This window comes from Nilaparvata lugens, chromosome 12, assembly GCF_014356525.2.
Source record: "Nilaparvata lugens isolate BPH chromosome 12, ASM1435652v1, whole genome shotgun sequence".
Lineage (NCBI taxonomy): Eukaryota > Metazoa > Arthropoda > Insecta > Hemiptera > Delphacidae > Nilaparvata > Nilaparvata lugens.
This window is the reverse complement of record NC_052515.1, coordinates 7,656,274-7,720,077: the sequence shown is the minus strand read 5'-3', so window position 1 is coordinate 7,720,077 and position 63,804 is coordinate 7,656,274. Positions and strand designations below refer to the sequence as shown.

The window sequence follows — 63,804 nt, the reverse complement described above, 5'->3', positions numbered from 1 at the left end:
GTGAGATATGCTTGAAATGTTCTTTGATCTGATCAATCTCCAACTCATATGAAATATTCTCCAAACTACGGTATGTATAGCAGGAGCTCCAATGGGTATCCAGTGTCATCTATTCATCTACTCAATAACTTAGATATATTTAGAATCACACAACTCAATCATTTAGAATTGAACAAAATACCAAAGGCCAAAGCCGGAAACGGTTCCAATTCCAAGGGGCGGTTTCCGAGCTCGGGATTTAGCTAAGTTCTAGACTTTAACTGGCTTTAAACTCTGGAGTCAGAAAACTGGTTTTCCGAGTCAGAGCGTTAACTTAGTCGAGGACTTAAATAGACCCTGGAGTTTGGATATCAAGTTAGACTCTGGAGTTTATAATTTCGCTTCGGATGAGTGAAGGGCTTATGAGTCCAGGACTTGAAATAGATTCTCGCCTCTTTCCGAGGCAAGGATTTATAAAAAATCATCAAGTCCAGAACTTAAAAAAGCGTGATTTTATAATTTTCTCGACTGACGTAGGTTTTATAATTGAGTACTGGACTTAAACTGAGCGAACACATATCAGTTATTGTTTTGGAGAATATGCTCCAATTCATACAACTGTCCAAATATAGCTGTAGTGAGGTCCACGTTATAATGGCAGTGGATAAAGATAGAATAATAACGATACCGATTCTCTGCATTAATTAATTAATGTCTAATAAATAAATAAATAATATTAATAAATAATTATCTACACTGTCAAAAACATAATTGGCATCGTTGTGGACCTAGAAAAGGATAGTACCACCGGCTTTGTCGAATGATAGAAAGGAATAGCAAAACCAAAGTTGATCAAAAATACTGTCATTATAACGTGGACCGCACTATAGGTTGCATTGAGCGTAGATATAATTAAGAGAAACTCTATAAAAGTACCCTTTTCAAACATAAACTAGCATCAATTCTATGTTGTTCATTCATTTTTTTTACGCTAGGAAAAGGATTTTAATGCTGTGCAAAGGCTAAAAATAAACTTTCTACTAGTGATATTTTTCAAAGGTTTTCGATTTGGTGAATTGAATAACTTTCTAAAAGATTTATATTTTCGAAAACATTGTTCTATTTAAGCAACAATACCATGAAGAATTCCTCTTAACATCCTCTTAATCTCATGGTTTTATCATAGAGAAATAATAGCATTAATGGATAACCCATGGTATAGGGCGTTTATGTCACAACTTTTACTGTTATCTCAAGCCGATAGTCCACGTAGTTCTTTCCCGTGAAGCTTTATGACGCTGGTAGTCTTTCATATTGTGCCGTTCATACACTCTTACCCGGTCAAAACAGTAAAAATCAACAATAATCGACAGTAATCGGCTTGAGATAACAGTAAAGTTGCGACATAAACGCCCTATACCATGGGATATCTACTTACGCTATTGTTTCTCTATGGTTTTATCTCTTAAGATTTAAACTTTAGGCGCTCATATCTCGAAAAGTAATGATCGGAAAAAATGTTTTTCTGAGAAAACTTTTCCATTTTAATAGCTTGATGACATGCAAATCGAAAAACTTTGAAAAATATCATCAGTACAAAGTTTATTTTTACTTTCCTTGCCCTATTACCATAGGTAAGGGAAGTATTGCTTTCCGAAAAAAATTAAGGTACCCCAATTTCTAAATTTCTATACGTTTCAAGGTCCCCTGAGTCCAAAAAAGTGGTTTTTGGGTATTGGTCTGTGTGTGTGTGTGTGTGTGTGTGTGTGTGTGTGTGTGTGTGTGTGTGTGTGTGTGTGTGTGTGTGGTGTGTGTGTGTGAGCTCCGCCCCATCTATACGAAATTTGATTTTAGATTCTCAATTATCAGGCTTCAGATACAATTTGAACAGAAAATTTCGAGTGGAAAAGATTCAGCATGAAAATCTCTACAAATAATGTTCAGTAACATTTTCACCTAAAATTCAAAATAAGCTCGAAATTCGAGAAAATGTTATTATTCCAATTGCAAACTGTTGGCAACTGTTGATTCTATTAAATGATTCACTATTAAGAGATAGCACACTTTGTGTGTCTTCAGCGTTATTGCCCTGTCACCAGCTGGCTCAAATGTTCGAATAGTAGACTTGAGATGCGCGGGAACACTAGCGTCAGGTGATCAATTTTCATAACGGCAAGGAAAGTTGTGTGAGTGCGCCACACCAGATTTTTAGCCTTTGCACAGCCTTAAAGAGTTGAAACTAGATGTGTTGTGATAGAATAGGAGGTTACTTGATATATGTCATTGTATTTCGATAATTTCAGTAGCCCTGGAAAAGTGAGTGTATATTATGAGATTATAGGGCAAGAGTGTGAATGGTTTATGCAACCCAACAAAATTCCAATAGGAGGTTTCAGTTGAAAGCCACACCCCTGTGTGAAGGGTGTCATTCAATAGAGCGTTAATTAAAAAACAGTGGAGCGGTTTTAGTAAATATATTGGACATGTGGAGAAAGAGTGAGTTGGAAAGAGAAAGTGAGGGGCTTGGCTCAGACAGAATTAAAGCGGTCAACCGCTAAGTTCATCAAACGCCCACCAGATAGAGCCACCATCGTCCATCCCCTTACAATACACACAATAGGCTGACGTGTGTGAGCTCTGATCTATTTGCTTTATTTTCTGAAACCCTTCAATTCGTTTGCACTTTCTGCTTCTACCCCTTCATCTTCTTCTCCTCTCACTCCTTTCTTTTTTTTATTCTTCTTACTCTTCCTCTTTTTTCATTATCCTATTTTGCTTCTCCTTCCCTTCTTCTACATCTTCTTCTTCGTCTTCTCCTCCTCCTCCTTTCAATATGATCATTTTCATTTTCTCATCTGTTCTACCGTGATTCAAATACTGGTTTTGTGTCTCTTGTTTGTTGCTTCATTCTCTTCCTCTTCCTCACCCTCCTCCACCTAATCCTCCTCCTTCTACTACTTTTTCTCCTTCTCCTCGCACTTTTCCTCCTCTTCCTTCTCCTCCTCTTTCTATAACTTATCCACCACTGACCACCTCATTCTTTCAATTTGATTATTTTCAAATAAAATAGTAATAAAAGTCACGTAGCATATGTACGTAATATTACTTCTCCGAACCCCCCTCCTATCGTAATCACTCTCTCTCTCTCTCTCTCTCTCTCTATCTATCTATCTATCTATCTCTCTCTCTCTCTGCCTGTTCTGCATCCCTCTTCTCTAACATTCAACTCTATCACATCCCTATTTTCCTATCTCTCAGTTCATTTTCTCCACAATTCTCTTAACACAGCTCATTCGGACATGTTAATTTATGTATTTCTCCTCTCCAAGTACTCTCTTACTCTCTTCCACTTCATTGATTTTGTTTCATTGATTCTCTTCCTTTTTTATATCTCTAGTCTGTCCTCTTGAAACACAATATTTAATTGAATTTATCAACCAATGTCCTTTCTAAATTTATCCCAATTTTTCGCTTCTTCCAATGGCAATTTAATTCAACAATAATTCATCCCACTTTTCTCTGTGCCTGGCCTTTTCAAAGGTAATAAAAAAAGATCATTTGAAATGGAATTAAGAATTTGGAAATAGGCCGACACATCTAGAAAATATGTGAGTCTATACTTAGTTCATGCAATATTATTGCGTATTAAATTTACTATTATAACTTGGGAAGAGGCCTGAATTAAAAACAGTGCTCACATCACTTTATCCTGATATCTCTTCAGATTCCCCTCTGATTAGTTTCAATCACCCTTTCCTCATTTCTACCTCTTTTATCTTCTTTTTTCTCTCTTTTCCCCTTTTCACTCTTTCTCACCCTCCTTCACCATTTTCTCTCTCACACACACTCACACTCTCTCCCTTATTCTCACAGTTCAATATACTGACCTGTCCGTTTCCATTCACTAAATGTTTTCATTACTTCAATGTGCTGCAAACATGTAAATTTCACTACATACATTTCTATATAGTGAGAGCTACTTCAAAATGTCAGCATTGGTTGAATGGGAAGCATTAATGTTTTATATATGATGAATGCTGACAAATCAATGTGAATCCACTGAATGTTCACATTACTTCCAAGTGCAACAATCCTTTATTGTGATGAAAACAAGATACATTCCATTGTATATATAGGCTACAACATCTGTATATAGTACACAATTCCTCACTCTCATTTAAATTTACCTATATACATGGTAGATTGTAGTGGTAGCGATTTCTTCCCTACGTAGGTATATTGTAGTTGAAGCAATCCTTCATTGCAAAAACAACAATACAATAATTTACATTGCAGTTATTCATGTTGACTTTTATATCGTGTGAGATTGAGCTGTCCGTTGCGGTTTTTATATTTGTTTGAACAATGTAGGGGATCTACATGGGGGCTACTCTATTTATATTGGAAAGTAAGGGAAGTTATATTTGATTTTATTGCTGAACTGGATATTTGCGTTCTGAATGTCTTTTTTTTGAGCTCATTTCACTTCTCCAATAATGTTACAACTTCATTTCAAACAATAAGATTATCTAATTCAATCAACTATTCTCATTAATTTCTCAATTCAGACTATGGCTCATCCATATAGTGGATAGGCCTATCTATTTGAGTCTATACAAATGAACTCATTCTTATATTCATATGATGGATAACCATTTCAAGAGATCAACTTGCAAATTGGTTTATTTTGGTTGCTCTACTATCCTCTATTTCCAGTGATCTCTGTTCAGACTTCACTACAGAAGTTCACTAGAAACCAATATATACAATATCGTACAATAATCTCAGATTGATTGACGTCTAGTGAGATCTCACTCCTCGATCATTTATAACGATATTTAAAATAAGATTCTTCAATGTTTGTTTCCATCACGAAGTGCTTGATAATAATCATTTTTGAACAACTAAATTACGACATAGTAGACGATACCTGTACTAAATAGAAGCTATTAGCTTCTACTCACATTAGTGGAGCGCTTTCGGACACTAGGACCTTCATCAATACTGTGTTGCTTTTATTTATAAATATCAGACTGCTATGTCGTAATTTAGTTGTTCAAAAGTAGTATAAGATTGTTAATATTGTTGCCACCAGAACTACATTCTCAATTTTTTATGATCATGTGAGTATGGGATTTTTTGTGAGTATCGTTTTTTTCAATCAGATTATCAGATCATTATTGAGGCTGCTGTGATAAAAAGAGAAAGGGTGATAGCACCGCAACAGATGAAAAGAAAAGAATATGAGGGAATTTGTAAAGAAATACAAGAGAATGAATGATATGAGGATTTTTTTCTTCTTAAATTTTTATAGATGCTGAGAGAGAACTGAGAACTAATAAAAAGATAACGTTAAATAACAGTGATCAATAAATGCGAGATCTGATAATATGAGAGTGAAAATAAGGAGGGATTAATATAGAAGAGCTAATGAAGGAAGACTGATGAAGATAATAAAAACTAATGGAGAAGAACTATTAACAGAAGATAAATGATGATTATTCTCATAAGCACGGAAATTGTGAAATATAATGATATCAGTAAATAGATGACATTGGAAAACTATAATATTCCAGTTTAAAATTTTATTAACCAGATTGGAATTATTTAATTCCAAGAGAATGTGATGGAAGAAAATGTCACAAAAACGTATCATGTTTGCGATTATGAGATCGGAAAATTCGAAGACAGAGAAAAACTAGATAATAACAAAACGAAAGCTAAGAAGGAATGCAGGTTGAAAAACAGACTGGAGAAAAAGGCGCGAAGCTGAACGAATCTCATATAGTGGGAAAATGATGGATACGGAAAAGCTGCACATCATTTTTCACTCGACGTGGTTTTTCCAGGTCAATCACAGCCGCCGCTTTCCACTCGACGCCATTTTCCGATTTTCCGATTCCCACAAAAACTCCGCTACTAAGCACAGCAGCTGACAATTGGCGATTCGACATCAGCGGCTACATGCCACTAGGCAATTTTCCAATTTTCCGATTTTTTCTTCGCCAATCGTCAAATTTATCGAAAGATGAGAGACGAAAAAATGTCTTCGTCGGATAATATATTGTCGTTCCAGAGCGGGATCGGAGAAATATGTTTGAAAAACAATACTCATGCCAAAAAAATGTATTGGGGAAATTAATGATGAAAATGACTTCATATTATGAAGCTTATTATTATTCATTATGGAGCTCATCTTATATTGTGTAGTTGTTGGAGAATCGTAAAACTTTGTCGTAGGAGATATATTATGTATTCGATGAAAATGTATCGAATAATTCGAGGGAATAATAATTTTTCTTCTTCGATAACCTCATATTGAAATTTTCATTGGTGGGGCATCGAAAAATCATGTCTCCCACTAATGTATAACTAAAATTCTGACGAGAGAAAAGAGTCTCTTGAGAAACGATGATATCGTATTAATTGATAATTGGTACCGGAAAACTCTGGATCCAAAAAAAGATCATTTCATAAACTAAAATTTCAAATTACCACTTCATGAAATGAAAATCTATTTTCACTATATTCTACAATGAAAACAACAGGTAAGACGCCAAATAATTATCCCTGACATCAAAATTCAAATATAATGCATATTTTTAACAGAATTTACTTAAACTAACTTCTACCCAAAAGAAATATAGAACTATTTATGTTTTGATAAGTTGAGAATAAGGATGAGGATGGTTATTGAATGGCTATAAAAATGTGATACCCTTCACATGAATATCTCTTGATCTTGAACCAAGTACAGTGATTGAGAAACGACTGTCCGACGGCAGGGAGGAACGGGATACATATATCTTTGTTCTGAAATATGTTTTTGAAGCAAACTGAAAATCAGACAAAGAATAGATCAATTTATTGATCAAATATTCTATCAGAGAGATCAAAGGACAGAATAATATTACAAGTAGAATCTCTGTAAATGCTCACAACTATATAAACCAGCAGGTAAGAGAGACGTTGGAAGACCAAGGGAAAGGTAGTCTCAAAACTAGACACGATTATAAAGTTATAATCATATTATAATAATATGATATAATTAATACATAAATATTCATATACAATAATATTATTAAATTATATATTTATACTAGCCGTCAGGATCGCTTCGCTCGCTATATCCGTCTAGCCAGGGGGCTCAGCAACGACCAGACAGATCGTCCGAAAATGAGATTAGCGGGGATGTAGACCTCAGCGGAACCTCTGTACCGAATTTGAACGTATTATGTCAATTTTATCTCGAAAAACACCTGTTACTATATCGGCGTATCTTTGGCGAACAAAATTCATCCACCTCAGCTAAACCTGTGTACTTGATTTTTTTAAATATATTTCAATCAATTATTGAAAAAGGTGAGGAAACGCAGAGAAGCTGAGAAAACGCTAATTTTGGCTAACTGGATAAATTGGTATTTGGGAGGTCCTGGATAAATGAAACATTTCAATCTTTAGCTTGGTGCCAACCTAACAAAGTCAACTCAACTTAATGCCAACCTGACAAAATTTTTGATTTAGTTACCAGAACAACTGTTTCGAAGAGATAATACTCTCTCTACATTATAGTTCTATATTAACATATGTCATTATGGTATGGACATTTCAATTATAATTTTAAGATATTGGAATAAGAAGAATATACATGCTAAAAGAACTTCGAACCCTTAAAAACCACCCTTAGAGTTAAAATATCGCCAAAAGATTTCTTAGTGCGCCTCTAAAGGGCCAACTGAACATACCTACCAAATTGAACGTTTTTGGTCCGGTAGATTTTTAGTTCTGCGAGTGAGTGAGTCAGTCAGTCAGTGAGTGAGTGCCATTTCGCTTTTATATATAGATAGTAGATTCATTACATGAATTATATTTCTGATAAATTTCAATTTCCATGGCTATTTTAAAGACCAGAACAGACAATCATGCCTGTACCGTGAAAGTCAGAAGAGGAAGAAGAATATTACAATAACAATATATTGATACTAGTTCCAAGTATTGGGGATGGATATTGTAACCGAATTCAAATAATATCTGCATAAAATTCTTTCAATAATTATGTTTGTAAGGCCACTCGTGTGCTCCCGGTTGGACGCGACGAACTGGAGGTCTCGACTAAGATATAACTACTAAAATACATTTGAATTGTGATATAACAATGATAAGGCCCATTAACAAGAATAGCAACATTGGAAACAAATTGAAAATAATGATTGTCCCACTTCAATGATTGTCCCATCCTGCCAATGTGATGGTGGAAGAACTATTGTGAAAGTATCACTTGTCATAGTCAACAGGCTTCCAATCAAAACCTAGTCTCTACTTAGTGAGTGAATGAGTGGGACAAAGAGAGAGGGAATGGGAGAAAGAGTGGGAGTGAGGGAGAGAGAGAGAGAGGCTGAGAGAGAGTGAAAAAGAATTGAATAGAATTAGTGTCTTTATTTTAGGAAGAGGGAGAGTGAAAAAGAATAGAATAGAATGACTGACCTCATTTTAGAGAAATGAAGAAACAGAGAGAGGAGGAGGAGAGAGAGAGGGAGTGAGAGGGAGTGTGATGTGGTCATTACAAGAACCGCTCTCAGATTGCCCTTCTGATATCCGATATCAGCAATCTATTGAGACAGCTCTCTACACTCTTATATTGAGAGGAGAACGTGATATTGACTTACAATTGCCGTTACAGAAGGAGAAAAAGGGATTGGAAAACAAGAAAGAATCGAATGACAAGCAAGAATGAGTGGAGTAAGGCTGAAAAAGTGCAGAATAGAAATTATGAGGAGGAGGAGAAAGAGCTACCGAAGGAAGCATGGGAAGAGGGAGGGAATGAAAGGAGGGTAGGAGATCGTGGAAGATTATAGATGATGATTCTAGAAAATGATGATGATGATGGAAGATGAATAATAAATAGAGTAAATACTACATAAGATAAAAAGAAGGATAAATAGAAAAAATCTGGTGTGGCGCACTCACACAACTTTCCTTGCCGTTATGAAAATTGATCACCTGACGCTAGTGTTCTCGCCCATCTCAAGTTTACTATTTAAAGATATGAGACAGCTGATGATAGGTCAATAACGCAGGAAACACACGAGGTCTGCTATCTCTGCGTAGTGAAGATTTGATAGAACCAATAGTTGCCAACATTTTGCAATTGGATAATCTCATTTTCTCGAATTTCAAGCTTATTTTCAATTTTAGGTGGAAATGTTACTGAACATTAATTGTAGAGATTTTCATGCTCAATCTTTCCCACTTGAAAGTTTTTGTTTAAATTGTGTATGAAGGCTGATAATTGAGAATCTAAAATCGAACTTTGCATAGATGAGGCGGAGCTCCTGAAATTTTACAGATATGGGACTTGTTGCAGTTGATAGAGCTTATCGACTATTTCAGGTATGAATTTGATCAAAATCGTTGGAGCCGTTTTTGAGAAAATCGCGTAAAACCCTGTTTTTGACAACATTTTTGTCATTTTAGTCGCCATCTTGGATTGCATTTGATCGAAATTGTTCGTGTCAGATCCTTATAGTGTAAGGACCTTGGGTTCCAAATTTCAAGTCATTCCGTTAACTGGGAGATGAGATATCGTGTACACAGACGCACATACACTCATACACACACACACACACACACACACACACACACACACACACACACACACACACACACACACACACACAACACACACACACACACACACACACACACCTATACAGACCAATACCCAAAAACCACTTTTTTGGACTCAGGGGACCTTGAAACGTATAGAAATTTAGAAATTCGGGTACCTTAATTTTTTTCGGAAAGCAATACTTTCCTTACCTATGGTAATAGGGCAAGGAGAGTAAAACAACATAAATAGAAGATGAAGTTAGTGAAAAAATAGTTGTGGGAAGCAATAGAGACAACGGAAAGGGAATTTAGTGAAAGGTCGGGAAGCAAGAGAATAGAAGATCGAGGACAATAGAATATTGAAGAAAGAAGTGATGAGTGAATATCGAGTGAGCAGGAGAGAATTAACAACTGAATGAAGAGGAGGATGATGATAGGAGAAGAACAAGTAGTAGTAGTAGAGAATAGAGTGAAGAGAAGGAGAATTGGAGAAGAAGAAGAGGAAGAAGCGGAATTCATGAAATCTTGGGATACGACTTCTTGTTCAAAATTATTTAAAAACAGCTGTGATTTATATAAAAAAAAAATATTGTGAAATAATATTATATTTTCAATTTTAGAAGAGAGATCCTTGTGTTGCGGGTTGCCTATCTGCTCCTTCCTCATTTTCCATTATGATGTGGGTTATAGCACGGAGAAAAGAAACCTGGAAACGTTGTTTCTCTTTTCTCTTTTTCTTTTGTGGTTAAAGGTGACCAAGTTCATTTTTCAAGGATAGGGTGGAGCCTCTTTTGGTGTCCCAGGTAGGGGAATCATGACTCATGACAGATGGAGCTTGTGAATGACTAACCGGGATATCAATTTAAAAAATTTGGTCCAGTTTTTTATGGAAAATCATTATAGGTATGCTGCAATAGTATATTTCGCAGTAAATAGTATATTTTATGTTCAATTACGTTTTAATGTGGGAGGTTAAGTTTATACTCTTTTATCCTTCCAAATAGGAGCAAAGTAGGAGCTCGGCTATCGAGCAGAAAGGTTGCTTTACCGATTCCTCGCTTATCGCAATGATTAGAAGTTGTTTTCGTTGAGTTTTAGTATTGTGAGAATGCAAAAAGGTGCATGTTCAAACTGTAAAATTAGTATAAGTGACGAAAAATTGTTAATTCGTTGTTCAATCTGTAAATTACAATATCACAACAGCTGCGTGAATATTAGTGAGGTGAATTTTAAAAAACTATCTAAAGAAAACCGATCCAAGTGGAAGTGTGCAGTCTGTAAAGCAGGTGGTGTCCAGTCAACGTGCGAGATGGATGAAATCACGGTCAGTCAAAAGGATAAATTGTTGAGGGAAATGAGAAACATCATCAGTGAGAAAATTAAAAAAAATATAGCTTTAGAAGTTAAATCACTAAGAGATGACTTGGACAAGATTAATTCTAATATGACTGAATTTGGTAAGTCTGTGGAAATGTTTTCGACAATAATTGATAAATACACTAGTGCTTTCGAATCCATTAAAAAAGAACAGGTAGAGTTGAAAAAGAATAATGTTATACTTCAGATGAACTTGAGTGAAATGCAATCAAGAATTAGTGAGTTGGAACAGTATAGTCGAAGAAATAATATAGAAATTCATGGACTTCCGATTACTAAAAATGAAGATATTATGGAGATTATAAGTGCAACTGCTAGGGAATTGAAAATTGAATGCCAACAGACAGACATTAACGCTGCTCACCGTTTTCCATCAGCAAATCAGGATGTGTCGCCTATTATTGTTTCTTTCCATAGTAGAGTATCAAAGGACAAGTGGATGAACGGTTATAAAAAGTATCGCGATGAAGTGAAAAAAGCAAGAAATGATCCTAAAGCTAATCTCCGATCCATCAATATAAATAGGAATCTTGCAGATAGGCCAGTATTCATCAACGAAAATTTATCTCCACATAACAAGAAACTGTTATATGAGGCAAAACAATTCATAGGGAAGAATGGATATAAATTCGCATGGACAAGAAATGGGAAAATCTACATACGAAAGGAAGAAAACTCCAGAGCAATTAGGGTTACTAATTTAAAGGAACTGCAACAAATGTCCAGTACAGATGATACGACGATGAAATGAACTGTGAAATCCAGACATCCGGTTGAGTTTTCTTTTTGATATGAACGATTTCAACGACCTATGTGACAGTTTAGGAAATGATGTATTTATAACGGAAGAAATAGATGATTACTTGAACTATGATTTGCATTTGAATAGGGAAAATTCGAACATAATTGATTGCCTCAATCTTCTTAGTATGAACATTCGAAGTATCTATAAAAATTTTAATGATTTTGTGGTAGTACTAAACAACTTTAAACTAAAGTTTGATATTATAGTTCTCACAGAGACATGGTATTCTGGTAATAAACCGATTGAGTTTAATATAGATGGTTATAGTTTGGTTAATAAGCCTACAAAATTGAACAAGTGTGACAGCCTATGTATTTATCTAAAAAAATGTTTTGAATTTAGGGTGTTGGATAGTGAATTGTTGGATGCTAATATGATTAGTATTTTGGTTGAGTTGGGAAGGAATTTAATCTTACAGATTGTTGCGATATATAGGTCACCAAATAGTAACACAGATAACTTTATCAGTAACTTGAACGACTATCTGAATTCTCTTCCAAAAGATAGAAATGTTGTTCTCGTTGGAGATATTAATATAGATATTTTGAGAACTGACAGACATTCACTAAGTTACTTAAATGTAATGAGTAGTAACGGCTTCAAGTCTTTTATTAATGGACCAACTAGGAGTATTGATGATAGTCACTCGTGCATTGATCATATATTTTTTAAAAATACATCAAATAATTCAATTAAAACAGAAACTGCTAGTATTCTTAAAATAAATGTTAGTGATCATTTTGCAACTGCGCTGCATTTGAGTTCTAATCACATAACGAAAGAAAAATCTCTTGCCCAAAGAAATATAATCACTAAAATAGATTTAACTAAACTGGAAACTTACTTAAAAAATGAAAAATGGTTGTTTCTGTATAATCAAAATAGAAATAATAATGATTACAATAATGAAAGTAACAATGATAATCACAAGGAGGTTGGTTGAAAACCTTACTCATAAAATAAAAAAATATATAGAGCTTTCTTCTATAGAGATTAAGCTTAAACACAAAAAGAAACCACTTAAGCCTTGGATCACTCAGGGGCTAATCAACTCGATTAATAAGAGGGATAAAATGGCTAAAAAAGTAAAACAAGAACCTTTCAATACAAGTTTGAAAAATGAATTCAAATCCTATAGAAACTTATTGAATAATCTTATTACCAGCACTAAAGATAATTATTATAGAAATAAAATTGATGAATGTGGCAAAGATGCAAAAAAAATATGGACTTACATTAACGAGCTGCTAAATAAGGGAGGAAATGAGTGTAGTAGAATAAAACTGAATGCACAAGAATTAAATGAATATTTTGTAAATGTGGGTAAGACTTATGCAGATAAAATAGCGAATTATGAAAACCAAAATGATTATAAATTTAATTATAAAAAGATAATTCAAGTCTAGGAAACTCGTTTTTTTTAAAACCTGTCATAGAAGATGAAGTAAAAAATGTAATATATAGTCTAAAAAGCAATACTAGTCCAGGCATAGATGGCATTAATAGTAAGATTTTGAAAAAATAGCGCCTTTTATAGCTTGGCCGTTGACTTTTATAATAAATAAATGCTTTGAAAGAGGATTTTTTCCAACTTCATTCAAGATTGCTAAGATTAAACCACTTTTCAAATCAGGGGATAGGAAACTTGCAGAAAATTATAGACCAATTAGTTTATTAAGTTCATTGACTAAAATAATGGAGAAATTGATAAAAAAACAGATTATTAAATTTTTAAACAAACAAAAAATAATAGAAGAGAATCAGTTTGGTTTTCAGAGTAAAAAGAGTACAAATGATGCCCTGATCAAATTCTCGAACGCGGTTTCAGATCGTTTGAACCAAGGAAAGAAAACCCTAGCTATCTTCCTGGACCTAGCAAAAGCTTATGACACTGTGTCTCACGATAAGTTATTGGACAAATTAGAGTGGGTTGGCATAAGAGGATTACCTTTGAAATTGTTCAAGAGCTACTTGTCAAATAGAGCACAGATTTTATCACTTGATGACTCAGTAAGTGAAATACCTCTTTCATGCTATGGTCTCCCTCAAGGCACTGTCTTATCACCTATCCTCTTCCTGTTATATGTGAATGAAGTACTTAGATTAGAGTTGAATGGAGGGGAAGTATATTCATTCGCAGATGACACAGTGTTGTTGTATGGGGGTGAAACATGGAATGAGACCTATGAGACGGCCGCTAAAGGCGTCTCTACACTAAAAAGATGGTTGGATTTCAACTCCCTTAGTTTAAATATTAAAAAAACAAAGTATATTGCTTTTTCAAGGAGTATTGCTGGAAGAGAAGAAACGAACTGTGTACTTAAACTACACATTAATTGTGAGAATTTTAACAATAATTTAGCTGCATGTAACTGCCCTGAAATAGAAAAAACCAGCCACATCAAATACCTAGGTATAATTATTGATGAAGGATTTAAATGGAAAAGACACATTGATTATTTGTGTGAGCGATTAAAGTTTGTATCCTATAATTTCTTAAATTGCGGTCCATACTCCAGATATCAATGTTAAAAATGGTTTACTTTGCAATTGTACAGTCCCTACTGCAATATGGATTAGTGGTTTGGGGGGGAGCATTCAACACTCATCTATTAGCTCTATTTATAATACAAAAAATGATTATAAAAACAATACTAAATAGACCCATGATATACCCTTCTATTCAAGCCTTCAATGAAATTAAAGTGATGACAATCCGCCAGCTGTATGTATTGAACGTCTTTAAATACTTTCAGAGTAACAAAAATATATTTTTTAAAATAATTCTGTTCAATCGAGTCAGGAGTTTTTGTCCGCTAAATATGATGAACTACTTGTAGAAATAAAAGAGCTTCGTACTGAAAATAAAAAACTGACAAGTGAAATAGCCAAAATGAACGCACAATTACGGGAAAAGGATAATCACATCAACGATCTCAGCATGAAAATTAATGACCTTGAACAATACGGTAGAATAAATAACTTGGAGATTCACTGTCTTGAAGTAACTGATAAGTCTCCTCTCGATGATCTAAAACACATAGCTGATAAGATAAACGTGAAATTTAATGAAAGTGATGTGAGTGCTGCGCACAGATTGCCAATCAGGAAATCCACCGGAAACTCAACAGTGAATTCTCCACCTGTGCTGATTGTGCAATTTGTCTCAAAAATTGTCCGAGCTGAATGGCTCACCAACGGACGAGCAGCAAAACTTACTAATAAAGATCTGGGAAACTCGTCTGATAGGTCTATTTACTTCAATGAAAATCTCACAGCGTTTAATAAAAGATTATTCATGCAAGCTAAGTTACGAGCAAAACCACTTGGCTACAAATATGTATGGACCTCTCAGGGTAGAATACTAGTAAGAAAAGAGCCCCAGGCACAAGTGATCCGTATTAAGGTTGAATCAGATCTCGATAGAATCATCTGATAAGATTACTTATACCTCTGCACCAATGTTCAGTTTCAAGATTTCCGTATTTCCTTTTACAACTCACATTCTACTTTGTGCACTGGGCTTTGTATTATTGTTCTACTATTTGTAATTCAAGTACCTACCATTGTTATTTTGAAAATCTGGAATTATTCATTCACTATTAACTTATCAACCATACAGTCATGATAGATTATGATTTTCCAATTGAGGAGACGGTTTTGCCTTGCAAGGCGTTTCCAACTATTGATAGCTGGCTTGCTGATAAGAGCATTCCTTCCTCTTTATCGCTAGAGATTATTGCTCCGTTTAAAATTATCTATCTTAATATTAGGTCACTGAGACAAAATTTCAACGAACTCACTTTAGCTGTCTGTAATGCTAATATCGATATTATTTTTTTGTCAGAAATCAACATTGATTCTAATTTAAGTAGTCTTTTTCAAATTAATGGGTATAGATCTTTATACAAATGTGCCCCTAATAGATTCTATCATGGCCTTGCAGCTTTCATAAAGAATAAAATAAATTTCAAGGAAATCACTGTCAATTTCAATGTAATAAATTTAGAATATATTATGTTAGACATTAAATTTAAAAACGTATCTTTCAATATAATCAGTTTGTACAGGCCACACAGTTTTCAAAAAGATAATTTCATCTCTGATCTCGAGAAACTAATACTTGAAGTTGATAATAAAGCTAATCTTATCATTTTAGGTGATACAAACCTAGATCTTTTCAAACAAAATGATCAATTTGTACAATTATATGAATCGATGTTATTATCTTATGGTTGTAAAAAAGGTATATCTATAGTCACGAGAGAAGAGCTCAGACAAAACTTGCTTACTCAAACTTGTATTGATCATTTATTTTTACGTCTACTTAGCAGTAATTTTAGTTCAAATATAGGAATTACTGGCAATGTATTGAAGTTATTCAAGAGCTATCTGACTGATAGATATTTCATGGTCAACCTGGGTGGCAATCACAGTGGATTACATAAAAATGATGATTTTGGTGTACCACAAGGAAGTATTTTAGGCCCGATTTTATATAACATTGTCACGTTATTATTCATATTTAAATAACGATTAGCCTCCTGCTTGGCATCAGTCGGTAAAGCATGAGATTTGATATTATTAGGTCGTGGTTTTCTAATAGTATTCAGTCTTAAAAAATCTTGATAGGCCTAGATATGGGCTTCTCCTATAACTCTTGTAATTCAATAAATAATAAATATATATAAATATGATACTTATACTATAGTGTTGAGGAATAAAAAATAAATTGCACACCATGAACGTTCATACATATATTAAACAAATAATGCAAAAAATAGATCGAGGCAAAAAATATATAAAGAGCGATAAAAAATATAATATAAAAATAGAACAATAATTGAAATCAATAAAATATCACAGGCTAAACTTTATATTCTAGATTTATGGCACGAATCATTACCATGTGCCTTTATCTTAAAATCATATGCATTCTTTTGCATGTAGCTGCGATATGCGCTTGCTAATACTTGTCGACTTGGACAATTCAATTAAAAATATGTGCTTTAAGATCAGCTTGATAAATTAGCCACTAATAATCCAAATATATATATATTAAAATCTCTAGTACTTAGTAGATTTCTTTGTATCGAATATATATTTTTATCTCAGGGTGCAAGATTCGGCACCTGACGGAATAGGTAGAGCCATTCATCTAGTGAATTAGAACTATAATAAATTATCGCAAATTGTATTGCAAAAAATTAAATATTATATGCATATGTTTTAATAGCCTAGATTTTGTACTTCTTTGATTTAATAGAAATTTCTGAAATATTGATCTATATTTTTCTTTCAATAAATACCTTTAATACTAATTTTACTTGCGCAAGTATTACTCTTATTAATTTCTCAATTTATAATAAAACCCTTTCGGCGAGCTAGCTTTGATCATCAGATTAATTCGAAGCACTAGGGCGCCCATCACTAATTCAAATTTAATCACTCACGTGTCGAAAATCTTCTTGTAAGCCGCCGATGTCGATCCAACTCCATGTGGTCCGGGAATATGGTAGCCGGAATCGTCTCCTCCAAGGGGTTATAAATTTAATTAAAAATGAAAATGACTTCTGCTTCACAATAGCATCACGAAGTCTTTTAAGAAATTTAATAATTTACTTTAACTTTAACTTTTACAAAATCATTAGTAAGGTACTACGCTCTAAAATATTTGGGGTCCTCTTATGGTGGCATTTGGCTGGCGAGTGCTGGTTCTTCTTTTTCAAGTTTTACAGATCCTCTTTCCGACTTTCAAATTAGCATAAAATTTAAATATCTTAGTCCTCCGCCATTAGGTTCAAATAGATCTTACAAAAAATGCCAAAATATTGCTTAGATTGTATGATTAATAATTTCTTTGCATTCGAGCCATATCGATAACATAGACTATACAAAGTTTTAACACAAAATCTAGTACATTTATATAAATATATAGAAATATTTTTGAATTGGCCTACAGTTGCCGCCTATTAACTGCCGTTTTACTATTGGTGCATGCAAATTTTATTCGGTATTCATGCGCCTGGTAACTCTTATTTCCTGAATACATTAAATTATTTTTATTTGGTTTTTTATTTATGCTCTTTACATGCTAGTTAATATTCTATACATTAATATTAATTCCATGCTACCTAATAATTAGCCACGTGGACAGGTGTTTTTTCACATTGCACACCATCTGATTGCAATAAAGCTCTGCCAAGGGGTTTTGGTCAGATTCTACGTTCCTCGGTTTGATCGATCTCTAGGTCACCGATCCGTGAATACATGTACATAACCTCAATCTTCAAATATTTTATATAATAATCTATTTATGAGCAATAAACTTCCTTCAAATCCTTTTTAGGTTCTTGTACCATTTAGCCAGAACAAGCTGATGCTATCTAATCTTAGTTATTATCTATTTGGCGATATTAGCCAGTTACTTTATTTTCAGACCTATTACTGTTTCTGTTAGGGCTTTTTATCTACCCAGATTTAATATTTTACACGCGCCCCTGGGTTTGAATTCAAAATATTTGAGAATCACAATGTTTTTAATGAAAACCCACCCTTCAATACATCGATATACACTATACTTTATTTATAAATTATACTCTCATACTTCTATCACAGTTCGCAGACATATTTGCTGCATCTCCTTTATACCTTTATCAAATACAATAACAAATTCTCCTCCTCAACACACATAAAATATCATAAATATAAACTTCTAAACGCACTCCTCCTGACAACACTTAAAACATAGTAATTTTTAAATTCGCCGCTTGCAGGGCCGCCAACCTAACTACACACATTTCATAATTCTCATAAATGATTCCTTTTAGACAATAATTTCGATTCACAAAACTTCTGGGCTTATATCTTATAGTATTCCTTAGGTCTTAATATAAATAATTTTCTATACATCAGGTACAATACTTTTCTTTTGCTAATGGCTCTTTGGTTTTTTGGTAGCTTGTATTCACTTTAGGTCTTTTCAGGTAACAAACGTGGCATAATTAAAAGTAATAAATATAAAACATATAAATAAATATACCGACATTAATAAATATAATAAATAACAATAATAAATAACAATTTTGGGTTACCATACTTTTTCATAATCATATGTTTGCAGGCATTACATATTTGATTCAGGTGGCCTTGCCCAGCTGGTCACTGGTTCTACATAATTTGCTGTCGAATTTCATAATTATTAACCTAACTGCTGCATTTTTTTCTCTTTAAAGGTAATTTACAAATTTTAAATATACTATCCCCGCTTGTGTCCTTTTTTAGTGGATGTAGCTAATTTAATTACACATTTAAAAATTATTCTTTTTCTTATTGCAGGCTTCTAACGGCTGGAAGGAATTAAAACATTGGATTGTTGCCACGCGGTCCTATACCAAGATTAAATTTATTAAGGAAGGTTAGTAATCGGTTTGATAATAATGTTTTCCTTGATTTCTTATCATATTTATTTCAAATTCTGTGATATGGCTTAATATTGGCTACATTTTCCCACCAAACAATGTGCGTGTTCTCACTCTCTTGTAACTGAACTGTGTTATGCTGCGATATGGCTACTATAGTGAATGGCCCTGAATAAATTAAAAAGAATTTGCGAGTTACTTTCTCCAAAGCATTTGATAACCTGTGGCTCTTTACTAAAACTTCATCTCCAACGTTATATGAAAATATTTTATATGCTCGGTCGTGGAATCTCTTTCTGCTATTTGCCTTCTGCTCTAGCTTTAACCTTACTAGATGATGGATATTAGGGTTTGTTAACTTATTCACTTCTGAGCTTGGAAAATCAATTAATTTTTCGATAAATGTATTATTCCTTTTACCGAATATGATTTCGTAAGGCGTACGACCGGTGCTTTCATTTAGGCTATTATTATAGCATTCTTCTAAAAATGGTATATACCTAACCCATTGTTGGTGTTTTTCATTACAGTACGTCCGCATAAAACGAGAGATCTCTGCCATACGTCGCTCTACCGGATTAGCGCTGGGGCTGTAAAGAGATGTCCTCGACCATTTAATATTAGCCAGGTGAAGTATTTCTTTCCACTGCTTGCTACAAAAATAGGTTGCGTTGTCTGATAGTACTCGTTTGGGCTTTCCTACTTCACTTGTCCATCTTTCCGTTATGCATCGGGCCAAAACTTCTCCGGTCAATTTGCCTATGGGAAATAGCATGGTATATTTTGAAAAAACACATGTAAGAACGAATATGTATTTTTTTCCGTATTGCGCCATGGGCAATGGACCATATATATCCGCTGATATCAATTCCAATGGTGCGCTGGGGAGAATGGGATTCATTTCACCTCTGATATGGTATCGCGGGTATTTGGCTTTCTGGCATATATCGCAAGCTTTCACTATTTTGGCCACTTTTTTATGCATGCTTTTAAAATAACAGCTTTCTTTTAGTAGGTGGAGGGTCTTCGTAGTTCCAAAATGTCCAATGCGTTCGTGAGCTTCTTTTATCAAATCTGTTTCCATATTAGCGGGGATGATTAGGCGCCAGTCGTAAGTATTTTTAGCCGGTCGGTGGAACATAAATCCTTTGTAGCGGGTATACTGTCGCAGGTAGTCGGGCGGTTCGGCAGCTCCTTCTTCCATCAGTTCACGGATCCGGGACAGTCTTGGGTCTTCATATTGGGCGATACGGATTCTTTCAGGTGTTAACATGGCGGTATGAATTCGTGGTTGGATGTTGGGAGGATATGGTATGCTTTCTCCACTCTTTACGGCGAAACATCTCAGGTTGGTATCTTGACAATATGTAGCGTCTATTTCCCTGGATAGAAAGTCGGCGGTCTGATTTTTCTTTCCTGGCAGATGGGTCAATTCGATGTCGTATTCTTGAAGCGCAAGAAACCATCTAGATAAGCGGTTGTGATTCAATTTGGCTGTTTTGAAAAATGTTAAGGCTTTGTGGTCGGTATTGATAAATATCTTATTGCCGAGTAACAATGTCCGGTACTTAATACATACTTCCACAATACTCAACAACTCTTTTTCGGTCACAGAATAACGACGCTGGGCTGGATTGAGTGTCTTACTAAAAAATGCTAACACTCCTTTCTCTCCTTGCTCATCTTCTTGGAAAATCTCTGCGCCTATCGCGTAATCTGATGCATCGACATTCAAGAAAAAAGGTTTCTTTAGGTTAGGGTGTTTCAACACGACGGAATTTAGGAAGGCTTCTTTTAGTTGTTGGAATATGATCTCTTCTTTGTTAGTCCAAATCCAAGGCTTGGTACTAGACAGTATATGACTGAGTTGAGCAGTGTAGTGTGACATTTGTTTATTAAAACGGCGGTAGAATTGTAAAAATCCAATAAACTTTTGTAATTGTTTACGGTTGGTTGGTGATGGAAATTGTCTGATGGCTAATAATTTGTCCGGGTCCTGTGATATGCCAGTAGGTGTAATTATGTGTCCTAGATATTTCACCTCTCTCGCAAAAAATTCACACTTAGATAATTTGAGTTTCAATCCGCAATTTATCAATCTATCAAATACTATATCTAAATGCTGGCAATGTTCACGTATATTCTGTGAGGCTATTAATCCATCGTCCACGTATAATGTACAGTAGTCTCTGATATCGTCTCCTAGCGCCTGTCTCAAACATCGTATGAATATAGCCATAGCATTTCTTAATCCAAACGCTAAACGAGTGAACCTATAATTGCGTCCATTAAACAGGAAAGATAAATAATCGCGCGATTCCGGTGCTACTTGGACTTGCCAATATCCTGCGCTCAGATCTACCGTTGAATATATGGTCTTGCCATGGAAAGTTTGCATAACTTGTTCAATTTGGTCTGGTCCTTCTCGGTCATCATCCAATATGCGGTTCAAGGCGCGAGCATCCAGACAGAGTCTCACTGTTCCATCCTTTTTGGCTACACACACAATCGGCAAACTATAGGGTGCTGTGGATTCTTCTATAATTCCTAGTTGTTCCATGCGAGATATTTCTGCTATGGCGGCGGATCGATAGGTGAAAGGTATGGGGTATGATTTGCGGTAATACGTGTCGTGTGGTTTAACGTTGAGTGAACATTTGAAGTGAGTAGCTAGGCCAGGTTGTTCGGAAAAAACGTCTGCATTTTTGCGGAATACTTGAATTATTTCCTGTCTAGTGTCAGGGTGCCAATCGGTACGTTGATGAATTCTGTTTATCAGTATCTCTAACAATTCTTCGGTACTAGAGTCGGCTCTTGACGGTGCTCGGTCCTTCGTTGTTAGGCTTAATACCTCCATACACTCCATAGCATTTTCCATTCCGTGGATACCCCACTCCCTCGGCACGCCTTCCATGTAGTGAGCGAAATGTACCTCAGCGATTCCTTCAGTGCGTTTCTTCAGATCAAGGGGTACTATAACTTCGTATGCTTCGGTTTCGGTAAATGCATGAAATTTCGAGGTTTGGAAATTTAAACAGGCCTGGAAGTGTTGTAGAAAATCTGTACCTATTATTATGTGCGGACCGGAAACAGGTAATACAAGAAATGTATATGCGAATCGTTGTTGTTGAAGATTTATTTCCAGTAAACATTGAGTAGTTATATGTATTCGCCGTCCTGGACTGATACCTGATACATATACGTTGGTTAACGGTAGAGTAGCTAATTTTGTTTTTTCTTTCAGACGTTGGAATAAGTCTGTTTGTATGAGGCTACATTGTGAACCACTATCTACTAATGCTTGAACCTTCATTCCATATATTTCTATATCGATATACGCTTGCATTTGGATATCCGGTAGCCTGCTTTCTTTTTCCGTTTCTTCTAACAAAGTCTCCGGTAAATCATTTCTGAATGTGGTGTATGATGTTGAAATATCCTGCCTTTCTTGGTTTGTTTCACTTGAGTTTGTGCTTGCTGTATCGGGGGTATCATATAGTCATGGTTTATTAGCTGTAGTTTTCTGTATATCTGGTGGCGGGTCGTTGGGTGTTGGGTTCCGGGTTTTTTGTTGATTCAATCCTATTGCATGTGCTAATGTATAATTTGTACTTACTTGTTGAGGTGGCGGTTTATAATTTCTGTTGTAATTGTTTTGTGTGTGATTATTATGTGAGTTTAATCGATCACGGCCATCATAGTGATTCTTACGATTGCTCTGCTGGGCATAGTGGTTGGTTGTGCGATTTTGAAATTTTTCATTATTCCAGTTACCATTTTGCCTGTGCTCATAGCGGCGTTCAAATTGAGGAGCAGATCGGTAGCGATCATATGATACCGGTTCATAATTTTGGCTGTTATGCTGATTAAATTTTGAATTATGTTGATTTGGTGCGTATCTCTGGTCTGAACGGTGGTTTGATATTGCCATTGCAGACTGTATGCCATATAAATGATTTATCAGCTGCTTACAATCAGTAATGGGTTGTGTGGCGAGTGCCATTCTAACTTGATACGGTAGCTTCTTTAAAATAATACTTGCTAATGCCGATTCATTAATGGGCTCGCTCAATTGAGAATTTTTAAACTGTAGGGCAGTGACGAAAGTGGTACATGCACCGTCTAAGTTAGGGTTGAAATCGCATGATATAATGTCCGCTAGCACGTCCAACTGTTTACTTCTGCTCCAATACTGTTCCAGGAAGACAGCGACAAACTCATCCAATGATGTAAATTCATGGGCTCTACTCCGAAAGAACATCAGGGGTTCGCCAATCAATAAATTAGTCAAACGAAGACGCCAAAAATTCCAAGAGGTAGGTGCAAGAGTTTGTACTAATTTTATCTGATCAATGAATGGTTGAGGTTGCAAATGGCGATCAGTATTATCAAATTTTCCTAGTCCTTGTAATATACTATGTACGTTGAGGTTGTCTGTTTGAATCCCTTGAGGTTGTTGTTGAATATGATTTTCTAATGCTATTATTTTTTCCTGTGTTATCTGCCATTGACTATTATGTGTAATTTTATTTGCGTTTATTTCTTGATTTAATTGAGTCAGAGTGGATTTTTGAATTAGTAGAGTTCCGTTTAAAGCTTTACAGGTTTCTGTATTTTGATTGATGCTACCTTGCAGTTGGTTCATTTTTGTGGACATATTAATCTGTTTGTTTTGTATTTCTTTAATACTGTTAATATTTTTGTCAACTGTAGTTGTTAAGGTTTGATTGGCAACGGTAATTTGTTTGTGGATTTCTTGGTGGCAATCGGCCTTAATGTTATTTGTTATATCCTGAATGGGTGTAGTGATTTGTGTGGTTAGGTTATCTATCCTTTCATTGAGTTCACATGTAACCGTATCCAACCTTTCCGATAATCCTGCCGTAACTTTATCCTGACTTTCTTTTTGTAGGGTTATCATTGCTTTTAATTCTTCCCTATGATTCTCTACTTTAGTTTCAATATTATCCAACCGTTGTTCTACTGATTTTATAGCGCCTGCGGTCTCTTTCATGCCCTGTTCCACTGTTTGTTTATTTTCCTCTTTTACTGTAGCAATCTCTTTTTTAATCTCCTGCATCATATTATCCATTGTTTTTTGTAACATAATATTGAAAGTACTGCTAGTTTGTTCCATTATTACCTTTTGAAGCGGATCTAACTCTGTGATTGAAAATATACTTTGTTTGCTCAGGTGTGACTCGGCCTCCGGCGATGCGGGTTCTGCAGGCTGCTCCTCGCCCCCTTCAAAGTTGATCTCTACTATCCGTTGATTCAATGGTGTGTCAGCGGCGTCGATTCGAGTGGATGATAGAGGTTGCAGACCTGGTGGATCGAAGACTATCGACCCGACGCTTCCTGGTTCCCTTTCTCGTGGCGTATTGGCATCTACCGTGGTGGGGTTTGATGTGCTTGGAGTCGACAAAGTGGGATCTGTGCAACCGCCGTACATATATGAAACTTCAGAGTTTGCGGGAGTGTGATTCATTATGTCAAATATGATAAATGCTAATTAAACAGTGATAAGAATGATAAGCGAAAATGCTTAAAAAAGAGACACAAACCGGGACTTACAGTGAAACAGTGATGTGTAAAGTGTTTGGATACTCATACAACAAGGTATTTATACTTAAGTTTTTTATAATGCTCTAGCGCCCCCAATGTTTTGTTTTGATTTATTCTTGGCTAGTTTACAGGCTGTGACTTATTTTCCAACCGGCTTAAACACATAATATATTTTTGACTAGAAAGTAATAGCAGTTTAGGCTTATAAAATATAATCTCTCTCTATAAACATGTATTTTTTACAGTACTAATAATATAATATTTTCTTTAAAACATATAATTTCTCTTTATTTAAAGCTATTGATTCCCCAAAAAGTAATACAAATTTCCTTCGCCAGTTTTCCTCAAAACTCGTATAAGTTATCTATAATTTTCAATATGGTTATTGACTTAATTTCAAATAATTATTCAATGAGCTTGGCTCTCATCATCAGTCCCACGTTGGTACGGCATGTCTTTATGTCACGTTATTCTTTATATTTAAATAACGATTAGCCTCCTGCTTGGCATCAGTCGGTAAAGCATGAGATTTGATATAATTAGGTCGTGGTTTTCTAATAGTATTCAGTCTTAAAAAATCTTGATAGGCCTAGATATGGGCTTCTCCTATAACTCTTGTAATTCAATAAATAATAAATATATATATAAATATGATACTTATACTATAGTGTTGAGGAATAAAAAATAAATTGCACACCATGAACGTTCATACATATATTAAACAAATAATGCAAAAAATAGATCGAGGCAAAAAATATATAAAGAGCGATAAAAAAAATATAATATAAAAATAGAACAATAATTGAAATCAATAAAATATCACAGGCTAAACTTTATATTCTAGATTTATGGCACGAATCATTACCATGTGCCTTTATCTTAAAATCATATGCATTCTTTTGCATGTAGCTGCGATATGCGCTTGCTAATACTTGTCGACTTGGACAATTCAATTAAAAATATGTGCTTTAAGATCAGCTTGATAAATTAGCCACTAATAATCCAAATATATATATATTAAAATCTCTAGTACTTAGTAGATTTATTTGTATCGAATATATATTTTTATCTCAGGGTGCAAGATTCGGCACCTGACGGAATAGGTAGAGCCATTCATCTAGTGAATTAGAACTATAATAAATTATCGCAAATTGTATTGCAAAAAATTAAATATCATATGCATATGTTTTAATAGCCTAGATTTTGTACTTCTTTGATTAATAGAAATTTCTGAAATATTGATCTATATTTTTCTTTCAATAAATACCTTTAATACTAATTTTACTTGCGCAAGTATTACTCTTATTAATTTCTCAATTTATAATAAAACCCTTTCGGCGAGCTAGCTTTGATCATCAGATTAATTCGAAGCACTAGGGCGCCCATCACTAATTCAAATTTAATCACTCACGTGTCGAAAATCTTCTTGTAAGCCGCCGATGTCGATCCAACTCCATGTGGTCCGGGAATATGGTAGCCGGAATCGTCTCCTCCAAGGGGTTATAAATTTAATTAAAAATGAAAATGACTTCTGCTTCACAATAGCATCACGAAGTCTTTTAAGAAATTTAATAATTTACTTTAACTTTAACTTTTACAAAATCATTAGTAAGGTACTACGCTCTAAAATATTTGGGGTCCTCTTATGGTGGCATTTGGCTGGCGAGTGCTGGTTCTTCTTTTTCAAGTTTTACAGATCCTCTTTCCGACTTTCAAATTAGCATAAAATTTAAATATCTTAGTCCTCCGCCATTAGGTTCAAATAGATCTTACAAAAAATGCCAAAATATTGCTTAGATTGTATGATTAATAATTTCTTTGCATTCGAGCCATATCGATAACATAGACTATACAAAGTTTTAACACAAAATCTAGTACATTTATATAAATATATAGAAATATTTTTGAATTGGCCTACAGTTGCCGCCTATTAACTGCCGTTTTACTATTGGTGCATGCAAATTTTATTCGGTATTCATGCGCCTGGTAACTCTTATTTCCTGAATACATTAAATTATTTTTATTTGGTTTTTTATTTATGCTCTTTACATGCTAGTTAATATTCTATACATTAATATTAATTCCATGCTACCTAATAATTAGCCACGTGGACAGGTGTTTTTTCACATTGCACACCATCTGATTGCAATAAAGCTCTGCCAAGGGGTTTTGGTGAAATTCTATTTTTCTCATTGTTGACACTGCCGCCTGCCTCAGCGATGAAATGTTTTATCAAGATAGTGTGAAACAATCCTTCTTTCTATTTTTCTTCTTCTTTTCATACTTTTCAGTTGATTTTTCTTATTCAACAAACTTTGTAAAGTTATTTTTTAGTTTATACTTTCTTGTTTTTATTACATTACATATTGTCTTTTTCTTTATTTATTTCGAACTTCGAATGTCATAAAAATTCCTAGTAAACTTACCTAATTATGTTCTTAATATTGTTTTTGTGATTGGGCACCCGCCGAAAAACCTACAGGTTTGGCAGGACCCTAAATTGTTTTTTTTGAAATTGTGAATAAAATTTGATTTGATTTGATTTAAATAACGAACATCAACGAACCAGATACAATATAAATAAATATAAATGTTATGACTCAGATCTGACAATCATCCGTAAGCAGCTTATTTATATAGCACCAAAAATAATCAATAAATTACCTTCAGATCTCATTGAATTTCCATGTATCAAAACTGTCCCTAATAACATAAGAGATTGGATTTGCCAGAATTTTTTATTTTGATTTGAATATTTGTGATTTTTTTCGTATAGGAATTGCGATTTGCCAAGATTTTTTTTTCCAATATATTTTGTGTTTTTTTTCTTCGTAGAAGTATTACGATTTGCCAGAATTTTTATTCCAATTTGAATATTTGTTATTTTTTTCGTATGGGAATTACGATTTGCCAGAATTTTTTATTTTCAATTTAATATTTTGTGAAATTTTTTTGTTTTTATAAGAATATTATGATTTTCCCTCTTCCCATTTACCATGAAATGCGTTCTATATACCCTGTTTACACTGTATTTATGGATCACTATATGAATAAGAGAGTACCATAGTTATATAGAATATTAAGATACTCGAGAGAATTTTTTAATTTTTTTGTTGTGAATTCTGTTTCGATTCCTCGTTTCAGAATTTACTATTCTGTAAAGATATTTGCTTCTGTGCTAAATCAATTTAAATCAGGTTAAGCGTATTATAATTTCATCTCCTACTCCCACTGGCGAACAAGAGTCATCTTATGCCAGTGGTTTTTTCACTTACCGTTTATTATTATTACACTTTGGTTGTATTGTATTGTCATGTTGAGCTTTGTTTGATTCATGTACGTATATGTATTTATGAGTGTGGAATAAAATAATTTGATTTGATTTGATTTGAAATGACAATGAGATGATATTATTATAAATGTTCTGATTCTTGAATAATAAACACAAATAATGAAAAGTTTTTTGATCAGCTGTATTACACACTTGAAAATTTGGCCAATCTGAATTTCATCGTCAACAATGCTTGTTGTCGTCGACTTCGGAAGTTTAGGTTAGAAGTTCTATCCTACTCTGAAAATCGAATTTGAATAGGCCTAGTTTATAATATATATCTTATCTGTATTTCATTCATCCAAATAAAATGATATAATATTATTGCAGAATACTTTATTCAATTCTAGAAGCATAAACTGAATCCGTTTCATAAACTACTGTATTTGTAAAAAATGTTCAGCACCATGGATATTGCCCAAGTAGTTCCAAAATTATCCACCAGGTTTCGTGATGAACGCAGTACTATGAGGTTTGAGGTGAGATTCTATTATACTCTGAAAATTGAATTTGAATAGTTTATAATATCTTATTTGTATTTCATTCATCCAAATAAAATGATAGTATCCTATTGTAAAATACTTTATTCAATTCTAGAAGCATAAATGATTCCGTTTTATAAACTATTTTTGTAAACACGTTCACATCAAATCAGAATCAGCTTACTTCAAGGTTATTTTTCAGCCCTAGGGCTGTAAGAATTTTACCGGCCTGGTAAGAAAACAATCACTTTCGGCCTCCATATGACGCACGAAAACCAGCTCATTACATCCAAGTGGGGCGAAAAATACATTTTAAAGGATTTCTCGAGTATAGTAGAACTTCCAATGAATGTTCAATAGTATATTTATTGTAATGTTCATGGAGATTGATTGCCTTCAAGAAGTAAAAATGAAAAGAAATCATCTATGATTTTGAAGCCTATGATCTCTTACTTATCTCTCAACCCCTTCAATATAAGGCGAAATTTAAATATAAAAATTCATACAAAATGTGGATGATATTGAATATTGAGAGATAGAGGTGCAGAGTAACAAAGAAGAATATGATCATTGGATTCGTCAAATGAGAATACTTTAAGTAGATTCCAATCCTAATAATTTCTCATTATAACTCCATATTAAGTAGTTCTATGCACGTAAAGACTAATATAAACTCAATTCGAATTCACCACTACAAAGTTATTGGAAACCAATAACATTTTCAATGTTATTCGACGATCCGTGGCATTTGAATGCAATGTAACAACAGTCAAATCAGTTATTACAGTGTAATGAGAAAATCAACGATGTAATCCATTTTAAACTGTCAGCATGTCCTACAAATTACATCAATGCTTCCCATCCAGACAATGCTGACGGTTTGAAGTGGGTCCTACTATATAAGAGTACACAATAAGCTGGATTATGAGTTGAGTACCCGAGCTGTACATTATTACAGAATCAATAAATAATTAATTTCGCCTTGATTGGCTTCGGCGTATTATTCCAAGTATGCACCCGATTACTATTTTGTTTACAACTCCTAATCCTCTTAGTTATGATATTGAATTTTTGATCCATATTAGTATTGTGGTGCTCTTCCTGGGGGAGTCACTCTCACCTCCAAGGATAGGACAACACACGTAGGGTGATGTAATGCTGTATTTAAATGCCTCACGTTGGGCCGGCAAATCATGTGGTGCGTTTTTTAACGGCTTCACACATGTAGGGTGAATCTTGCACTGAGTCAGTGGTGTAGTGGCTATAAATTTTGCAATGGCGTGTGAGGACGCTGAGTGAACACCAGACTGATTGACTCATACAAGACTCAATACAATTGTCGGAATCGCGGGAGGCCTAAACGCTCGCTCACCCTTGATTCTTCTAATGACAGATTGTATAATGATGAAATTTTTATAAGTAGTGTAGCGGACGCTAAACACTGAATACGGATACCTTAAAATTATTACCTGTGAAGAATGAGCATACAAAATCATACAGGTCGAGCAAAAATCCCGATGTAGATAATTTACGGGACTGCGTCTCTAATAAGTTCTGAAGGATTAAAAATACGATATTTGAACCCAATATCGTTCAGAATATACTTCGAGAACAGAGTCTTGTCGGGTTTTAAGCTCTATTGTAGGAATTTATATGATCTTTGGCTGCCTCTGCTGTACAATTGATGAGTTCGCTCCAAATTCGAGGTAGGTAACAGATAAAAGCTGATATATGAGCAGGTAAGGACAAAGAATAAATATCTTGATCTGACCCCACTCGCTACATCCACTTAGACCTGTTCCAATATCCAGCTTAATTCAATTATTCCAATGATCGTATTCGATCGGTTCTTGATGATATAGAACGTATCAGACACAATAATTGACAGGCTCAAGAAATAATCGAACTCAGAAAGCGAATTAACAAAACTGAAATATATTACAGTGAAATATGTAATCATACAGTGCAGGTTCAGAATTTGATTTACAGGTTGATAATAATTTAGCATTAACAGAATAGTTAAAAATTTTCTTGTGCTTGCATGATACCATGCGTGATTCGACAGAATTTTACAATTGATAAAATTGAACAGTTTTGAAAAAATAGTGAAAAAATGAATTATGAAATATTTTTTTAAAATGTTCGGGGTCGTGGTTCAGGCAGCGGAGGATAGTTAACCAACTACAAATTCTTAGAAATTAAATATGAATAAATTTTAGGCTCTTAAACTAAAGCGCTTGTCGGCGTGGCCAATAATTTAACGAAGAAAAAATTTATGTTTCTGCACTGAAATATTTTTCGAAGCGTAGATTTGGGCCCCTTTTAAAACTTATAACTCACGTGAAATTCCTTGGTAGTCGTGGTTTTCTTCTTTAGATCAAAAATCGTTTGATCGGCGGCAATCCAGGCTTCAATTTCAGCACGTGGGGAATTTTAATTTAAATATCTCCTTCACCGAATTAATTAAGGGATAGTTTACTTTAAGCTTTTAAAATTTATCGATTGATGAAAACAGAAATTTATAAATAACAAATAGATTGGCCTAAAATATCGGCTCACAAATAGAACATTTAAAAATCGAACAAGAAATTGTACAAATAGGTCTTTGGTAACTATGAAAGAGATCTACACGGTAAGGATTTCAAAAGGAAGTGCTGCTGTTTTCTCTAAGCTTTTAGGCTAGACCTTGCTTCTCGGAATCTCAATGTAATAATTTGCATAAAAATTTGCCATTGGTAGAACGCTTGTGACGTAAACATGACGTCAGTGGCAAGCAGTAGAATACAATCCTTTAGTTACAATAATAATTTAATTTATGTAATTCTTAAAACTGCTTAATCTTCTAGACATAGTTCTCTCATACAATGTACACGTGCTAGTGTAACTGATAAGGCAGGGTTGGTGTCTGATAGTAGATTAACATGTGTTGCTTTCAAACGATCACCGTCTTGGTGCTATTTCTATGCACTGTGATTGGTTTAGACCTACCAAGAGATTTAATTACCATGTGGTTCAGTTGAATTAAATTATTAATAAATTAATATTCTTGTGCAATTTTTATTAGGTTTGAGATTATTATAATTAATTTCTGCCATTTTATCAATAATGGAATTTCATGCTATGACCTATTTAGTTACAATAAGACCTGATACATAATACAATTTCTTAAATAATAAATAATTTCAACAATAATACATACATTTATTTTTTTATTTGAAATTCTTGATCCTTATTGATAGTTTTATAATTTTTAGGAATGATATTTTACCTTGCATGAGAACCGGTATGATATTGACAATGCTTTGAATCAGTCAGCTGCGTTCGAACTGTTTTAAAAACATCTGATCGATAGTAAACAAAGTGTAACCTCCAAATCAGTGAGCGATTCGTAAATAATTTGTGCTTTATTCGCAAAATAATTATAATTTTATTGAATAATTTTCCTAGAAAAATATTCAGTACAGAACGGTACTCTTATCTAATATACAGTTATTGATAAGTAAGCTTTATCGCTCGGTCGCTAACTATCCTTTAGCAAATTCTTCATTTTAAAAGGTAATCACAATTTTTCTCTCTTCTCATGAGATCTATTTGAAAAATTCATCACACAAAAGCCCCCAGGATATTTTAAATAGGTAATTGGGAGACGAGTCGAAACAATGACTATTTGAAAAATCCGATATTGTGATGAATACACTATTTCATCTCCTTACTTCTACGAAAACTCAACACTTAACACTAAAAACAATATATCGTGCACTTTTGGCTACGAAAAATAAATAATTGATTGTTCCTTTCATTGGATACAATCGAAATACAATAATTAATGAGGTCTCTTTGGATCCTTCATTAAAACAACTCCACAACTTCCATTCACGGGTGGCTTATGAGCAGACCCATAACTATAACAAATATACAAAATTTCACATATTACTTCTTAAGATTTGAACAGTATTTGCAACAAATATAGACTTTCATCATTTTTTCATGGTTATTACAAGTTTCGACTCTTTGGTTTGGCTTTTACATAAATTGGGTGAGAGTGTGATTTTACTTCGGTGACTTGACAATCGTCTACCGTTTGACTCGAGCAATTTCTTATTGCGCTTAGTACGTTGCGTACAAACAGGATTACACTTGAAATGGCTTTCTTGATTTTTATCAATGTTGGTTACAAATATTAAGTCTTACATTTATCAATTTGAATTACAATTCATGATCTTTTGATGCAACAGTAATAAATTTCACATTTAAAGGTAAGAATTTCATTTTCTTTGGAGTTTTTTAGAGATACATTCATATATGACATAGAACATGCGCATTTCGTGCAAATTAACATAAATATATATTTTTGGTTGCGTTTTTGCTTATAAATTTCACATTAAATAATATGTTACATTAATAATTGAATAACGATATTGCTTGGATTCTATTAACATTGACTCTAGTATTTCGTACACATTGGTTGGTGGGACGAAGAAAATTATCGAACAGGCTTTGGTTCTGAATAGATTTTTCTATTGATTCTGTATTTCGAGGTTATATTGACGTATTTTTTCAAATAAACTTTGTTTATTTTCTTTCCTCCTATTCACTACTAATTTCATTTGATTTCTAATTTATAATTATTTTCCGTGGATAATATAATTCTTGTTTCTGTTTTCCAGTTGGGCGGATATAACTAGGCGATTGTTTCTGTGATGACTATGACATGAGGCGGATGGCTTGATTAGGTTGGTAATTTGTAGAGTTGTTTTGTAGTTTTATTTTCTTCTGTTATTAAAGTTGATAATAATTTCTTAATTTGATGTGGATTTATAATATTTCATTATTAGCTGAGATGCGGCGAAGTTTAGGTTATGTTGATTAGGCTGCAGTAGAAAGATGCCAGTCTGCTAAGATATGATTCGGTGGGTAGGCTGTGATTATGACAAGTTTGATGATTGATGTATTCCACAAATGTAGTTTCTAGTTGATTAAAACATTATTTCTTTCTTAAGCCCCCATCTAAATTTGATTTCAGTATTTGTTTCAAGTTTTCATTCCAATTTGCAACTATCCGTTTTATCAAACTTGGTTTAAAACGAATGTGCCTACGAAGTAGGTAGATCTCTTCAGCCAGTGTTGTTCTTCCTTGTTGACCGGTAACATGCAGTTTGATATCCTTAAACCTTACATGCCGGTGATGTGTGTGGATTCTTGTTGATAATATTTTCCTTTTTTGCATGCCGGTGTACAGTCTACTTGATTTTAACCGGACATGACTGCGGTGGTTGTAGGTCCTTCTTAATACTGTCTTCCTTTTTCCTTGCATGCTGGTAAAAGATTTGATGTCAGATTTTAGCCTAACATGACGGCGGTGTAGATGAACTCTATTAATGCTTCTTCTTTTCCATTGAACTGCTATTTTGTTTGTCTGTTGTTTTGTTTTGTAGGTTTTTACTTTCAATTGTGATTTCGATTTGTTGTGGGTTTCCATTTCATTTCTATTGTCTGGCGAACTATCTTCATGAGTATTGGTTTTATCTGTTGCAGATGCTGTCTTCGGAGGATGGACGATGATGTGGGCGGTCGGCGGTCCGGGCTGCTCTTCCACTCGGCGGGCAACGTCCTTGGACTCCTGGTAGTCGGCGCGCGGCGGTACGGGCTGTCCCTCTACCTGATGTATGTCGTCCTCGGCCTGGCGGGTGATGTCGGCTGGTCCCTCTCGGCGTTCTGCGGGGTGCGGCGCGACCTCAGTCTTGACATTCTTGGTAGGTTGGTCCTCCATACATGTATCATGTTTACTTGCTTGTTTGACTTCTTCCCCGAGTGTGTCTGTCTTCGCATGCATGGGCTCGATCATTGGTCCAATATTGATTCTAATTGTCTGACTTTTCTCCTTGATTTGCCGTCCTAACATCCTGCTTCTTTCCGCTGCTTCCTCCAACTGTTGCTCCAGTTTCTCAAAACCTTGTTCACTTGTTTTCCTCCACTGTTTATTGTCTTCTTTTAATTCTTCCTTCGTTTGGTCGTATTTTTTATTTATATTGTTTATTTCTGCATTTGTTTTATTTATTGCTTCATTGGTTTTCCTTATTTCTTTCAGGATGAGGGTCCAGTCAACGGCGGGAGTGGGTGCATGGTTATCGGTTAGCCGCTGGTTTTTTATCCGAGCAACGGTGCGAGAAATGGGGGTTCCTGTTTCTGAGACGTCATCGACTGAGTGCTCTTCGGATGTTTCATCCTCCGGCTCTTGGGCTACCAACGTATCCTCCACCAGAATGCAGCTCTCCTCCACCTGCGTCGAAGATAAATCATCCAGTACATTGGGATGGAAATCGGCGGATGCGGCGGCAGATGCGGATGGCGGCGAACAATCGGGTGAGATGTCTTCGGTGTCCGACAGACTGGGATTGACCTGGTCGTTTCCTGCCATAGTTTGCGGAAAAATAGCGCAACGAAAGTGTGCAGTGAATAAACGTGAAAGTGTTGATGTGATATATAAAATAATTAATAAGAAATCCAACAGAAATGTTATAGCTTCGTAGTGAGTGAAATACGGAAAAAGTGGTTTAGCAATGTGTTCAGTGATAAAATGAGTCAAGTTAGCAATATCGTTAACATAAAAATGACAAGGACACACAGGATACACAGTGAACACTTATGCGGTAATACAGGTACGCCTCTTATAATTTATTATTACTATTATTATAAATATCTTACTTTTATAATTTCTTGCCGCAATTCAATATATAGGCTAGTGTTCTTTGCACAATTTTATATAAAAGCAGTGATACTCTGCTTAAATTATTCCGCAATATATCCGTGATTTAATTTTACTTCCCTCTTTATGTTTTAAAAACTTTTAAAAGTGTAAATAACTTCAATCCTCTTTTCTGTAAATATTTATAAATTGTTTCAATATAGACCTAATATTCTTCAAATAATATGACCTTTCTTATGGTGTTTCTTAAACCTATGACTTATAGTATGACCAATTTTCGAATAACACGATAATAAGATTCTGAGTTCGATTCTTTCTCTAAAAATTCATCAATCGATCAATTTCTTTTCTGTTCAAAAATTGGGTATGGTACGTCTTGTTATTTTATATAACAGTGAACAGTTAATATTAAATTCGAAGAAATTCACAACCATGAATTTTTCACAAATTTTCCTGTTGTCAGCGCTATAGTATACTGAGCAACTAAATAGTCCTCGCAGTCGATTATCCACTCTTCAATGCCTATCACTGTTGGGCGCCAATCATGTGGAGCTCTTCCTGGGGGAGTCACTCTCACCTCCAAGGATAGGACAACACACGTAGGGTGATGTAATGCTGTATTTAAATGCCTCACGTTGGGCCGGCAAATCATGTGGTGCGTTTTTTAACGGCTTCACACATGTAGGGTGAATCTTGCACTGAGTCAGTGGTGTAGTGGCTATAAATTTTGCAATGGCGTGTGAGGACGCTGAGTGAACACCAGACTGATTGACTCACTACAAGACTCAATACAATTGTCGGAATCGCGGGAGGCCTAAACGCTCGCTCACCCTTGATTCTTCTAATGACAGATTGTATAATGATGAAATTTTTATAAGTAGTGTAGCGACGCTAAACACTGAATACGGATACCTTAAAATTATTACCTGTGAAGAATGAGCATACAAAATCATACAGGTCGAGCAAAAATCCCGATGTAGATAATTTACGGGACTGCGTCTCTAATAAGTTCTGAAGGATAAAAATACGATATTTGAACCAATATCGTTCAGAATATACTTCGAGAACAGAGTCTTGTCGGGTTTTAAGCTCTATTGTAGGAATTTATATGATCTTTGGCTGCCTCTGCTGTACAATTGATGAGTTCGCTCCAAATTCGAGGTAGGTAACAGATAAAAGCTGATATATGAGCAGGTAAGGACAAAGAATAAATATCTTGATCTGACCCCACTCGCTACATCCACTTAGACCTGTTCCAATATCCAGCTTAATTCAATTATTCCAATGATCGTATTCGATCGGTTCTTGATGATATAGAACGTATCAGACACAATAATTGACAGGCTTAAGAAATAATCGAACTCAGAAAGCGAATTAACAAAACTGAAATATATTACAATAAAATATGTAATCATACAGTGCAGGTTCAGAATTTGATTTACAGGTTGATAATAATTTAGCATTAACAGAATAGTTAAAAATTTTCTTGTGCTTGCATGATACCATGCGTGATTCGACAGAATTTTACAATTGATAAAATTGAACAGTTTTGAAAAAATAGTGAAAAAATGAATTATGAAATATTTTTTTAAAATGTTCGGGGTCGTGGTTCAGGCAGCGGAGGATAGTTAACCAACTACAAATTCTTAGAAATTAAATATGAATAAATTTTAGGCTCTTAATAACTAAAAGCGCTTGTCGGCGTGGCCAATAATTTAACGAAGAAAAAATTTATGTTTCTGCACTGAAATATTTTTCGAAGCGTAGATTTGGGCCCCTTTTAAAACTTATAACTCACGTGAAATTCCTTGGTAGTCGTGGTTTTCTTCTTTAGATCAAAAATCGTTTGATCGGCGGCAATCCAGGCTTCAATTTCAGCACGTGGGGAATTTTAATTTAAATATCTCCTTCACCGAATTAATTAAGGGATAGTTTACTTTAAGCTTTTAAAATTTATCGATTGATGAAAACAGAAATTTATAAATAACAAATAGATTGGCCTAAAATATCGGCTCACAAATAGAACATTTAAAAATCGAACAAGAAATTGTACAAATAGGTCTTTGGTAACTATGAAAGAGATCTACACGGTAAGGATTTCAAAAGGGAAGTGCTGCTGTTTTCTCTAAGCTTTTAGGCTAGACCTTGCTTCTCGGAATCTCAATGTAATAATTTGCATAAAAATTTGCCATTGGTAGAACGCTTGTGACGTAAACATGACGTCAGTGGCAAGCAGTAGAATACAATTCCTTTAGTTACAATAATAATTTAATTTATGTAATTCTTAAAACTGCTTAATCTTCTAGACATAGTTTCTCTCATACAATGTACACGTGCTAGTGTAACTGATAAGGCAGGGTTGGTGTCTGATAGTAGATTAACATGTGTTGCTTTCAAACGATCACCGTCTTGGTGCTATTTCTATGCACTGTGATTGGTTTAGACCTACCAAAGAGATTTAATTACCATGTGGTTCAGTTGAATTAAATTATTAATAAATTAATATTCTTGTGCAATTTTTATTAGGTTTGAGATTATTATAATTAATTTCTGCCATTTTATCAATAATGGAATTTCATGCTATGACCTATTTAGTTACAATAAGACCTGATACATAATACAATTTCTTAAATAATAAATAATTTCAACAATAATACATACATTTATTTTTTTATTTGAAATTCTTGATCCTTTATTGATAGTTTTATAATTTTTAGGAATGATATTTTACCTTGCATGAGAACCGGTATGATATTTGACAATGCTTTGAATCAGTCAGCTGCGTTCGAACTGTTTTAAAAACATCTGATCGATAGTAAACAAAGTGTAACCTCCAAATCAGTGAGCGATTCGTAAATAATTTGTGCTTTATTCGCAAAATAATTATAATTTTATTGAATAATTTTCCTAGAAAAATATTCAGTACAGAACGGTACTCTTATCTAATATACAGTTATTGATAAGTAAGCTTTATCGCTCGGTCGCTAACTATTCCTTTAGCAAATTCTTTCATTTTAAAAGGTAATCACAATTTTTCTCTCTTCTCATGAGATCTATTTGAAAAATTCATCACAGTATTCATGTGGAATCATTCACTTCTCATGAATTCAATTAATGTTTATATCATTGAATATATTGACTCTCATATATCAGGAGGGAGAAGGGAATGAATAGATTCGTTTTTTCATCCTGATGTGAACAAGATACTCAAGAATTTGACATTCCATATGAGCAAAATATGTTATTCAGACTTAAAGCTGGTTTTTTCTGATTTAGTTTGTAGTACGAAACTCCTGTTGAAAGAGCTTTCCTTCACAGAGCACTTTATTGAAGTTTTGTACATCATGTAGTTATCACGTTTTATGACGCAATACATCTTTTATGCTCTGCTGATATCCTTCAACTGAATAATATGAATAATGAACTGAATAATTATGCTGATTAATTAGGAAGCTAAATGATGATGATAAACTGGATAATGGTGATGAATAAACTAAATAATGAGCTATTGGTCTACAGTAAGATACTGATGCATGATAAGATGCTGATGCATCAGTCAGTGAACCAAGATTCTACATGCTTGTAAGTTCTATCCCCATCGTTTCTACTCATTAATAAGCAGAGTGAGTAGAATATTAGAGTGGTTGAAAATACTGATCATAAAATCTCTATAGCTTGAACTATACACTCTCTTCTGAATCTACTTCTCTTGATGAACATTCTACATGCCTGTGAGTTTTATTCCCATCGTTTCTACTCATTAATAAACTACAGTTAATCAACTTCTCCATAGAGGTCAGGGTTCAATCGAAATATAACGCTAATATCAAATGAAAAATATAATTCTTTCGTTCTCTCCAGACTTAGACAGGCCCAGTTCCCAGGACACTTATTGAATACATTGGGCCATTGAATTTGAACCATGTTAAATCTTAGGATTAATAGTCCATTCGATTTGATAAGCTGTGTAGAAACCGGAAATTATTGTAATAATCAAACTTAGGTTGTGCACACGACCCTCAGTGGAATATTGTAATACTCTCAATTGATCAGACATTGTCCTATTTTGAGCTCAGCCTCGATTTTTGGTGGCTGTGACCGTGTGTAGCGGCCTTCAGTGGCTCAGAATGCATAATGGGCCAGTGTGCAGCGGCCTTAACCGCAACTAATGGAATGAAATGCGATTCGTGACGTCATTGGCGACAGATTAAGACCGACTGATGCGCCGATGTGTTGCTAAATATTCATCAGTTTGTCATCCGAGGAGCCAACACTCATTGCTGATGCTAAAGTCAGATTCACTTGAAACTGTCAGCAATCCTCACAAACAAAATAATTACTTCTCATTCTACCAATGCTGACAGCTGGGATTCAACCTCACTGTATCTGATGAAAGTGGAACTCACGTCAATCTGTCAGCAATCGTCACACTCATTACCAAAACTTACCATGGAACTATCACTGACAGCTTGAAGTTGAACCTCTTTATATCTGATGCAAGTGAAATTCATTGTAAACTGACAGTGTACCTCACGAACAACACAAACTCTCCCCATTGTATCATACCTGACAGTTTATAGTGAACCTGACTAGCTGATGCTAGTGGTAAGCTGATTTCAATGAATAAGAGACAAAGGCTGGAATAGCTGATTGTTTCTCCGGTGCAGAATGTGAGAGTTCAGTGTTGAGCGACCTTTTGAAGGTCGTTTTACATGCTAAAACTCTTCAAAAGTCTTCGATTGAACCTGAATAGGAACATTATTCAGTACTGAACAATGGTTAGATTCTCTGATTACTAATCATTAGTTAAGAAAATCCACCCCGATACGATTCTCCGAAGGTCTTTCTGATCGCAGAATAGTTTCCATGTCCACAGAACTATTGCAAATGGTAGTAACGTAATGGAAAAGAGAGCACTGATCGCCAGTAACTTGCCGTTTCAACTTTACTCAGATGGTTATTTGATATTTTATGGCAAAATAATATGGGAATCGGTTTAAGATATCAGAATGCGATCACATAATCTACTTATTTATCGCGTGTATGACGCGACGCGACATGACACGACGTGACCCGAGTCTGCTAGATGAGTCAATATCATTTGATCTTATAATGCTTACTTTGAGGCGAACTTTATCATGATATGGTCATATTATATTAAGTTGCACAGAAGCCAGTTGAATTTTAATCATGATTGATGTTACGAGAACCAATCAAAGAAGCCATTTTCTCGAGATAGCCTTCTCTGATTAGCTCTCATGCAATTAATCACGATTCAAATTTAACCGACTTCTGTGCAACCGGGACTAACTCATCTATCAGACTGTCATCATTCCACGTCGCTTTTCTACTCAATAAGCAACTATCCTAAAAGATACCGTACGTTTGATCTGCATGATATACAGGTATTTAGTCACCAAAAACTCTTACGGTACTCTAGAGCTGTCTAGCAAGGGGCATGCACACAACTAGGAAAGAATTGCATTCAGAAATGGTTCTCACCTAGTCCACCTTGTAGAGCGATCTAGCAATGGGCGCACCAAAAATCAAATGATTTGCAGGCAAGGAAGATATGCATGAAAAATTAGTCTTCAGTCCCTCAAAACAGTCCTTCTAGATCACTCTACAGCAATCTAGCAATCGACGTGCAAACAGATAGACTCAATTTACATATTGAACAAGTAGTTAGTGTACCGAGAGCGGTCTAGAGCAGTCTACAGAGATTGCCGTGCGGACAGCTATGAATTATTCATACTCTCTTCAATATCTATTACAGAGAGACGCGAGCAGCCCCTCACACCATATCTCTCTCTTGCAGTTAATACATATTCAATTGGATTGGATACATTTGTCTTCTCATGAGGCGGCTGAAAGGGTTCTCTGTATGATTTGTATTGTTGGCTGTTCACTGCCAGAGAGAGGGGGGGGGGCTTCTTATCTTACTTGTACAGGCGAAGGAGGTAATTATTCTTCTCACTTGATAGATAGGCTTTGTTCTGCTTGAGAATAGGAGATAAGGTGATGGTAGTGAAGTGGAGACATGAAACAGGATTGGGAGGGAGTGGAAGAGGAGGAGCAGTAGGTGAAGGAGGAGAGGGAAGAGGAGAAGCAGGGGAATGGGATAAGTAGAAGAAGGAAGAGGAGAAAGAGAAGAATACATGAGGAGAACCGTGAAAGAAGAGGAAGAATGGAAGGATGATGATGATGATTATGTCTTTTTATGATTATGTGTTCACGTAATATTGATGAATGAATAAGATTAAATGAATAATATTCGATTTTTATTCGGTTTTGGGGAATCGATCATTGAGCATGAATAATACCGGGTGTTTCAAAAAGAATAACCCAATTTTGAACAGTTATATTTATTTGAATAAATGGCGCACACAAACCAACTATACATCAAATTACTAACAGAAGTATCGAGTTTATGATGATTTATTATAAGTGTTCTATGTGCCCTCCTTTTGAGGTTCGTACGACATCTAGACAGTAGCCAAATTCATCCCAGACTGTTCGCAAGATGTCTTCTCGGACTGTAGCTACTGAGGAAAGAGAAAGAGAGGAAAGAGGGAAAAGATAGAGAAAGTGTGAGAGGAAGGAAGAGGGGAATTTAACGGAATAACCCCCTATTCATCGGTCATTGAATATAATATGTGACCGCACTATAAAAACCCTTTTAGCCGCTTTTTAAGTTCGATTCAACGCCTCCCATATCTTTTAGAAGAATAGAATAGAATAGAATAGAATTGTTTATTGATCAACAAATATAACATAATATATATGGATCGTGTCAAGTTAAAAACTACAAATAAAAAATAAATAGGCTATAATAGGTACAGTCATGCCATGAGAAAATGAGAAAAAAGAAGTGGGGCGGTTAGGAGAGAGAGGGGTTGAGGTCACAATCCAACACGCTTCTCATAAACTTCCCCTCTCTACTCTCCAACATCAGGTCAAAACCACCTTCCAAAGGGTGGGGACCCCAAAGAAGGGGTCTCCTTTCAATATCCCAGCAAGGTGAGAATACCAAATTCGGGCGCAAGAGCGCTAAGAAAAATAGTTATTAACTAGTTATGGAATACTTGATTCACTTATAATTGATCACATTCTGCTGTTATTCATTTATTATCTATGATTACTTATTGAATAATACTGTTTGCTGGAACTGTCCCCCAAACTCAGACGCATAGTCTTACTGGGGGAATTCCACTCAATCAATATGTTCTTTGTTCTGCTTTATCTGAAATAGTAATTTGTGCAACTAGTGCGCAAAGTGACAGTTTGCTGCACCGAAAGAAACGTATCCGCCCGAGCCGTAGGCGAGAAGGAATGGTTTCTTGAGTGCAGCACAGGAACTTTGCGCACGTATTTCACATTAAATTCTTCCTACAGTTATCATTGAATATGAGAAGTGGTTGATTATGGGTAAAATAATGGCTGAAGTCCATCAAATGTTTGTCTGTATAATTTTGTTTTTAATAACAACTTTAATTTTTTTAAACTTGATAATCCAATTGAAAATTAAAAATCAAAAATTGAATTAATCCAATTAATTTGAAAATTTGAATAATTCTGATTAAATCTTAATTTCTGAATAATTTTTCAACCAATCAATTCATGAATGAAAAAAAATATTATTTGAAATAATGAATAATCAATAATATTCAAAATGTATAATGCAATGAGTTCTCATTTTTATTCATTTGAAAATCAGTAAAATATAGATAGAACAAATTCACATTCAAAATATACGCCAACAATGTCAACAGCTGATTGGGATGACTGCAAGATAATACGCAAAGTATTAAGAGTACGCAAAGTAATACTTTGCGCACTAGAGCGGGAAAGTGATTCTTTGCGTTCTGTAATCAGTGCAGGAATAGTCACTTTTCAAGGTAACTGTAGGAAAATGTAATTCTTTTTTTGTTAAAGATCAAATATATGTACATATATTGTTATGCCAAGTGGAAATAAACGAATTGAATTGAATTTATTGAGTGGAGTGTACTGGTAATTCTGTTGAAATGTGAAAAGTGGATCAACCGTTGTTTGGAACAGTATGCTTTCGTTATAAAGATGGCTTTTGGAAACTTCTTGTGATTTTCGACAAGAAATTCCTATGGTATTCATCACCAAATTTCTATCTTATTGGAAATTAATGACAAACAAAAATAATGGAGAGCACTGGCTTTCAATAACACTAGCCATCACTGGCCCTAAAAATTTTATTTCTGTCTACAATACGCTTATTAGTAAATTGATGAATAAACGCTCTAAAGTCATTCCTGTTGGTATCAATACGGTATGAAGTTTTTCTGATACTCTATAATATTATTGATGTTAATAAGAAATTTTCCAACAATAATCTATATGCTATTGATCCATTATAAAATCTCTATTGATTCTTGATCATAAATTACAATATATTTCCAAGTCTTGCAGGAATTATAGCATACCAAAACTACATTTCAAATGCTACTCATCTAATATTACTATTTATTAATTTTTTTATTATTATACTACTTTATCACTATTCATTCTTATATACTATTCATATGCTATAGGGTAGCGAGAGATCCACGTTCAACTATTCCCATCGAATATGAATAACATTATAATTATGTTAAACTATATTATAGTATTAATTATTATTGATGCTAGTATTAATTATAAGTATGAGTATTATTAATTAAATGCATTAAATTAGAGTATTAATTATTGTCTTGTTATTCTGTATCTCTCACATTATTGTACTTGAGTTGAAAATTAACCGTTGAGAATCATATAAATAAATCATGGATTCTTTATTAATCTTTTATTGATCCTTCATTACAAATTACAATGTATTTCCAAGTCTTGCAAGACCTATCGCATACTAACACTACATTTTTCAAAAAATCTGAATTACTCGATGGAAATAATATTATTATTAAAGCCATTCATCATCCTTTGATGTATATATTTGAAAGTTTCACTTCCTTTCCTTCACCTTCCCATTTGCTCGATGATAGGGCGGCATTTCGCACATGATGATGAAAATGAACAACATCAATAGCAGCTTACCACTAGGCATCTGAAATTAGAGAGGAAAAAGATCGACTAGATTTTAATTTTATTGAAGTTTATTCTCTAATTTCGTCTTTGTAGTATTGTTAGTTTGTAGCACATTGAAAATGAAAATGGAAATGGAAAAATCCCTTATTAGGCGGAGTACGAACTTCAAGTCCTTTCTGCCACACAGCATTGGAATTATGCCCCATAAGTGACGTAGACAAACTCAAATTGCACATGGCAAAGAATCTGCCAACCTCTAGCAAGGAAGGAGAGGAACTAATACAGGGAAGAATATACTATGATTACTCATAATATAAACTGAATTATGATATATATGATTATAGACTATAATAGTATTGTAAAATGAGCAAGAGAAGTAAGATGGAAATGGAGGTTTGTGAGAATGAGAGAAATACTTACAGATATATTTGCCAAACGTCCAAGCATCTTCACGCAAAAATCAATTCATATGATAAAAAAGATGAATAAAGAGGTGGATTTAATACGATATTGAATTAGAATGGATGAAACTCAGTAAAATTCTTGCAATATATATTCTTGTCTCAATGCAAATAACTTATGCATTTGGAACAGAAAAGGTACCTAGTTACATTGTTTGTTTCAAGTGATGTTTCATGCATAAATATTTGCAAATTCGCCATTTGAGGAAATAATATCTTCGCCTGTGACGTCATATGCACTAAATTGTCAATAAAAAGTTTTCTCAATTCAATAGATTATAGTTGATGTTGATGAATAGAGCGAGTTCTACATCTATTGACGAAAAATTGAGTGACGTTACTAATTGTCAATATTTGCTATATCTCAAATTTTGTAATCAATTGCTTCTTTGAAAAATAGTATGCACGCCTATTACGTCAACAGTCGATATTGTTCAAAACAAGTTCTTTAGAATCTACTAATCATTATTCATGTTTATGAATAGATCTAGAGCATGTAGCATGCAGTCTTCTTTCTATGTTGACAAATCGTAAAGCCGACTCTACGTGGGGAACCGTAATCTACATTAATAGTTAAAGACAAATTTATGAAGAGCTTTGCGACTGCAAATATTTTTTTTCTATTATTATCAGTCTGTTATTATAAATTTGACTCGAATATGACCCACGGTTGGCTCTGGCTTCCTCCACAACATTCTTAGTCCAAGCGTCTCTGCTTTCAATAAATAATCTACTTCATCCTCTATAATTAATCCTTATTGGATTATCTTATCATCCTCTCACTCTGTATTCTAGGTATGCCCCTTATCCTTCTTTGATGGAATTTATCTTCAAGCATTATTTATAACATTCTGTTTCCATTAATCCTGTAATATTAATTGATGAATATAGGATTATCGATGAGCACTGACGGCTTTCTATTTACCCGTGCAATGATATCTTAAATTATGGGCTGAGTCACTAAAACTTCCATTAATCACTACTTATAGTATGATGATCACTTCAATGATTTCCATTTTTGTTTTGCAAACAGGAGTTGCCAGGTTTGATATCCGCTTGCTCAGATAAGTTTTTTATCTAGAGTCGTGTACACACTGAACAAATGTTCGACATACATGTTCGGCAAACATGTTTGCTGACGAGCTCAGGGACAAACATTTTAAAAAGTTTAGAAAAACATTTGTCAAACAAAAAAAATACTGTTTTTCCAAACATTTTCAGTGTTTGCTGTAAAACATAAAAAGCTTCAGTGCTTACAAATATTTTGTTTGGAGACGAGACCACACTGCCCACGGACAATGTCAAACATTGTTTATCAAACATGATAAAATTTGCCCAAACTGTTTCAACAAACATGTTTGTCGAACATTTTGTTCAAGCCGTGTGGACCCGGCTATAGATCAAATTCTTTCATTGGATTTCCTCCTAGCTTATCTCCCTGCTGTTAATATCTGCAATTAACTTAGAGTAATAAAATTAGTCTCTACGGTTTTTGAAACTTGAGCATAAATGACAGTTCAAAGTATTCAAAACAAGAAAAAAACCCACAAAAATCAACTGAATCATACTTACTTACTTTCCACTATCGATTTTGATTGATATTGGTTTCCTTTATTGAATTTGTGATTATTATTCTAGATTATTTTGTATGTATATCATTCTTATTGACCGAGCGAAGTGAGGTCTAAGATTCAATGTTTCATGTAAGATTCAGCTTTTATATTTCTATGTTTTTTGGTTCATATTTATGTTTCGCATTTACGGCGAAACGCGGTAATAGATTTTCATGAAATTTGACAGGCATCTTCCTTTTTAAATTGTGCGTCGACGTATATACAAGGTTTTTGGAAATTTTGCATTTCAAGGATAATATAAAAGGAAAATAGGCCTCCTTCATAAGCCAATATTCGAGTGAAACTCAGAGAACTATTCATCATAAATCAGCTGTCGAGTGGATTATAAATTGCTTGCGATTACGCATGCAATTTATTCAATATCTCAATGTAACTTAGTGAAAAACAGCTGTCGTGTGGACTATGTATTGCAATCAATGAGGCATGCAATAATGATAAATAGAAGCAGCATAGTATTTTCTCCCGACTTTTCTCTGCTTTCAACTTGGTAAACTTTTAAAGATAGTAGCATAGCTGTTTACATCAAATTATTAGCATTGTCACTACAACAACCCAATCAGTCATTTGTCGTTTATACTCTGATATCTCGCCGACACGACAGGACAGGACAGAATTTACTCTGATGGACAGTATTAGAGAAGACTGTGGTTTATAACTGCGCGAGGTCTATTGTTCACGGAACTACTAGTATTAATCATTGTCTTGTTATTCTGTATTCTCTCACATTATTGTACTTGAGTTGGAAATTGGTGTAACTGTTGAAAATTGAATGAATAAATCATTGATTCTTTATTAATTTTTTATTGATTCATCAATACAAATTACAATATATTTCCAAGTCTTGCAAGAGCTATTGCATACTAACACTACATTTTCCAGAAAATCTAAATTACTCGATGGAAATATGATTACTGAAGCCATTTTTATCCTCCTCTGATGTTCAGATTTATAGGTTTTAGTGACCTCCCCTTGCCGTGTCCTTGGATCGACGAGAATTGGGTGATATGCAGCTCATGATGATCAGGATGCACAACAATGATAGCAGCTTACGATTAGGTATCTGAAATTGGAGAGAAAAATATCCACTGTATATAAACTTAAATCAAGTTTGTTTTAGAATTTCATGATGTATATTGTTAGTTTGTACATGCAGAAACAAGAACCATAGATTTGGTTCATCTCTGGTTTGTAGCACATTATGGCGCATTAACGAGATAGGTTTACTCAAACTTGATTATGATTTTACAAAAATTGATAATCTTGATTAACGTAACTATTATTGTGTTTCTTACAATCCAGTAATGAATTCTAATCTATGTTTCTCAGTGATTATCCAAGTGTCACATATTTATCTTATATTCATCACCTTTTTAAGTACTATACATTTTCAACTGCTAGACATTTCTCATGTTGAAAGAATTTTTGTGTTTCGACAGTTTCCATGTGGAATCAGTTTGACACTTAAGAGAAGATCACTGTATTCGATATACTACAAAGGATGAGTTTTCGAAATTCAAGTCAATCAAATCTTAAATACCATGTTGGTTTGAGTAGACATTGTTTCAAAATGAAGGGTTTATGTTTTATGTCTTTCCAACGCAGTTTTTCTATTCATCCTTTATTTATTGATGGAAACACAAATCAAAATACTATACAGCATGGACCACGATTCAAATAATGGCCAAATTGTAAATGAATCACAATTGCCATTTTTAGATATATATAGCCTTCATTGATTTGGAATATGGGAATTTTATTATATTAAATCTTCTATCTATTCTATCTATATTATATATATATATATATAAAAGCGAAATTGCACTCACTCACTGACTGACTGACTCACTCACTCACTCACTCGCAGAACTAAAAATCTACCGGACCAAAAACGTTCAAATTTGGTAGGTATGTTCGGTTGGCCCTTTAGAGGCGCACTAAGGAATGTTTTGGCGATATTTTATCTCTGAGGGTGGTTTTTAAAGGTTTTAAGTTCTTTTAGCATGTATATTCTTCTTATTCCAATATCTTAAAATCATAATTGAAATGTCCATACCATATGTTAATATAGAACTATAATCTAGAGAGAGTACCTCTTCGAAATAGTTGTTCTGATAACTAAATAAAAATTTTGTCAGGTTGGCATTAAGTTGAGTTGACTTTGTTAGGTTGGAGATTGAAATGCATTTATCCAGGACCTCCTAAATACCAATTTATCCAATAAGCCAAAATTAGCGTTTTCTCAGCTTTTCCGCGTTTCCTCATCTTTTTCAATAATTGATGGAAATATATTTAGAAAAACTCAGTAGGTACACAGCTGTAGGTACTCGAAAAACACCTGTTACTATATCGGCGTATCTTTGGCGAACAAAATTCTTCCACCTCAGCTAAACCTGTGTACCAACTGAATTTTTTTAAATATATTTCCATCAATTATTGAAAAAGGTGACGCAGAAGAGCTGAGAAAACGTTAATTTTGGCTAATTGGATAAATTGGTATTTAGGAGGTCCTGGATAAATGCATATCAATCTTCAACTTGGTGCCAACCAAACAAAGTCTACTCAACTTAATGCCAACCTGACAAAATTTTTAATTTAGTTACCAGAACAACTGTTTCGAAGAGGTACTCTCTCTAGACTATAGTTCTATATTAACATATAGTATGGACATTTCAATTATAATTTTAAGACGAGCGAAGCGAGCCCGCTGATCTCATTTTTGGACGATCCAGTCGGGGGTCCAGGGGGGCGAAGCGAGCCTGACGGCTAGTCGATCGATAATAGAATCTATCATATTCTTTTGTTATTAACAAAGCGATAATTATTTGTTCAATTTGAAACGTTAATATTGAACGCTAATGAATATTGTTCAAGTTCAAACGTTAATATTGCACGCTAATGAATTGTTCCATATAAACCGATAATATGGATCATTTTATCTCATTTCAAGAATCATATTATGCAAAATTTACGTTCAACGCTAATGCAGGATAATATAAAGATAATATGGTCGCATCAACTATAACGTGTTCAACATCCCAGGATTAATTGAACAGCCGATCAGTCTCCGTTTAAACTGGGATGTGCAATAAAATCCGCCAAAATCTCGCAAGAAAGGAGAGAAACTACTGGAGGAAAGAAGATACTATGATTAATTATAATATGGATTATGATATCTATTATAGAATATAATAATATTAGATCTATAAAATGAGCTAGAGAAGTGAGATGGAAATGAAGGTTTGTGGAAATAAGAGTAATACTTACAGATATATTTGCCAAACGTTCCAACATCTTCACGAAGGGCTAAATTTAATATTATTGAAAATAGAAATGAATAGGTGAATTTGATATATTGGATTAGAATGGATGGAAACACAGTAAAATGTTTGCTTATTATTTTCTTGTTTTAATTATTTGGAACAAAAAAGGCAGATACATTATTTTTCGAGTCACATTTCATAAATAAATATTTGCTAATTGGCCATTTGAGAAAATAATATCTTTGCATGTGACGTCATATGCACTCTATTGTCAATAATAAGTTCTCCCAATTCATTCGATTATCATCAATGTTGATAAATGGAGCGATTTCTACTTCCATTGACGAAGAATTGAGTGACGTTACTAATAATTGTCAATATTTGCTATTTCTCAAATTTTGTACTTCCTTTTGAAAAATTGTATGTACACCTGTGACGTCAAACAGACGATTTCCAGGCGTCGATTATTGGTTATGATGATTCACAATATTCATTATAAATAATTCATTTATTGATTCAAAATAAGCAATTGATAATTGATTATTTATTATAATTAATTATACTTGGTTAATCAATTGATTATTATTGAAATTATTGGAGGAGGTCAAACATGCAATGTATGAATGAGTTGTTACATACATAAAGAAAAGAATGAGCGAATAATATATCAATGATATTGAATAAATGATAACTATAATAAAAGAAAATCTATGGATAGACCCAAGAGGAAAAACTTAATTGTTTCAACTACCTCTATTGATTTTAGAAACAATCAGATGTTAAGCAATACAATATTAGCGATATTGTAAGTGGAGTATAGATTAGATGAAATCCTTAGCTAATTTAAATTGAAATAAGTATTAGAACAGTATGTGTACAAATTGCTGGCTTGTGCACATCTTGTTGACACGGTTATTAAGAATTGAATGAAATTTGATGAGTTTGAAATGAGAATAGAGAATACAGAACTTGCGATAACGTTACTTGTTACCTCTTATGACCTTGACATTCGTTTCGAAAATGAATATAATTATGACATATTTCATTCTTTCAAGCTCTAAGGCTCATTTCAACTTCTCTATTGTTTCACTATCCACAGCATTTCTCATCAAAATAGGTTTATAATATAATAGATAACAGATATAAATAGTTCTCAAAATATTATAGAGAACATATATTATAATAAAACATTGGTTCTCTACTCTTATTAGCATTTTCTCATATACCTGTTATTCTTTATTCCTTTCATTATCATCATTATCTATGATATTACGGAGAGAATCGGCTTAGACATGTACGGGATAGGAGGTACACGCGAGAGGCATTACCATTCTTGAACTAATGAACTGATTAACTAAAACTTGCAATTTTACATTTTATATTTTATTGATTCTCAATTTACGGAGGATGGTTATAGACCTATTTAAAATTCTTCAAGTATTCAGTAAGTCAGTTTTTAGTTTGACAAATTTCTTATTCTACACTTGTGGAACACATATTGATTCTTAATTGACGGAGGATGGTTATAGGCCTATTTAAAATTCTTGAAGATTTCAGTTAGTCAAGTTTTTAGTTTGTCAAGTTTATAATTCTACACTTGTGGAGCACGGGTTACCTGCTTGTCTATAATATGACGAAGGAGAGAACTGGCTTAGACGTGTACCTGATAGGAGAGGCACGCATCACGTATTATCACTTATGAACTAATAAACTGATAAACTTGCAATTTTACATGAATATTCTGAATTCACCGATGATAGATATAGGCTTATCATCATTAATATTGATCAATAATTAATTGTAACGAATTCATTCAAATTGTGATTCAACGTTTACGTAACTATAAAAGCACAACCAAACAGAGCTCTCTTTAAGTTATTCCGCAGCTTAGTTGCTAGGATGCGCGAGTCATGGCTGGAAGGTGGAGAGTTCGAGACATATCTAACTTAATTTTTTATGTTGACAATATTTCAAACTCTGATGAAGATTATCGACGAATAAGACAAAATTTTCTAAATTCTAAATTCCTAGTTTATATATATTTTGAACTAAAAATTGGACAAAAATCATGAAGTGTAAACATAACCTATTTCTGGACTATTTCTATCTAAATTTGGGAAAGGAACATTTTCGGGCTTCAAGCCTGTTGTTCCTTTCCCAATAATAATTGTCTCATTTTTGTATGTTTCCTGGACATAAGGAGATTGCATTTTACAACAGAATTCTCCTCAGTGCAAAGCACGGGTTAGCCGCTAGTTCTATGATAACTCTGTGATTGACTCTATTGATTCTACGATTGACATTGAAGTCGATGAACAATCAACAAACCAATCAACCTTGAAAACGTTGACAATTAAATATGCTGCTAGAGATTGATGGTGAACTTCTCTACCTACACTATTCTCTCTAAATCAGAGTTGGTAGAATGACTATTGTAGGCCTGGGTTCTCCCTCAATTAGCATACTAATTGAGTAAGATAGTACATAAGCTCAACACCACGGGCAAGCCTAATGGATGCAGCTAATTGGACCCCCCCTTAGCAACCCCTGTAGTTTCTGCCTCCCCCCAAACTAACTAACCCCATGCACCTGGAAATAGTCCCCTAGTTCCACCTGACCTTCAAAAACAGTTTGATCTATTTTAAGCCTCTCTTCTATACCTAATTATCTATTATAATATTGATTAAAACAGGAAACACACGACATAGATAGATCGAAAACACTTAGAAACTTACATTATAATCGGAAATAATTATGTTGTGTTTTTCCTGTTTTAATCAATACTGTGAAACTGTCAAGTGTTTTCTGTTATGTGCTACTAATTATCTATTATGATACATTTATCTCTAATTATATCAATGGCAGAAAAAATAACAATAATTCGATGATTCCATGTTGTAATCTGAGTTTTAACGTATTTAACACCCAATGATGATTTGTGAAAATTTAATTTTTGGACCAAAACCTGTTGTTTTCAATTCCTCTATTCAATTTTTATAATGCTATCTTCCTATTGACTTTTCAATAGTTAATTCAATCTTTTCAATAGTTAATTCATTCATTCTAGTTAATCTAGAATTGTTTTACAGAACCCTATCGTCAGAGGAAACTTCTCATCTTAAAAATTGTTTAATATTAATTCAAGATGGTTTTATTCCATGCTATTGTCCATTTCCATTGGTTAAGGCCAATTTGAAACGTGAACTGATAATTACTACGTCAAACGGCCTCGACCAATGACAAGCTGGCAGCCATTTTGTTATTGAACACTCCCACATTTAACGCAATGTGATTGTTCGAAGGGAATGTGGTCCATCAATAGAAATCTCACTACTCTGTTACGGTCTTGATATTTATAAACCATTATTTAGATCTGTCCCACTAAAACACTCCTTGTTAGCCTTGTAACAAATGATGAAAATAATAGTTAATACCAAACATTATTTTTAACCGATCATTTTCTCCACCCACAGTGCATTTTGGCTACCGATGGCTACCAAAATAGCTTTTATTAACAAGTTTCGAACTATTCACACGTTTTTCACCTATACATCAATGTCCATTTTTCGGAAAGAATATTCAAAATATCCTCCTAGTAACTCTCTACCAAAACTTCAACTTCATTTTCAACTAAAGATTTGTTTACAAATGAGAGTGTGTGAGAGAGAAAGAGAGAGATATATAGAGAGAATACAATAATAATCCTACAATATTAAACCAGCAATTTATGTTTATATGTTTGGATGTTTATATGTTTGTATTTCACCGGATCTCGAAAACGGCTCTAACAATTCTCACGAAATTCAGAACATAGTGGGTTTATAATATAAAAATTCGATTGCACTATGTCTCATCTCTGAAAAAAATCGCTGAAGGACATTGAAAGGATAATAATTCTTATTCATCCTTGGAAAAACAGCGGATAATAATTATTTCGTGGTCTGTTGATGATGGAAGTGAGTGAGCTAGTTCATGTATGTGGGACTGTATCAAAATAATTATGACTCAGCTGTTGAAATCTTGTAATCATTCAATCAGGTACTTAGTGCCGGTTGCAAAAAGCCGGGTTATTCTTAATCCTGATTGATCTCAGTAGAACCATCTTTTCGAAATGGTTTTCTCTGATTTGGTTCATGTGGAATCAATCGGTATTAAAATGTAACCGGCTTTTGTGCAACCGGGCCTTTGTGAGTGAGATTTTTGCATTTCTCTGGGAATTGATCTCAATTCACTGTGATTAGATAGAACATTTCTGTATGAACTATGGATATTATTATAATTTCTTATTTTGTTATAAAATGTGTATGCTTTTGTACTCCAGAGCGAAGCTCGGTCCCCCGATATTGATAGAGTAAGCAAGAAGAGACATGAAGGTGGCAGCGAAAAATGTAATGGAGCGATAAACGATTGAAGCAGCAGAGAATTGGCAGAGGAGGAAATTACCGGCCATTCAACGACGATTAGTCTGCAGGATTCACTTCAAACTGCCAGAATTGGCTGAATGGGTGGCATTGGTGTTGTTCGTGAGGCATACTGCCACTTTAGAGTGAACCTCCTGCCATTCACGGCAGCTGAAGTATGGCACAGAGGTAATTGATCAGAAAAGTACGCCAGATCAGCTGACAAATCCTATTCTGCTCTGATAACTTGTTCCTACTACTACATAACCATGGTTATACAGACTGAGACAATCATGTATGGGAACCCTTCAATAAGTAGTTGAAGACTGTTGTAGATAATATAATACTTTAACCTTCAGGACAAGTTATTGGTCAAGTACTCTACCTTTTGACGTGCAACTGGACTTCAACCCCTTATGAGGGGGTGACTTAAGGGTTGTAACTCTTATATTTTAAATGTAAACACCCATTGTGTGGTACATCATTTTCAAATGCATTTGAAGAAGGAAAGATGGCATCAATAAAAAGGTTCTATGATGCTTGTATCAAAAATGGCGGTTGATTGAAGTTTCAAATACTATCAAGCCTAAAGCTGGCATAAAAGCCATGATTAACACAAAATACTGTGACCACATTTTGTACTGCTTACAACAGAGGACAGACGCTGAGTGAAGCCACTGTATGCTTGCCTTGTCGAGGACAACTGTGTACGGCCTCACTAGATAGGAACCTATCCCACGTTAACTGTGATTGGCAGTTACCATTTTATTGAAAATATTCATCACAATTTCTGTCAATAGAATGGAACGGTACAACTATAATTTAAGATACATTCTCCCACCAAGTGACAGCTATTTTCCAAATTCCTAACCAAATAAGGCATGATTGATAATCAATCAGACACAAATTCCTTGCCTTATAAGGTCATGAACCAGACTGATGCTCCAGGAAAATCGTTGATTTTCTTAGTACCATAACTTCTACGCACACTCTAACAGAGTCGACACAACACAACGCAGAATAGCAAAGCAGCGAAATAAAGTTTCATAACAGGCTGACTTCTCATGATAATTCGCTCAATCCTTATCATTCACAATTGGAACAATGAATATTGTTACGAACATGTAAACATTAAGAGAAATGCCAAACCGTCGACTTGAATCTTAGACCTCACTTCGCTCGGTCAATAATCATAAATACAGAAGAGTTCATCTATCCAAAAGAAAAACAGACATGATTGAGTATAATCAGAGAAAAGATAGCACAACAAGATATTATATGTATAGGGCGTTTAGGTTTCAATTTTCAATGTTTACTTAAGCTGATAGTATTGGAAGTTGTTTTTGGTGAAGCTATGTGATGCTCGTAGTCTCTCATACTGTGCCGTTCTTACACTCTATCCCCAATAAAGTAGTAATAAGAGACTGTAGTCAACAGTAATTGGTTTGGGTTGGCTTGAAATTTGGAACATTAACGACCTATACCATGGTTTAGTTTTTGCAACTTAGGGCGGTTACTGAGCTCGGGACTTAGGAAAGTTCTAGACTTCAAACAGCTGGAGTATGAAAATTGGTTTTCCTGAACGGGGTGTAGTAGTATTCATGGTCAAAGTCCATGTTTAAATTTTATTTCGAAAAACTAGAAAATTTAAGACAAAAAATAAAATAATGATAAAATAGTGTGAAGTTTCAGCTATTTTCAATTATTGACCGAGCGAAGTGAAGTCTAAGATTCAAGTCGACGGTTTGGCATTTCTCTTAATGTTTAAATGTTCATATGTTTCTATGTTGCGCATTTACGGCGAAACGCAGTAATAGATTTTCATGAAATATGACAGGTATGTTCCTTTTTTAATTGCGCGTCGACGTATATACAAGGTTTTTGAAAATTTTCTATTTCAAGGATAATATAAAAGGAAAAAAGAGCCTCTTTCATACGCGAATATTAGAGTAAAAATCAGACTATAGAATAATTCATCATAAATCAGCTGACAAGTGATTACACAGATGTGTGGAGAAGTCAGTCTATTTCTGTATTTCCATAAGGTCTATAGTTTCAATCAGGTACTTGTGGATGAGAATACTGCGTGAGGTCTACTGTTCACAGAACTACTAGTTGAGGAATGTTTCATTTCGTCAAGAAAAACGTTTCCAATTATCATAGATTTATTTTGCAACAACTATTTACTGCGACTACGCCCCGTTTTGAAAAGCCAATTTTCTGACTAGCTGTTTAAGTCTTGAACTTACCTAGATTCCGAGCTCGGAAACCAGTCCTTAATGACGCTATAAAGAGTGACCCTAAAGAAGAGGTTTCAAAATCTTATTTTAAACCGAGAAAAAATAGGAAAATATAGTTTCATGTGGGAAACACACTTCCAATAAAGGTAAGCCCAATTCAGGAAATATAACTTAAACATTATTGTTAACTGAATCTTATCTTGAAACTGAAGTCTAACAATCGAAATATCCGTCATCTTTAACTGGCTACGTCGCCTTCTCAGCTCTTGGCCCAATTATCTTTACGTTATATGAGAGGTTTTATGATCTACTGACGATGAATTCAAGGCTTTCACGATGTATATCATTTCATTTTCATTTCATTTCAATTTTCATCCCACTGACCACCTATTCAAGGGGTATAAGGATTTGTCAATTATAATCTAAGTCATCAATCTATGCATTCCATTAATATAAATAACTTATAATTTGGCGGGGCCTATAAATGAATGACGTTATATCCATGTTGTCGCTATAACCAGATCGCCCAGGTCGCAATACCCAATTTAAACGGTGGTATTACTCATACAATGGATAAAGAAAACATGCTTTATCCTCTAATAGAATAATCACAAATCAAGATATAGATGTAGCTGCGATTATACAATGACAACATTGGGAAAATAATTTTGAAGTCGTCACTCCTACTGTCAAGAAACGGGAGAAATTCAACCCACGAATAACTTATTCCCTTCCAACAGAAAATGCACTTGATTTGTTGGGTATGCGTCATCAAATGTCCAAATTCTTCTATTTCCTTCCTCCTCCTCCTCCTCCTCTTCTTCTTCTCTTCTTCTTCTTCTTCTTCTTCTTCTTCTTCTTCTTCCTTCTTCTTCTTCTTCTTCTTCTTCTTCTTCTTCTTCTTATTCTTCTTCTTCTTCTTCTTCTTCTTCTTCTTCTTCTTCTTCTTCTTCTTCTTCTTCTTCTTCTTCTTCTTCTTCTTCTTTCTCCTCTTCTTCCTCTTGCTCTTCTTCCTCTTGTTCTTTTCTTCTTCTACTTCATTCACGGTGGTTCGTCAACAAGTTTTTGAAGAGCGGTGAATTGACGGGTTCGTGTTGTTGGCAGTGTTGGTGTTGGGAGGGGGTTGGTTTGATAAGTGAAAGGGAAAAGAGGGGAAGTGAGTACAGTATTGGTGATGGTGAAAGATAATCAATATCATCATCATATCATCATCATCATCATTATCATCATCATCATCATTATCGTTATCGAGTCTGTTAGTGACAGGTTATTCCTGTTGATTCAATTGCTGATTATTTCTCTTTTCCCTTTTCCGCCATTCCTTCACGCTTTTCTGCTCTAGGGAATAATTCAGAACTCAATTCACAGCTGGGTTGTTTACAACTCGTGAGTCAATAAAAAGTTAGGCCAGTTTGTCAATGAATTATAGCTTTAAAGGAGAAAAATAGTTAGATTAAAACAAAGAAGTAAGTGACTAATAGAAGAAATATAAAAAAATTATTATCATGTTGATTGCTGGGGTGAATTTGAAAGGAATGAATGGAAGGTAACTTGCAATGAATGGTTGAAGATACAAATGGTTATTCTGAATCAATTTTCCAGTTGGACAACTCTACGTTAAAACTCTACTTAAATACTTATTAAAAAATAAAAGCAAATTTCCTAAATTAAATAAACATGTCTACAACTTCAGACCAAATATAATAGAAGAATTCCAAATTCATCCTACAAAGTTAACTTTCATTAGAAGACAATTGATATATACAAGCAGCAAATTAATAAATGCAAAATACCTTTTGATTTGAATGATAAAATATCAAAGAAGAGCATAACGGAATGGATTAAAGGTGAATATTTCTTCACTTTGAACCTAGCATTGTGATTTGTTTTTTTCTTTCTGTTTCAGTTTCCAGTTTGGTATTTCTCTGAATTCTGACCTTTCATAAATTATCAATATAGGAGTGAATTATTCTACTTTGGACCACATTTTTAAAGTATAATGATTTAAAGTATATTTTGTGTCTACTTTTGTTATAAAGCTTTTCGTTTCAATTTCTAGTTATTTCAAGGATTTTTTTAACAACTCTCACCAGCGGGCAAAGATTTTTCTTTTTCGCCTAGAAATTTTATAATTGGTCTTTTCTGCTCTCATGTATATGCATGTATGTGTAATATTGCATTATGAAAATTTTATTTTTATTTTTGCTCGTGTATGTGTGTATGAGTAAATTATTGTTTGTTTTCTTTTTGGCAATAAATGAATTTGATTTGATTTGATTTGAATTGATAGAGATATGATAAAATGAAAGTTGTATTTTGTTTTCAGAATTAACTCAACAAGCAAGTTTAAAATTGAAATACTAAAAGAAGTTGACGATTCTAAGTAAACCTAGGCTTACACCGGAGTTAATAACAAAAGTTTCCATCATTTTTGCTATCAACAGCTACTAACAAAAGTCATGTACATATGTTGATAACATTTTCTTCAATAATAAGGAATTTCTTTAAAAACACGATTTATTAACTGTTTACAAATTCAAAATTGAACATAATAGCATAAAATTTCATCCTTCAATGGAGATACACGTGCGTGATAGATTAATTATGCTGAATGAGGTAAATGACAAACAGAATGCAACTTAATCAATAGGATATATTCTTTAATGTAGACTACTGTCTCATCTTCATAAATGACTGATATTGCTGTCTGATTCAGAGGACTTTCCGCTAGTTAAAATAAATTTTTGACGATACAGTCAAGTTGATAACTTTTTTGTCAATAACTCGTGTTATAACTCCGGTGTAAACGCAAACTTAAGTATAAAACTTACGGAATCATCTCATTACATCTTTACCACTAGAAAGTGAAGTTTGATCTGTCAGATGTACTCATTCATTGCATTTTTGTTTGATTTATTTTCATATTAAGCTGTGAATATCTTTGAAATGATTTTAGATATTCATGTTCGATTTTCACCATTCATTTTGTCTTGAAATTCTGTATCGAAGTCATGTATAACATGGCATTTTTTCAATACAGTAAATCAAGTTGCATGCATAATTTCTATGATGATACATTAGACTAGTCGTACAACAGAAATGAATATTTTTTTAATTTTGACAGATTTTAAATGAATGCATCTTGAAAACGTTTGAACTTATCCTCAACAATCACTCACAATTTGCTACATAAGATGCATGAAATTAAAATTCATGGATAGATAATAATAATTGAAGTTCTTCGTTCGAATAGAAACGGAGTTATATTATTGAAAAAAGCAATGCAATTAGAATAGCCGCCCTAGTTGAAATCATTTAGCTTTTCAAATTATGATTTTTCTTCATCTTCTTTTTTCCTCCTTCCTTTTCTTCTTCCTCTTTTTCTTTTTCTTCTTCTTTTGGTTGCAATCTGTTTTCGGATATTGGCTACCATGCATACTACTTTAATAATTGAAATTATATAATTGGTAGAATATGTTTAATTATGAGAAGTTTTGAAGATTAATACACGAGCTAATTAGTAAGTGGTTACCAGTTCAAAAATTGATAACTGATAACGTAAATTAGTTAGCAGATAAGGAGAAATAACCAATTCCTCGGTAGATAACATGAAATAAGTTGGCGTAGATTTTAGAATAAATAGTGGGTTCTGGGTAGTTGCAAGTCAGTACACTTGTATCCTCTCTAGGGATGCAGTGCTAGATTCACAGTGTCAAAGTACTACTTCTAGCCGTGTCAGCCATGCGGAAAGTTGTACTGTGTTTAGCCGTGATCATCGTGGTGATCGACCAGCAGTGCTATACAGAAGCGAAGTTTGAACCTCCGAAACAGGTACAGGATTCAAGTGATTCATCGGATTGTGGTGACATTTCAGTTAGTGAAGGTCCTAAAAAGGGTCATGATGTAGAAATAGTTTACGAGAAAGATAATTCTTTGGAATGGAGTGACTCTAGTTGTTCTGATTCTTCTGATGCTTCTATCGGAGGTGGGAAAAAAGACAAGAAGCATAAGAAGGAAAAGAAGAAACATAGTAAAGAGTTGAAGCCCATGAGAGAGAGGAGAAAAAGCGTAGGAAAGAGGAGAAAAAGCGTAGGAAAGAGGAGAAAAAGCGTATGAGAGAGGAGGAGAAGCGTAGAAAGGCTGAGGAGAAACAAAGAAAGGCGGAGGAGAAAAAAAGATATGAAGAGGAGAGAAACCGTTTAAGGGAGGAGGAGAAGCGTAGAAAGGAGGAGGAGAAGCGTAGAAAGGAAGAGGAGAAGAAGAGACTGGAAGAGCAGAGACAAAGGATAGAACAGGAGGAAAAGCGGGAAAGGGAGCGTAGATTGGAGGAGGAAGAAAATAGACGAAAGGAGGAAGAAGAGAGACAGAGAAAGGAACATGAAAGATTGCAAAAAGAGAAATTGCGTTTATTGGAGGAGGAGTACCGTAGAAAGGAGGAGGAGAAGAAGAGACTGGAAGAGCAAAGACAAAGGATAGAACAGGAGGAAAAGCGGGAAAGGGAGCGTAGATTGGAGGAGGAAGAAAATAGACGAAAGGAGGAAGAAGAGAGACAGAGAAAGGAACATGAAAGATTGCAAAAAGAGAAATTGCGTTTATTGGAGGAGGAGTACCGTAGAAACCAGGAAGAGAAATATAGAAGGGAAAGAGAGGAACAGCGGGAGAGAGAGCGAAGAAAGAAGGAGGAGGAACAAAGATTGGAGAGGGAAAGAGAGAGATTAGAAAAGGAGAGGTATCGTATATTGATGGAGGAGTTACGCAGAAAGGAGGAGGAAAAATATAGAAAGCACCATAATAGTAAAGAATCTAACAGTCATTCAGATGAGGTTAGGATGGATTTGTTGAGTTTCTATTCGAAATAGTATAGATTCATACTACTATAAATCTGGGAGCTACAAAAAGTTAGGGCTAAGAAATACTATAAGTAGGCTGCTGGGTTATAAGGTTACTAGAATTTATTGTATAAATCGGACAGTTTTTATAATATAAAAATTTCATGAATTGTTTGGAGCTCGATGACGTCATTAAGTGACCAACACATTTATTATTAATATGCTTGGATTCTTTAATTTACAAATCCATATGGGTGGTAATTTTTCGTAGCTGAAAAAGCTGAATATTGTAATATTTTGTACTCCTAGTAAACAGCTCGTGACAGCAAATTTACTCGAAAAATCTGGTGTAGCACACTCACACAACTTTCCTTGCTGTTATGAAAATTGATCACCTGACGCTAGTGTCCACGCGCATTTCAAGTTTACTTATAAACAAAGATCTGAGCCAGCTGGTGACAGGACAATAACGCTGGGGACATACGAGGTCTGCTATCTCTTCATAGTGAATCATTTGATAGATTCAACAGTTTGCAATTGGATAATCTTATTTTCTCGAATTTCGAGCTTATTTTCAATTTTAGGTGAAAATGTTACTGAACATTAATGAAGAGATTTTCATGGTCAATCTGTTCGACTTGGAATTTTTCGTTTAAATTGTATCTGAAGCCTGATAATTGGAAATCTAAAATCATACTTTGCATAGACGGTGCAGTGCTCCTGAAATTTTTACAGATATGAGACTTGTGGCAGTTGATAGAGCTTATAATTGACTTTTCTAGGTATGAATTTGATCAAAATCGTTGGAGCCGTTTTCGAGAGAATCGCGAAAAATCCTTTTTTGACAACATTTTCGCCATTTTAGCCGCCATCTTGAATTGCATTTGATCGAAAATGTTCGTGTCGGATCCTTATAGTGTGAGGACCTCAAGTTCCAAATTCCAAGTCATTCCGTTAATTGGGAGATGAGATATCGTGTACACAGACGCACATACACTCATAAACACACACACACACACACACACACACACAAACACAGACACACACACACAAACACACATACAGACCAATACCCAAAAGCCACTTTTTTGGACTCAGGGGACCTTGACACGTATAGAAATTTAGAAATTGGGGTACCTTAATTTTTTTCGGAAAGCAATACTTCCCTTATCTATGGTAATAGGGCAAGGAAAGTAAAAACAATATCTCTATAGAAACGGCTGTAGTTTGTGAGATGGCTTATAGGGGGAATAGAGTATTATTCAGATAGTTCATACAGATATTCATATATTTTTAATAGAGTACAGAAGAATATGGCATTTTCAATTTGTTTCGATTCAAGTGTTAGATTACATAAGCGTACTTAGTCTATATCACCTGGGAATGGAGTAGGCTATTTTACTGTCAGATTATATTTTTTCAATTTTCATGGTGTGAAGGTTTTAAGCAATGAACCTAGATTACATTTTGGAATGTATCATGACATCAATTCCCAGTTATCACGTGTACATTCTAGAATGTAATCTGGGTACATTTGTTCTAAATATAGTTACGTTTACAATACACTTCAATGGTATAAATACGTTTCTATAGAATAGACATTATGAATAAATATATTACAGACCTTATGAAAACTGTTAAAAACGAAACAAGATCATGTTTTATACCATTCACTCCACTCAAATCAAGTGTAAGCTTAATTCTACTCATTTGTGGTTGAAATCTGGTTTGAGTTCCACTTCTCAAACTGATTTGATTGACCAACCGCAAGTCTTTGATTCTTGCAGTCTCATGATTCATGCATGAAATTGAATAATACTGAACCGAAACTTCATTCTGTGACTCTGGGATTCTAGGCCCAATATCCTCGATTCATCACTGTGGATAATATTATTAGAATTGAATGTATGAAACAAGTTGAAGATGATTCATATCACTAAACACAATAATACATACGATTTGTCCACTAGAATATAGACTTACATTAATTTGCATTCGAGTTTCAATTATATACCATCAAAACCTATAAAACATAGAAATCTGACGAATAGGAGATGGAAGATGAGTCAAAAACCCAGTAATGGAATTAAAACTGAGAAAAATGTGGTGAAATGCAAGAAATAATAATTAGCTTACTCAAGGCTGGAGGGCTTTACTCCCCATTAAAAAATATCACACTTTTAAATATTATTTGCAATTGTTGAAATCACATTTTACAAATATACTTTTAAACCATTTTCCAGGAGGACGAAGCCCCTTGCCCCTTCAGCAAGAAACCACCAGGTAATCCTCCTCCTTCCCCTCCTCCACCTCCTCCTCCACCACCACCGCCCCCTCCGAAAAAACCTTGTGGCTGCAAGAAATGTCCTACACCACCCTGCAAGGCCGGAACATGTGATAAACCACCATGTAATAATCCTAAACCACCTAATCCTTATGAACAACCTCCTCCTCCTCCTCCACAACCCGAAAATCCTCCAGCAAACGAATATCCTCCTCCACCACCCGATTATGAACCACCTCCTCCTCCACCCCTCCTCCTCCACCACCACCACCTCCTCCTCCTCCACCACCACCACCTCCTCCACCACCACCACCTCCTCCTCCACCACCTCCTCCACCACCACCACCTCCTCCACCACCACCTC

General features: G+C 34.4%; 1 protein-coding gene and 2 long non-coding RNA genes across 3 annotated transcripts; 1 reads left to right on the top strand and 2 right to left on the bottom strand.

Annotated features, from left to right (window-relative positions):
- Positions 1 to 44,078: 44,078 nt before the first annotated feature.
- Positions 44,079 to 44,934, bottom strand: LOC120353808. The gene is made up of 2 exons (XR_005572618.1): positions 44,753 to 44,934; positions 44,079 to 44,351 (listed from the first exon to the last, which is right to left on the bottom strand). It is a non-coding gene; the product is annotated as an uncharacterized LOC120353808 (long non-coding RNA).
- A 2,278-nt stretch (positions 44,935 to 47,212) lies between these two features.
- Positions 47,213 to 49,823, bottom strand: LOC120353809. Its single transcript, XR_005572619.1, has 2 exons — positions 49,692 to 49,823; positions 47,213 to 47,487 (listed from the first exon to the last, which is right to left on the bottom strand). It is a non-coding gene; the product is annotated as an uncharacterized LOC120353809 (long non-coding RNA).
- A 10,119-nt stretch (positions 49,824 to 59,942) lies between these two features.
- Positions 59,943 to 63,801, top strand: LOC111057436 (vicilin-like seed storage protein At2g18540; the record flags this gene model as incomplete). Its single annotated transcript, XM_039439441.1, has 2 exons — positions 59,943 to 61,150; positions 63,400 to 63,801. Coding segments are annotated over exons 1-2 (1,113 nt in total), but the record flags the coding sequence as incomplete, so codon positions are not given.
- Positions 63,802 to 63,804: the final 3 nt, after the last annotated feature.